The sequence below is a fragment of the Telopea speciosissima genome, chromosome 1 (genome assembly GCF_018873765.1).
Source record: "Telopea speciosissima isolate NSW1024214 ecotype Mountain lineage chromosome 1, Tspe_v1, whole genome shotgun sequence".
NCBI lineage: Eukaryota > Viridiplantae > Streptophyta > Magnoliopsida > Proteales > Proteaceae > Telopea > Telopea speciosissima.
In genome coordinates, this window is record NC_057916.1 from 85,348,643 (window position 1) to 85,401,988 (window position 53,346).

The 53,346-nt window shown below is 39.9% G+C and overlaps 3 protein-coding genes across 5 annotated transcripts in view; 1 reads left to right on the forward strand and 2 right to left on the reverse strand.

The window, feature by feature from the left end:
* Window positions 1-582: 582 nt before the first annotated feature.
* Window positions 583-31,076, reverse strand: LOC122638973 (serine/arginine-rich splicing factor SR34A-like). Of its 2 annotated transcripts, none has more exons than XM_043831820.1 (14): window positions 30,886-31,076; window positions 29,726-30,094; window positions 29,452-29,573; window positions 25,885-25,950; window positions 25,716-25,790; window positions 25,518-25,635; window positions 25,353-25,399; window positions 25,203-25,260; window positions 5,962-6,011; window positions 5,812-5,868; window positions 2,352-2,437; window positions 2,192-2,263; window positions 2,034-2,076; window positions 583-650 (listed from the first exon to the last, which is right to left on the reverse strand). In XM_043831820.1, exons 2-14 carry the CDS (start codon window positions 29,892-29,894, stop codon window positions 630-632), a joined length of 984 nt encoding a protein of 327 aa, XP_043687755.1. In that variant the 5' UTR covers window positions 29,895-30,094; window positions 30,886-31,076; the 3' UTR covers window positions 583-629. The 2 variants fall into 2 exon arrangements, with proteins under 2 accessions (XP_043687755.1, XP_043687759.1); XM_043831824.1 differs by having other exon boundaries at window positions 609-650; window positions 2,034-2,078; window positions 2,188-2,263.
* Window positions 31,077-36,257: 5,181 nt separating this feature from the next.
* LOC122638966 (glucan endo-1,3-beta-glucosidase 11-like) lies at window positions 36,258-38,396 on the forward strand. The gene is made up of 3 exons (XM_043831816.1): window positions 36,258-36,406; window positions 36,537-37,655; window positions 38,320-38,396. The coding sequence occupies exons 1-3, from the start codon at window positions 36,355-36,357 to the stop codon at window positions 38,394-38,396; spliced, it is 1,248 nt and encodes a 415-aa protein (XP_043687751.1). The 5' UTR covers window positions 36,258-36,354.
* A 9,255-nt stretch (window positions 38,397-47,651) lies between these two features.
* Window positions 47,652-53,346, reverse strand: part of LOC122670133 (ubiquitin carboxyl-terminal hydrolase 9-like) — a 21,351-nt gene continuing 15,656 nt past the window's right edge. Inside the window, exons 8-14 of one of the 2 annotated variants that reach the window (XM_043867115.1) lie at window positions 52,426-52,596; window positions 50,442-50,699; window positions 50,199-50,347; window positions 49,428-49,648; window positions 49,085-49,391; window positions 48,703-48,979; window positions 47,652-48,186 (exon numbers count right to left, since the gene is read on the reverse strand). In XM_043867115.1, the coding sequence (XP_043723050.1) occupies window positions 47,992-48,186; window positions 48,703-48,979; window positions 49,085-49,391; window positions 49,428-49,648; window positions 50,199-50,347; window positions 50,442-50,699; window positions 52,426-52,596 (1,578 nt within the window). In that variant the 3' untranslated portion in view covers window positions 47,652-47,991. Of the gene's footprint in view, window positions 48,187-48,702; window positions 48,980-49,084; window positions 49,649-50,198; window positions 50,348-50,441; window positions 50,700-52,425; window positions 52,597-53,346 lie in introns of both variants that reach the window. The other variant, XM_043867105.1, reaches the window with a different exon arrangement.

Below are 53,346 nucleotides of genomic sequence, written 5' to 3' on the forward strand. Positions count from 1 at the left end.
GGACAATTAAGAAATTTGGTTCAGTTGTAACTTGTTACGGCGTCCTCATTATACGCTTCTGAAATCTTTAACGCATTTGGTGCAGTGGGGATTCTCAAATCTCACCTTGCATATCATTTGACCCCTAGCTTTCATCTCAACATTCAAAATATAGTCCAACAGGCAGTGGGTGCAGTGGCGATTCTCACCTAATAGTATATCAGTTCCAAGGCTATCTGGTAACTGAATCTTCATCAATGAACCAGAGGCAACTGGTCATACTGCCAATATTAGAAAAAAAAAAAAAGAATCCAATGCAATGGCTATGATATAGACCAGGCACTTTCGCCTTGCAATCATAATGTACCAGCATGATTGCAGGATAAGGAACAGAAAGTAGGCAGCTGCGCATTATGCAACCAAGTAGTATCTCCAAAAGACCTGAAAATTCGTTAAAATTCTTGGGACAGTATTACGTAGCACAGACCACTAGGGATGCAAAAAAGAAAGTCTCAACTGAGTTTTTGACCGATTAGTTAATGAAAGGCAATATTCATGATACTGTTAGCAGATCCACAGATTACAGTTTGTCTAACAGCTCCCCCCTCTCTCTCTCTCTCTCTCTCTTTCTGATTCCACTGCATAGTGGGTCATGCACTTCCTGATCGAGCCTGAAAAGAGACCAAGCTATCATAAAAAACATTCTCCTGAAAACACACAGGCAGAAAGAGAAATAGGCACAGAAGCACATCACACACACACACATACAAGGTGGAAACACTCAGAACACCATACAACATACATAACAGAAGAATTATCAAGCAAATGAGATGTCAATGGAGATTATGATTTCCCTCTTGGAAATGCAGGAGGTTAAACAGTATAAGCTACATAAATTTTCTTTAATCTCAGTATAAATCTGACACTAAACAAAGGTCGAAGCACCATAAATGCAAAATCAAAAGCAGGGATAAATGAAGAGTTACGATCATGAGGGAACATTTCGAACAAAATGTTTTCAAGATAAGCCTAACATAGAATATATGGTGTTTACCTTTACGCAAAGTAAGAATGAATGGAATGGACTGGACCGGATTGATGATAGGGAGATACCTAAGTGAGTCCAGACAGCATGTCTGCACTTATAGTGTTGTGACTTTTTTTTTTTTTTGGGGGAAGCAGGGGGAGAGGGGGTTCTACCTATCTGACATGCCCCATGGGACTTTAACTACTGTTACTACAAAACTTTTTCTTTTTCTTTTTTTTGAGAGGGAGTCAAACCCGTGACTTCCTGGGAGCTTCCACTCTACCTGCAAGGCACCAACCAACTGCACTAGCAGTTGTCTTCCACTTATAGAGTTTGACTGTTGTGAAAAGACATTTTCCAAACAAATGAGATACCTCAGTGTAAAGCACGATGTATGGAATTGGTGTTGGGCAATAAAGAAACAACAGGACTAAAATAAGATTAAAAAGATGAGGATATTGAGATGGATTAGTGTCAAAACCAGAAGAAGAAAAAAATTAAAAAAGGAGAGGGTTCTCTGCCTGGCAGCGTGGGGGCCAATCACAGCATGCACAGGAGCATTAATAGAGATGGGTTTTTTAGCATTCACATGGGGGTGGGGTGGTCATTTCGCATCCTTTAGTGTCTAGGTGCAGACGCCACAATGCCAGGCAGGGAACTTTTTCCCCATTAAAAAACTAAACACATTTGCCCTATTTGAGGTAATTTAGGAGAGGCTCCTACAGGTGAAAATGGAAAGCATATGAGGTGGTTTGGGCATTGAAAAGAAGGCCACTAATACACTGTTAAGGAGGAGCGATATGGCACAAATTAGAAGAGCTAGAAGACCAGGGGTATAGAGCAAAAAGTGTCTTCGGGAGAGATGAGAAAGGACATGGAAGGTTTTGGGTACAAAACAAACATGACTTCAGCTAGAGATGGATGGCAAAACAGAACGCATATAGCTGAACCAATGGCTTAGTTGAGTTGAATTTCCCCCCCCCTCTCTCTCTCTCTCTCTTCATACACTTCGAATTGAGTGCTTTACCTGGCGTGGTGAATCCGACCTAGATCTCGACCTTGACCTGGGCCTGCATATTTGCACAGGAGAAACGTATCAAGTTGTAAATTTTAAACTGTGACAACTAGTACCACAACAGAAAAAGCATTAGACACTGAAAAAACAGAAACTGAGCCACTGATTACCTGGGCAATCTGGCATGAGAGGGGGACCTAGATTTTGATGGTGATCTTGAGACAGATCGATCCAAAGATTTGCTGCAAAACAGACAACATATGAAGCAAGACATTCAATTTGGAGAGGATGAAAAGAATCAGAACTAAGTATACAGTTACAGCATTATACCCCCGATCCCTTTTCACACTTCTGCTCCTACTGCGACTCCTACTTCGACTATGGCTCCTTGATGGACTGCCTTCATAACTTTTCACCTAGCCACATTAAATGCACAAAAGGAGAAAAATGAAAGATAAGCCTATGGATTATTAAACAGGAAAAGGCCATGCTTTCTTTGCAAGGCCCACATAGCAAAATCTTCCTGTGTGGTCCACTTAATTTTGTCACGTGGGAGGATGTCATATCTCATTGAGTTACAAGGCATGGTCTGGACTGGTCACACGTCAAATTTCAGTCAAATCCAGTCATACACCCCCCCCCAAAAAAAAAAAAAGACTTGGCATTCTACAGTGATGCAGGTGCACTGACTTGGACCGACACAAACCCATTTGGGTATCCATGTGAAGATGGACCAGGTCCAATTGATTTTTTTAGGTTTAATAGGATATTTAATAATTTATTTATTGGGTTTATCTTGTAATTTTAGTTTTCGTTTTTGTTTCAGTCTTAGTCGGCTAAGTATTAAAAAAGAGTTTGAGTCCAAGTTAGAGTCCAGTTTGAGTTTTAATTAAGGATTAGGATTATTTGGGTTAGGAGTCTCTTATTTTATCTTTAAATATTCTTGTAATCAGGTTTATTTTTCAGATTTGATGAATAGAATTTTGAGTTTTGTTTATTGCTACCGGCAAGGTACAATGGCTTAGCAATGGTTGTGTGACCATCTTCTTCTTCTCCCCCATTCTTCTTATGCCATTTCTTCTCTCTCCCCCCGCAACTCTGATTTTTCCCAGCTTCCCCTCTTCTCCTAACCGGCCCTCCACCATACAGTGTATTTTCAGCTGTCCATTTTTTTTCAACCTATTTTCAAGTGGTCACACCGTCACGGGTTTGAGTCTGGAAACAGCCTCTCTGCGAAAGCAGGTGTAAGGCTGTGTACATTATGACCCTCTCCAGAAACCGCAGTAGCGAGAGCCTAGTGTACTGGGAATGCCCTTTAAAAAATATATATATATATATATCTTAGTGGATGTTGAAAGCTTTATTTTCACCACTGATTTGTTTTCAACCATTTTTCCAAAAAAATTATTTGCTTGGTAGTTTTGCCATGTGATGAACTCCTTTGGACTGAAACTTAACATATGAACAGTACACCATCAGCCCTATCCATCCACAATTTGGACCCCATCACACAGGCCACATGGTAGATATCAAGGCAGTACAGGAATGCCTTCCTAAGTGTACATACAGGAAACTGCTCCTCATTTGTAATAGTGGACTATCCCATGCTTCTTTAACAGAACCTTCACTACCAAAGCATCTTCTCAGGAAAAAATCACAATAAAAAGAAGGGAAATTTACACATACCACCCCTGAGGTTTGACAAAAGGATATTTCCACCCCCCAGTTTTGGAAAATTCTGCATACCCCCCTGAGGTTTGCAAACGGTAACAAATAAGCCCATTCCGTCAGTTCATGACTAACACTGTTAAAAATTAGACTTGAACTGACGGAATTGCCCTTAGAAGGGAAAAAAAAAAAAAAAAAAAACACCTGCAACTCATCTTCCCCAAATCGATTGGGAAGATGAGTTGCAAGTACATACAACTGTACAAGGGGAGAAACTAGAAAGGGAGGAAGCCACTGCAGTTTCACTACTGCTTATTGCTTGGATTATTGAAGAAGAAGAAGAAGAATGAGGGTTGGAGCGAGGGGTGAGCAAAGTAATTGAACCTCTGCAAATTAAAGTTGGGAGTGAATGGAATCAGAAATGGCAGTATGGATTAGATACATAATGATATAATGAAACAGATCCATGCGATTTTCCCTCCTCAAATTAGGGTTTTGATTTTCGAAAGCAGAGGTTTGATTTTTTTCGGAAAGCTAACATTCCTTTTGCTTTCTGTTGTACACTGAATTTGTTTTTGTGGGGGTTTGTTAGATGGGCTAACGCCTGCGTTCTGGGTGCGCTGCGACTGTTTCTTCATTTCTGGATTTCCCCGTCAAAGATTGATTTTGTGAGGAGCATTTCAATCAATGCATCTTTCACTATGGAAACCTATATCCCACTGTGCGTCCCTATTCCTGGAGAAGAGTAGGAGGAGAGATGGGTCGGATTCGACAGAGGAAGGCAATGGCAACCCTTCCACCCTCCGGCAGTTGCAGGAGAATAAGCTCACAGAGGCTCTCGAGGAAGCATCGGAAGATGGGTTACTCGTCAAATCGCGCCTTTGTTTGCGGTCATAGATTTCATCAATCTTAGCAAACTTCTCGCCCCACTTTCGAGAGATCAGCCCTTCTCTGATATGCCATCTATTCTAAAAGAAAACCAGTTAAGAACTTTCAAACTAATTAGTCTTGAACGTACACCACAAAGGCTGGTTCAGGTTCAAGGCCTTTTAATTATAACCAAGGACTTCCATTATTCCTTGAGCAATAATCCCATTTAACAACTATTCTAGAGTTATTCCTTCAAAGATCGTCAACAATTAACTGAGTTCGATTTCGAACAATCAAGATGGGAGCCTCGGCAGGTCGAGATCCATTTCTTTCTCATTTTCCATTCTTTCTCTTTAACCCCTGTTGGAAGCCATCGCCCCTGGTTCTCTTTTCCTCCGAAGACCCAGATGAAGGAATGCCCTAATGCTTCAAGACCCAACTCAATCTCACCCAATTGAGCTGTAGGAAAGCAAGGGGCCGCCGCTTAGGGTTTGGGAAATTGAAGTTTGATTAGCAAAAGTCCTTGTAGAAACCCTAGGACTTTAGATACTGAAATCGATCCCACTAAGAACACAAGCTTCAATTCCTAACTGGACCTGCAACTACCGCTAATTCCAAATTTCATAAATTTGTAATTGAAATACCACTTGATTTTTCTAAAACTCTAGTGGTTTGGATCGATCCAGCAGTCCTAGGCGACAGTGGACGGCGAGGGTATTGGTAGTTTGTTCCATAGCTGCAACTCATCTTCCCTTCCCCAAAATCGATTGGGGAAGATGAGTTGCAGGTGTTTTTTTTTTTTTTCCCCCTTGTAAGGGCAATTCCGTCAGTTCAAGTCTAATTTTTAACAGTGTTAGTCATGAACTGACGGAATGGGCTTATTCGTTACAGTGTGCAAACCTCAGGGGGGTACACAGAATTTTCCAAAACTGGGGGGTGAAAATATCCTTTTGTCAAACCTCAGGGGTGGTATGTGTAAATTTCCCTAATAAAAAAGATGAAATGCAATTAAATGAAGGACAGAGAGACAGCGCAAATAAATGAGGCTGACCCATCTTTGTCAAATGGCGATTAGTTTGACAATGGCAAGGAAATGGAAAATCAAATACTTTTCTAAAGTAACTACACTACAAGGAAAATATATGAAAGGAAAATTTTCCAAGTAATTTTCTACACACCGATGAACATAAGATTTTCAATAGAAGGGGGAAATATATAAAATAAACATAACCACTATGGAAAAAATAGTTACCCGAATATAAGCCCTTGAAAATGGATTTCTAAATTCAGTGTCGTCAAGTTTACGGATCTGTGTACACAGCACAGCAACACATAAATCACCAAACTGCAGTAAAAAAATCAATGAAAAATTAAAACAAGTGAATGACCTCCAAAAACTTACAGCATATTTCATGTCATCGTAATTAGTATAGTCTACCACACCCATGGTTCCTGAAACAAAAACCAAGCAGTTCAGAACGCTGAAAAGTTGACCTAAAAGAGCACTAACCATAAGCAATAGTAAATAAAAAAGAAACCCTAAACCCAACAACTGTATTTTTTGACCTCTTGGTGCTCTGGTAACATTGAATATTATAAATTGAACACACCGATTATTCTGAACATCTAGAGTTTACAGTGCCACATGGAAGGAGAAAGAGAAATTAGTTCGCTGAATTCCTTTGTTTGTGTTTTTTTTTATATAAATTCCTTTGATTGTGTTGTCAGAAGAAAAAAGTGGAAAATATTTAATACCCAAACCCACACCTTGCGTGAAAAGAAGAGAGAATCAATGGAGAGGCTGTGAGTGGGTGAGCAATAATGGATATAAGTCCAAAAATGGAGCCAAAAAAGCATCTCTCTTTCAGTAATCAGAACTGGCCATATTTCGGCTACTAAGCCAACCAACCATGTTAACAAGGTAAATGGCGGTCTCTAGGTTCAGCCGGGTTCCAGTTCCCAAAAACTGACAGCAACCGGTTAGGAGAAGGGAATATTTTTTAGAAGAAACTTCGCAAGGGAAGAGGAAACACAACCACACTCACGTAGGCAAACCCAATATTTTTTATTCAATTCACTATCTCCATCGTTGGTTTACAAAGCTTAAATAAACAAAAATCAAAAGAATCCTAATAGCAATATAAAACAATCTCCTAGTCCCACTCTCAATAGAGTTCAAAATAACTAGTCTATTCTTACATTTCCTACTTTGCAAATAAAAGACATAAAAATAGGACCGAGTTTCCCTTTACCCATGGTGAATGGGATCATGGGATCCCATTCACCAAGGGGAGGGAGAGGGTGGGAATGGCTATCAGGCGGGTATTTTTGAACATACTAAAACCCTAGGAGGGGTTTGTGAACCCTAGGATGGTGGGTGAACCATCCTCTATGGGTAGAGGAAAACTTTGTCCTCAAAATAAATAAACTACTAAATAACTACTTCCAACCCTTAGTGATGCAGATTCGTCACCGAAATGGGCTTATTTCTTTAGAAATAAGTCTAGGGTTGGGTTATATGTTGGGCCTTTGATCCCATGGGTTTTCTATGTAATAGGCCACTTTTATGGGCCTAAAAGAGGGGTACATAGGTTGCATACGGGATTAGCCCAATATTTAGTCTATTTTTATGTTTTTAATTGAACCGGTTTAAATTGGTTGCATCCAATTAGTTTAATTGGTCTAATTTAAGTGAAGTGATCCTATTGGCTAAGAGGTTCTTATATCCTATTAGCTAGTAGGGAATCTTCTTATTTTAAGTAGTTTAAGTTGTTTTTAAGTCATTAGGACTCTATTTTGAGTCTATTTTAGTTTCCTAGTCAGTTTAAGTTACCTAATAGGTTAGGAATTGGGTTAGGGCTTTCCTTTTTAGAGTAAAAGTCTATTTTTGAGTCTTTTATATAACGTTGTAAGGGGGCAAAGCCTTGAACACGAATTTGATTAATGAAAAGCTTTTTGTTTGCTGCCATAGCTGCTGCCTTGCTCTGTTGAGTATTGCTCTGTTGAGTGTGCATCCTTGTGGTTCTATCAAGGTGGAAAGGGACTGGTGGAATCCAGTTGACTCCTTACGCCGTGACGGCTGGGAGGATCTTCTTCAATTCGAAGGTGGTTCACATCTGTTCAAGCTGCTGCCAGTGGAATCTCCAGTAAGTTTGACACCCAATTTCTTCTTCTAACCCTCTAATCCTTTCCCCCAATTGATCCCCTTTATTTTTTGTTTGAATCCCATAAACCCTAACTCCATTAAACCCTAGATCTTGCTGCCCAGTTTTACAGAATTTTCACCAACACTTAAAACTCTATAATACCTACATTATTAGAGTCCTATAAACCTGCCTAGCCATACCCCCTAAGCCCCCCTTCCATTATCCTAACCTAAGCCCTAGATTTGACCTAAAACTGCAATTCTGTCCTACTGAAACTGCAGAACCAGCAGCCCCTTTGTTCCTTGTTATTGGTCCTGGTTTAATTGGCTTTTAGTAGGGCTTTACCCTATCTAGAACTACATTACTTAGTGGACCAAAAACCTGGGTTGGATAGGTTCCATTTGGGTTTGTGTTCCAAACTCTGTCAAGTTGGTCCAACCAGTCAAGTGCTACTACATCAATTCTCCTCCTCGGAAAAGAACTTGATAGAGTTGAGTTTGGAAAAGGATCCAGGAGGCCGACTGAGTCAACACCCTAGAGGAGAAATGATCTCACTACTTTCTTGAGTTTAATGTCAGTGAGATCTTTAATGGAAAGAACCTTTATGGTTTTGTTGTTGTGCATGAAAGAGTAGCTATTTGCATAGCCACAATGTGGTGCCTTCTTATCAAACAGCCATGGTCGACCAAGAAGAATATGACACACCTTCAGAGGGAGAACATCTCATTGTACTGTATCCATGAACCCACCAATAGAGTAGGTGAGCAAACACCTATCTGTAACCTTGAGATCAGTATTGTTCACCTATCCAACCTTGTAAGGATTTGGATGTGGCTCTGTCTGCAATCCCAACATACAAACAGAGTCTTCGGAGCCAACATTAGTGCAACTACCTCTATCGATCACCAGACTATATATCGGTCATTGAACTTCATGTGGGTCTAGAAGACATTGTTTTGGCACCAATCTTCATCCTTGATGACCTTGTGAGTGGTCGAACCAATACTATGAACATAACAAGGGTGTCGCTCCACATCACTATCATTGTCGTTGACTACACTTGGCTCATGCTCTACCTCCATAGTTGTCACGCGTCACGGCGATCAAGTCGGTGGAAGGGTGTCACGTCGATATATCGACATGTCGCCCGCCATGGCGTTGCCATGGCGAGCATGTCGACCATGTTTAATTTTTTATTTTCGTATTTTTAATGTCATTTAGTATGCTATAATGTTATAGGACGCCATGGCGAGCATGTGACCATGTTTAATTTTTATTTTAGTATTTTTAATGTCATTTAGTATGCTATAATATATGTCCTATAACATCAAAAATCAACATGAAAGTGTACTACACTACTACTAATATACTATGCCACTATGGTTTAATTCATGAAAGTGTAACTAATATCCATTAGTGTATATGAAAGTATGAAAAATTGAAAATATAGATTAACCTATCAAATAATTGAAAGCAATAGTAAAAATCAAATGATAGGCTAACTTTTTTAAGCTTGATAGCAATAGTCTTTCTTTAGTGTATGTGATTTGGAGCAAAGCATCTAAGCTATTAAATGGTTTAAAAAAAAATTTTAATCTAACTTTTATATGTACAAATATCGCCGATATGCCAACATATCGTGGTATGGCGTCCATGGCGACGCCATGGCGTCGCCATGGAAGCCATATCGAGCGATATATTGACATCCACCATGGCGTAGCTCGATATGCCCCCTCTCCCAACGCCGGACGCCATGGCGCGCCATGGCGACGCCATGACAACTATGTCTACCTCTAAATCAACTGTCTCAAAACCGAGGTACTCTTCTGGAACATAAGGTATAAGAGAGCCCTTATCAATATAAGCTACCAAACAGTTGGGACATTGAGCACTGACATGTACATATCATTTGCATGTAAAACATTGAATGGCAGCCTTTGGTATCACCAGAGGTCTGACGGAAGTCGGAACCACACGAGACAGAGAATATGGTCAGTTAGGTCGTAAAGATGCCATGTCAGAATCACACCAAAGTGTCGAATATGGTCAGTTAGGTTGTGACGATGTCATGTCGGAATCACATCAAGGTGGAGAATATGGTGAGTTAGGCCGTGAAAATGCGATAGATGAATCAGTAGTCTGTGGTTTGTTGAATGACTTTTCCTGAGGTGAAGACTATTGCTGGCTAGAATTGTTACCCCTAGGAAAAGTATCTTAAAAAATTCCTTTAAGTGTATGGCCGCTCCAGATTGTATTCTACCTGATATGCCACTTGTACAACATCCTCCATTGTAGGCAGTCGAATGGATGCAAGTGCAACATTGATCAAAGGGTGCAAACCATTGCGAAACTGTGCCACCAATACCTCTTCATCCCACTGAAAATCAGATCGAGTGGCGAAATAGAAGAATCTAGCGACATACTCCTCAACTGTCAAGCTTTCCTGTCTCAACTGTGCAAACCCGAGGTGCATCGCTGCCTGTAGTCGGTAGGCACTAGGCAAGAATCTTCGTGATATAGATTCATCACCAAACTGGGCTTGTTTGCCTAGGAATAAGTTTATGGTTGGGTTGTATACATGTTGGGCCTTTGGTCCATGGGGTTTTCAATGTAATAGGCCACTTTATGGGCCTAAAGTATGGATAATAAGGTTGCGTACGGGATTTGCTAGTTTGTTTCTTTACTTAGTTTATTTTTAAGTTGTTTTGGGTTAATTCACTTGAACCGGTTCTACATGGTTCAGAAGGAAAGGCCTAACCCAATCCTTAACTAATAAGGTAACCTAGATTGACTAGGAAAGTGAACTAGTAAAGGAAACAACAACAACAAACTCAGCCTTATCCCAACAAAACACAGTAGGGAAAACTAAGGTCTAAGCAAAAATAGGGGGATGAAGAGACGGGAAAAGAGGGAGGGGAATGAAAAATGGAAAATGACAGATGAAAGATGGAAAATAACAGCAAAATGAAAGATGAAAGTAGATGAAAGTAAGAGGAATGAGGCACATCCCAGAAACTTAGGAGAATCTCATCTAAATGGGGTCCACAACATGGATCCTAGCCCTCCAACAGGTTCTATCCGAGGTCATACTTGGTACAAGACCCAAACAATGCATGTCATTCCTCACAACTTCTCCTATGGTCATTTTAGGTCTGCCCCTAGTTCTTTTAGCTCCTTCAATCTGAATCATATCACTCCTCCTTATTGGGGCGTCCCTAAGCCTCCGTTGGACATGACCGTACCATCTCAAACGACTCTCTCGGAGCTTGTCATTGATCGGGTCAACTCCCAAGTCAGCTCTAATGCAATCATTCCATACTTTATCTTCCTAGTTTTTCCACACATCCATCTTAACATCCTCATCTCTGTTATACATAGCTTCTCAATATGGCACTTTTTAACTGCCCAACATTCAGCCCCCCATACACCATTGCCGGTCATACAACAGTCCTATAGAACTTTCCTTTAAGCTTTAAGGGAAAACGTCGGTCACACTGTACTCCAGACGCACCTATCCACTTCAACCATCCCACTTTAATTCGCTACAAAACATCATCCTCTATGTCACCTTCTTTATTTATGATTGACCCTAGATATCTAATAGTCACTTTGCAGTATCTCTCTTTCCTCAATTCGCACCTTGTCAATATCCATCGTAGTGTAACTAAAATTACACATCATATACTCCGTTTTCGTTCTACTAATCTTAAAGCCTCTAGTTTCCAAGTTGATCTCCATAGCTCTAAATAGGAAACAGACTCAAAATAAGACTGGACTTATATAATCTTCATCCAGTAATGCAAACCGGGGTTTAAATAACCCTTATTGGGTTGCTTGCAAGCCTACCCAAGTGTTAGATATCTCAAATATAAGCTCCAATGGCTATCTGGTAATTTTGGGGAATTTAAATCACAAGAAAAGGAACAAAAGGGAAGAAGTCCGGTATGAAGAGGGGTAATTTTGGAAGGGTTTGTAAAATAGGGATATAAGGGGATAAAAGAAGTGTTGAGGGGCATTAAAGGCAACTAAAAGCATAAAATAAGGAAACAATAGAATCGTGGGGGGGATGAGGTTATAGTCTTATAGATATGTAACAAATTAAAATAAAAAAAAAAAATGGTTAAATATGACTAAAAGACAAACCGAAAGAGACCTAAAATATCGAGAAAAGGGAAAGAGGCGTCGTCTTCAACCTTGGTCATAGAACATGGCAGAAAACCAGACTTCTTCAAAGTTCAAATTGAGAGAACTTTCTAAATACAACTCCAATCCAAGCGAGACTTCAGGCGAAGGTTTCTGACCCTCAACCTATTGCAGGTCCAAGCATGCGAAAGAAGAAGAGCCTTGACTAGGCTGATTTCGTTGGAGCCTTTAGTTTTTAGTGTTTTAATTATTAAGGTTAAAACAGTCTTTTTACTTTTATTTTCTTAGTTATTCCCCTCCACGATTTTAGAGGGATGAGTGTTTTATTTGTTTAAACTTATACTCCTATTTAGAGTATAAGTCTGCTATGTTTTTTTATGTTTTGTTATTAAGATTCAGGTTAGGAACCATTAGTCCTAATCTGACTAGGATTGGATTTAGGATTTGGAACTAGGATGCCTAGTTCAAATCTGGTTATTTGTGTAAGGCCTTTGGCCCTCTTTTTATTATAAATAGATGGATCGTGGGCAGGCTCCCCCACTAATTTTTGCATAAAAAAACTCTTGTTTCAATCTGAAACTGCTGCCTGCGTGCTGCTGTCTCTGCTCCTCTGCGAGCTTGCATCCTTGTGGACTCAAGGTGGTGAAGGGTGGGTGGACTCCTGCAACTTGGTGCAAAGAGTCGCAGGAGTTTGCAACTTAATTCTGCCCCCTACAGCAGAATTTGAAAACCTATACAAACCCTAACTTCTTTACATCATTAGGATCCCCTAAACCTGCATATTAAAATCCTATAAGCCCCTTTCCTAAAATCTGCCCCTAAACCCTAGTTCTCACAAACAGTCCATTTTCATAAGGCATCCTACCCGAAACCCTAGGTTTCCAACCTCAACCAAATTCGATCCAACTTATACCATTAGACTCATAAAAACCTGCACATCTTTACCAAATAAACCCTAGCTCGAAACCCTAACCCTAGTTTTTGCCCTAATTACCTAAACCTGTCCATTCGGCCAGCCCTATTACATAACCTTGTTTCCCCTAGTTCCTAGTGGGCTTTGTCCTACCTAGGCTACATTAAATTGGTATCAGAGCCATGGAAGAACATGGCGACCCTGTTGTTGATCCACCACTACCACCCCCACCTGATCCAATGGCTGCAATCATGACTATGCTGCAGAAGATTTCAACAGACCAGCAAGCTCTTGGTAATCGAATGACAGCAATAGAACAAAGGCAAACTGTGCCTCTTGTAAACAATCCTCTATATGTAGAGGAGGACAGATTCCAAGTTCATTCTGAAGTACATGGAACTCTGGGAAGGGATGAAGATCATTGAGGTCATTCCAGACGTCACAGGGACCACAGAGATCATTCTAGACATGACAGAGATCACAGGGATCGACATAGGTCTGACAGAGATGACTACAGAGAAGACAGGGACAGAACTACTGAAGCACCTCGAAGACCTAACTTTGAGGAATACTTGAAGTCCTACTTCATTGGAGATGAAGCTACTAACAGGAGGTTTGATACACAGAAGGTCAAACTAATTGACTCTACTCGAGAATGGTGGCGAAAGACAGAGAGAGATTTGGAGCGCGTAGGTGATGCACCTACCAACTGGGAAGATATGAAGTACGATCTGAAAGATAAATACTTGGCTAGACACTACAAAGCTCAGATGCAAGACCAATTCAACTTCCTTCGGCAAGGGAATATGACTATATCTGAGCACATGCAGAAGTTCAACTCTCTTTCATCCCATACTGATACCATAGAGAGTGCTACTCAGATGTTATCTCGATTTCGGTTGGGATTAAGATCTGATATTACTAGAGCTATTGGCGTTGCAGATGTTCTAGACATCAAGGACTGCTTTGAGAAAGCATTGAAGGCTGAAGACCTATTGAACACCACTAGAAGGTTTGGCTCCACTGCTGTCAACACCAAGAAATCTTTTCCAGTCTCCAAACCAACTAATGGTTACAATAGAAGTAATAATGTCACTGCTGGTTCTACACGGACAGCCCCCTACACTGGCAGCTCTTCTCGTGTGGACAAGGGTAAAGCCCCAATGACCACAAGTGATTCCAACACCTGCTATCGCTGCAATGAAAAGGGACATTATGCTAAGGATTGCCCAATAAAACAGAGACAGATTCATGTAGCTGAAAAGGAAGAAGAAGACCCTGATGATTTTGATGAACAGGGTGTTTATGCATTACCCCCTAATGATGATGATGATGGGGCTGCTTATTTTGATGACCTGGGTGAAGACTTTGAAGATACCCCAGGTGTACACGTAGTAGCACGTATATTGAGTGCGGAATCTAAGAGTGAAGATTGGCGACGTAGTTGCATCTTCTACACTTGCTTGAGGACAGGTGAACGCACTGCCAAGATAATTGTTGATAGTGGCAGCTGTGTTAATGTTGTTTCCGAAGACCTTGTGAAGAAGGCAAGTCTGAAGTTTGAAAAGCATCCAATGCCATACAAAGTCTCCTTATTGAACGGGAATAAGCTTGATGTGAACAAGAGATGTTACATTCCCTTACAGGCCCCCAAGTATTCAGAGGAAATTTGGTGTGATATCATTCCGATGAGAATGACTGATGTGTTACTAGGAAGACCATGGCTGTATGACAATGATGTTGCCCTCCTAGGAAGAAAAAACTTGTGTGCGTTTCAACATAAGGGAGAGGAGATCAAGTGGTACCCCCTTAATGTTCCTAAAGAATCACGTCAATGCCATGTCATGCGTACCAACCAGAAGGGGACAGAATCTGGAAGTAAGTTGTTGGCTATTCCACCGAGAGAGTTTGAACAAACCAGCCATGATACAAGCTTGGTTCTTGCCGTGGTGACTCATGAGGTTGCTGCCCAACCTGAAGTGAAATTTACGCAACCTATCAAAGACTTATTGCAGGATTTTTCAGATGTAGTGCCAGAAGAACTTCCCAACGAGTTACCCCCACTGAGAGACATTCAACATGCCATCGACTTGGTACCCGATGCTATGTTACCAAATCTGCCCGCCTACAGAATGAGTCCCTCTGAGCATGAAGAGCTTACTAAACAAGTTGGAGAGCTTCTCAAGAAGGGGTTTATTGATGAGAGCATAAGCCCTTGTGCTGTTCCAGCCTTGTTGACACCAAAGAAGGATGGTTCGTGGCGCATGTGTGTGGACAGCAGAGCTATCAACAAGATTACCATCAAGTATAGGTTCCCAATCCCTAGGCTTGATGACATGCTAAACATGCTGTCCGGTTCAAAGATCTTTTCCAAAATCGATCTTCGAAGTGGATACCATCAGATTCGCATCCGGCCTGGAGATGAATGGAAGACAGCCTTCAAGACCAAAGATGGATTGTTCGAGTGGAAGGTCATGCCCTTTGGCCTAACAAATGCACCTAGCACATTCATGAGAGTCATGACACAGGTACTTCGTCCTTTCATCGGTAAGTTTCTCGTTGTTTATTTTGATGATATTTTGGTGTACAGTAAGCACCCAGATGAACATATAGACCACCTGAAACAAGTTCTAAGGATGCTCCGGCAAGAGAAGCTGTTTATAAATTTAAAGAAGTGCTCCTTCATGCTGCCCAAGGTTGTTTTCCTTGGTTTTATAATTTCTTCAAAGGGTGTTGAAGCTGATCCGGAAAAGGTATGAAGCGTTGTTGAATGGCCTACTCCGAAGACATTCACTGAAGTGCGAAGCTTCCACGGTTTGGCTTCTTTTTGCAGGCGATTCATTCACAATTTCAGTGCCATCATGGCACCCATAACCAAATGCACCAAACAGAACAAGGGTCCATTCTCATGGACAGCAGCAGCTCAAAAAGCCTTCCAAGTGATTAAGAAGAAGATGACTGAAGCTCCAGTGCTACGCCTGCCCAACTTTGACCATATTTTCGAAGTTGCTACTAATGCTTCCCATGTTGGTTTAGGCGGAGTTCTTATGCAGAATGGGCATCCTATTGCATTCTACAATGAGAAACTCAATGATGCCAAGACTCGGTACTCTACTAATGATATAGAGCTTTATCCCGTTGTTCAGGTCTTGCGACATTGGAGACACTACCTTATTGGCAAAGAATTCGTCCTGTACACTGATCATGAGGCACTCAAGCACCTCCATTCACAGAAGTCCATTAGCACCAGGCATGCTAAATGGGTCGCATATTTACAGGATTTCAACTTTGCCCTCAAATACAAGTTAGGAAAGGAAAATACAGTGGCTGATGCACTGAGTAGAAAAGTCCTGACCTTGAGCACTTTTTCAGCCCATGCACTTAGCATCGAGCAGATCAGAGATGAGTATGCTAGTGACAAGGACTTTCAAGTCCTATATGCTGATTTGAAGCAGGGTGGACAGCACCTTAAGTATTCCTTACATGATGGTTACCTATTGTTAGGAACTCGGCTTTGTATTCCCGACTCGTCCTTACGGCACCATATTATCAGGGAGTTACATGGAAGAGGTTTAGGAGGACACTTCGGGAAAGATAAAACCATCTTGCAGGTAACTGATCGGTACTATTGGCCTCACTTGGCCAAGGATGTAGAGCATGTAATCTGGAGGTGTCGAGTTTGCCTACTAGCTCAAGGTACCAAGCAAAACATAGGCCTCTATTCACCATTGCCGATCCCTCACCAGCCCTGGGTTGATCTCAGTATGGATTTCGTACTTGGACTACCCCCTACCAAAGAAAGATTTGACTCCATCATGGTGGTAGTTGACAGATTCACCAAGATGGCTCACTTCATTCCTTGTCGAAGATTACTTTATGCTTCCCACATTGCCAAACTGTTCTTCAAGGAGATCGTTCGCATCCATGGGTTACCCAGTACCATCGTATCCGACCGTGACGTGAAGTTTATGAATTACTTCTGGAAGACTCTATGGCTGAAGATAAACACCAAGCTGTTGTTCTCTACCGCATTCCATCCCCAGACTGACGGGCAAACAGAAGTAGTTAACAAGAGCCTTGGTAATTTGCTGCGGTGTTTGATCCGAGATTATGAGAAGACGTGGCCCTCTATCCTTGACATTGCTGAGTTTGCATACAACAGCTTCGTGAACAGGACCACCAGTCGTACTCCTTTCGAGATTCTCCTTGGGGTACAACCCCGCCGTCCGATTGATCTCATTCCCTTACCCCCTCAAGCTCGGGTAAGTGTTGAAGCCTATGAATTCCTCCACCATATCACCGAAGTGCATGCAGATGTTCGACGCAAGATTGCCCTCAGCACTGATCACTACAAGTCCACTGCCGACAAGCATCGCCGGTTCGTAGAGTTCAAGTCGGGAGACATCGTAATGGTACGGGTGAATCCAGAGAGACACCAACCGGGTGTCAACAATAAGCTACATCCAAAGAAGATGGGTCCATACAAGGTGCTGAAACGTATTGGACCTAATGCTTATGTTCTAGAGTTGCCTGATGATATGGGCATAAGCAATGTTTTCAACGTGGCTGATCTATACTTGTATACGGAGCATCATTCAGATGATGGCGCTTTAGAGCACATGTTGCGACTGCCCCAACTGAAGCCACCTACGGAAGATGTGATTGAAGAGGTTCTGGATGATATGCACAAGACGACTCGTCAAGGCGCCGGTTACCACTCCTTCCTTGTCAAGTGGAAAGATTGCCCACGCCAGGACAGCACTTGGATACATGTTGATGACTTCAAGAGGCTTGATCCAGAGTTATATGATTGCTACATGGCCTTCACCCATTCATCGGAGATGAATGTTTCTAAACCGGGGAAAGCTGATGCAAGTCCAAGCATGCAAAAGAAGAAGAGCCTTGACTAGGCTGATTTCGTTGGAGCCTTTAGTTTTTAGTGTTTTAATTAGTAAGGTTAAAACAGTCTTTTTACTTTTATTTTCTTAGTTATTCCCCTCCACGATTTTAGAGGGATAGTGTTTTATTTGTTTAAACTTATACTCCTATTTAGAGTATAAGTCTGCTATGTTTTTTTATGTTTTGTTATTAGGATTCAGGTTAGGAACCATTAGTCCTAATCTGACTAGGATTGGATTTAGGATTTGGAACTAGGATTTCTAGTTCAAATCTGGTTATTTGGGTAAGGCCTTTGGCCCTCTTTTTATTATAAATAGATGGACCGTGGGCAGGCTCCCACACTAATTTTTGCATAAAAAAACTCTTGTTTCAATCTGAAACTGCTGCCTGCGTGCTGCTGTCTCTGCTCCTCCGCGAGCTTGCATCCTTGTGGACTCAAGGTGGCGAAGGGTGGGTGGACTCCTGCGACTCCTTGCACTGTGAAAGTCAGGAGGCTCTATCAATCTTCAAGCTGCTGCCTTATTTCTGCATTACAGTAAGTGAACCTGCTGCCCTTTGTTTTCCTTTATACAAACCTGATCTATTTCCCTTCCCCCATCACATTTGACCTCCATTAAACCTGCAACTCAATTCTGCCCCCTACAGCAGAATTTGAAAACCTACACAAACCCTAACTTCTTTACATCATTAGGATCCCCTAAACCTGCATATTAAAACCCTATAAGCCCCTTTCCTAAAATCTACCCCTAAACCCTAGTTCTCACAAACAGTCCATTTTCATAAGGCATCCTACCCGAAACCCTAGGTTTCCAACCTCAACCAAATTCGATCCAACTTATACCATTAGACTCATAAAAACCTGCACATCTTTACCAAATAAACCCTAGCTTGAAACCCTAACCCTAACCCTAGTTTTTGCCCTAATTACCTAAACCTGTCCATTCGGCCAGCCCTATTACATAACCTTGTTTCCCCTGGTTCCTAGTGGGCTTTGTCCTACCTAGGCTACATTACAACCCTATTGAATCCAACTAGAGTTTGAAGTTTAAAGAAATAAACCTGCAACTTGGATAAAAAGATCTGGCGATGGAAGAAGGACCAGACTTAAAGTCTTGCTTAAATCTCACAAACCAGATTGAGTTGCAGTCTCAGATTTGGCAGCCTGAGTCGCCTAAGGAGTTGTGAACATCCCACAAAATACCAGGGTGAAAGGGTAGGTACGAAGGAAATCAATTTCAGACTTTGGGGGGCTGCCAGTAACGCCCAGATCAGAATATCAATCTGACAAGAAGAAACGAAGTAAACTGAAGAAGATAGCAGATAGAGAAGAGGAAAGAGAGAGAGAAGGTCGCACAACCTTCGCCATGTCATTGTAACTCACTGGTAGCAATAAACAAAACTCAATTCTTAATTCATCCAATCTCAGCTTTCGTTGATTACAAGCTAGTATTTAAAGAAAATAAAACTCCTAATTGTAATAAAAAACTGAAATAAATTCCTAATGCAATTCTATCACTAATTAATCTATTAAAATTAAAATAGAAGATTACAAGATAAATCCCAACTAATAAAAACCCTAATAAATAAATAAACTAAAAATCTTACTGAACCCAAAGACCCAATTGAACCCGGTTTGTCTTGGTTTGGGTTCTCAAACGGGTTTGGCCTGGCCCATGAACAGCTCATGCATCATCCAGTCTAGTAAAACACTCAATGACAATTAAAATAAAGAAATAGAGCTAGTCACTTAACTAATCCCGTGTGCCTAGCCTATACCCATACTATAGGCCCATTAAAGTGGCCCATTGGACTGAAGGTCCAACAGATATATGACCCAACTCAAGGCTTATTTCCATTAAAATAAACCTATTGAGGTGATCCAATTGCATCAGGATTACTATGCAGACTAGAAAAAAACGGATATGATGGGTAATACAATTAAAGACTAGGAATCTACTTGGAACAAAATACAATTAAAAGAGATGAGGAGCTAAGAGTGGAAGGCGGGGGGTATTATTGGAAACTAAAAAAAATTAAGAAACAGAAAGGCGTCGTGCGAAGGAGGGTAAATATGGAAAAGAAAATTAAGGCTTAAAGCAAATAGGATTAAAGTGGGTAATATTGGAAACTGAGGTTCAAAAATAGGAATACTTGTCGTTTGGGGGGGGGGGAGAGTTTGGGTTGTCTTCGACTAGGGGTGTCAATTCCAGGCCCGGCCCGACAGAACTGACCGAGCCCACCCAACTAAAGCCCAGAACGGACCGGACCGGACCGTTTACTAAATGTTTCGGGCTTAAGCCCGACATGTTTAGTAAGTGGGCGGTCCCGGTGTGCGGTTTTAGCCCGTCGGGCGCCCGACCCGACCGACCGATTACAGCCTGACCTAGCCCGACCCTTTAACTTTAAAATTTCCCTCCCCTTCCCTCTCCTGGTCTCCCCTGTGTGGTTGTGTGACTTGTGTCTGATCTTGTTATATGTTGTTTTCTTCTCATCATATCCTGTCAAATGAAAATTGCTTGAGTAATAAGCCCATAGTCCACCCATGAAAATTGCTTGAGTAATAAGCCCATAGTCCACAAATGAAAATTGCTTGAGTATAAAATGATCTTGTTATATGTTGTTTTCTACTCCATAATCCACACATTGGATCTTATTTCAATAAGCCCATTATATTCAAAATTGACTTGATCAAGATGAAATGGGTCGAAATGGACAGCTTGAATGGTGTTTCTCATTTTTTGATTTTTTCTTTAGCCCTCTGTGGCTGCACCACTTAGAGCCCGATTAAGGCCCATTTAGAGTTAAACATGTCCACAACCCGGTTATGACCCAATTATAGCTGCCCGTTCATAGCCCGAAGCCCGACCAGGCCCGGCCCGAAAACTTAAACGGGCGATCACGGTGCAGGCTTTTAGCACCGTGAGGCCCGGCTAGGCCCAACCGAACCCGACCGGTGGACACCCCTATCTTCGACCTCTAGAAAGAGAGATTTGTGGTGGCAGTGTTTGAAGTCAACAAGGAGAGTTGCGATGCAAGGAAGGATCCTTTGCATGGAATCATAATTTAAGGTTCTGTTTACTTCCTATTTCATAATAGAATTCAGTATAGGCCGACTACCCTATTTTCTGTTCTTGTTTGTTGGTTTATTACCTAAGTACACTTCTCCTAGATCTGCTAGGATTGACCCTATATCCTGAATCATTCTTTGAGAAAAGATCTTGTTATTTTGGTACTGACAATTATAGTACTTCATCACCGGATCACCCTATTCTGGCGATACCTGCAACCCCTCCAAGTGATGCAGATCCAAAGACCTACATCTGCATGAAGAAAAAGCAGCAGCCCTAGGAGTAGGGCTGAGTGTGTTTGGAGCCTTAGTTTATTTCTATACTTAGTTTATTTTAGTCTTAGTTTATTTCTGCATTCCATACTTAGTTATTTTCCAGTCTATTTGTAAACTTAAATTGAATCGGTTCAGACCATGGTTCAATTTAAGTCATTTAATCCTATTGGTTGCTTAGGAATCTTTTTATTTAAGTTATTTAGCTTTTAATTTAAGTTGGCCCACTCCTCCACGATTTATGTAGAGAGGGTGATTTACATTTGTAATAGGAATTCAGCCAAGGATCCAAATTCCTAGGGGAATCGAATTTGGGCCATTGGCCATATTATAAATAAACAAATCGTGGGAGGCTCCCCAACAATTCAGACTTTAAAAAAAAAAGAGTAAATCACTCCCCCCTCCCCTCGATTATGCCTGAATGACAAACCCCACCCCTAGGTATTGAGTAATAACTCTCCGCTCCTCTGAATTCAAAAGATTCTATCAATCGTACCCATTCCGTTAAAAACCGTTGTTAAGTGATGACATCACCCTAAATATATTCAATTAAACCCCAAAATGCCTTTGTGTTTGTGATATTCCAATAATACCCCCTAACCATATCAAAACCCTAAAAACATCTCTAGAAACCCTAGGTTCTCCAACATGAGTAACGGTCACCACCACCACGGCCACCGCCACTTCCGTAGCCATGGTCACCACCACGGCATAGGAAGTTTGTGACTTCCTGACATCTCTATACATACTCAGAAGCGGTAAAGAAGTAATTAAAACCTGTTTATCATATCTATTAATAAAATATGTTAGTAAACAAAATGGGTAGGGAATATAAATATCGACATGGAGAAAATGGAATAAGAAACATTTGGCTTTGTTCTTGCCTTACAGGGAGATCTTCCATTGGTGTTCTTGTTTTGGAATCGGTTCAGTATAGTGATCCAAAGGTGAAGCAATAGGAACAGAGCATGTCAAGAACAAGAGGGTGACAAAACCCATCCGTATCCGATTCTGTTCTTTTTAATCTTTACTTCTTTTTTTTTTTCCTGGTTTCTTCTCATTCATTGAGGATTAGAGAACTGAAACCGCATTCCTTCATCGCAGTTTTATTGGCCGAAAACAGTGCTGAGGAAATGGCCAAATATAAAGAGCAGAGCCGATGAGTTTCATTCCGATTATGCCATCAGAGGTAAGTTTTGGTTTTGATTTCCAATCACGTTACGTGTTTCTGAAGATGAATGAATTCGTCAGGTTTCAAGAAATCGTCCCTTTAAAAGCAGGGGATGTATTAGGGTCGGAGGACGAGGCTCCAGCTGCGAGATGGCTTTCCCTGATTCGCCAAGCTTTGAACAACACTAGTGAGAAGGAGACCGAAGTGGGCCAAAATTACACAAGTGCCACTACTGACGCCGAGCCCAGAACATGTTCCCCTCTCGGTACCGGTACTACATTAGATTCCGGCCACCTGCAATTGCAGCAGAATCACAGGGTCAGCTTCTCAAATCTGCTTTTGAGTCTGTTGAACGAGGACAGGAGGAAGAGGAAGAGGAAGAGGAGGATTGCTTGAGAAGAAATTCAAGTTCGCAAGAGAGTTGTAGTAGTAATTGTGACTTTAAATCATGCGACGAAGGCTTTCTTCCAAGCATAACCCATCCAAATCCAATTCCGTTCTTATACTTCTTATGCAGTATATTGGTTTGCAATACGAGGAGGAAGAAGAAGAAGAGAACGGTCAAATGAGATGGGCTGCGGTGAGAGCATGAGTGGGGGCGGTGAGATGGGTTGCGTTGGCAGCAAGGTGGGGCAAGAGTTGCAGGAGGAGGAAGAAGAAGAAGATCAAGGAGGAGGGGGGTAATATAGTCTTTTTCCAACACTTAACAGAGATTTTTAACGGAGTGGGTACGGTTGATAGAATCTTTTGAATTCAGGGGAGGGGAGAGTTATTACTCAATACCCAGGGGTGGGGTTTGTCATTCGGGCATAATCGAGGGGAGGGGTGAGTAATTTACTCAAAAAAAAATAGCTTTCAGCTTGCTGCCATGGCTTTTACTGCCTTACTCGATTGAGTGTGCCTTGTGAGTAATATAAAGGTGAAGGGACTGGTAGATCTCCAGTTGACTCCTTGCATCTGATAGACCGAGAGGATCTGCTACTCATCTCCTTGCATCTTGTAGATCAGGAGGACCTATCTTCTATCTTCAAATCTGCGGCCATTGAAGATCTGTTATACCAAGTAAGTAGTTTACATTTTAGCAATCATCCTTCTTCTCCTAATCCTCTAACCTAAGCTCCATCGATCCCCATTATCATCTCCCCCATTAAACCTAATCGATCCACTAAAACCTAGGTCAACTACATACTCCAGCCCTATTCCACCACCCAAATCCATCAATATTTTAACCCCAGCCCTATTAGATCATCCCACCCGACCTTAGTTTCAGAACCATTCTTCCATTAAAACCCTAATTCCCCTCTACTTCCATTAAAACCCTAAGACCCTAAGACCCTAAATCTTACCTGAACCAATCCAGCCATCAAAAACCTTCCACATTACACTCGAACCACCCCCCACTGTCCCTAGCACTCGATCCAAGACCCATCTTAAAATTCCCATTCTAAACCCTAAATTCCATCAGTCTCCTCTTTCCCAAAACCCAAAACCCGAAACCCTAATTTTCTGATTTTTAAATTCTCACTCAAACCTCATTAAACCTAGCTCATTAGACTCCTATAAACCTGCCTAGTATCACCATTTAAGATTTACCCCCATTACCCTAATCCTCAAACCTGCCCAACCGGCCAGCAGTTTGCAAGGTCCTGGTTACTTGGCTCCTAGTATATCCTTTGTCTATCTAGGACTACATTACCAAGCCTGCGTACGAGTCTGTCCAAACTCTGTTTTTTGGTCTGAGATTTTGTGTGATGGTCCCTTAAACAGTTGGCGAGTTAGTCTGCAAAGTTTGAGGACTAAAGATTGAAGAATCTACAAGAATCAAACCAAATTTCAGTCCGACTATGGTAAGTGCCGCCTGAGCTGGATTCAGGGATTTTTATTATGTTTCTGGCAGCTGGTTTTAGTGATTATTGGGTGGTTCTAAGAGGCCTTTGAGATAGAACCTGAATCCAAAGCATCAGATTGATTGGAGTCAAAAGGGTGAGTGATCGCATTTCTACTCAGTCCCTCTTCTACCGTTCAAAGGTTAGGAACAACTTCTCTTTTGGTTGCCGAATTCTATTATTTGCTAAAACCCTATCCATATCAACAAGAAAAAAGTCCAAGACACTCATGTTAAAAGTAACAGTATCTCAAGAAACTACCCATGCCTAATGTGGAGAATGTGGATGATTTTGTTTCTGCTGCCATGGACTCCCCGAAAAAGGTGAAAGTGAAACCCCTAACATGAGAAATCAAAACCGCATGAGACAAGGCTGTAGTCATAACAGAGAGGGTAAAGCTGCCAAGAGGACGAAGGAAGGAGCTTAAGAGACCTCGGATGAGAGACTGACGAAGAAAGCATTGCCACCAAAGAAGGCTGAAATGAGTGTGAAACAGACCTCGACGAATGTTCCGTGGATACGGTTTGTAATCAATGTTGGACTTTCGGTCTCCTGTTTAAAAAATGAAGTACACGAAGAGAAGGTCATTGGATCTGTCTACAGGTAGTGTTTGTAAATGACCATCCAAGGAAAAAAAAAAGAAATATATTTTGTTGAATTTAGCAGAAGATATTGCCTTCTGTAGATGGTGGAAGAACCAATGCTTGTAGCCAAACACAAGAAGTTGGGTAAGAATTAGTTGAGTTCTGTTGGGTCCGGTCCTGCATTTTCTAGTTTAGCAAGTATCTGGTCCAGGCATATAGGGAGAAAGAAGGGTACATGCAAACATACAAAGAAGATGAGCATGCCACAAATATTCATTTGGTCATACTCACAGAATCAGGAGCCGCCTGGCTATATGCACGTCTGGATGATCTTGCTAAAACATTAGACAATGTTTTAATTAATGAATGAAGATAAGAAATAAGCAGCTTTGGCTGAGGATATTACAGCATTACTATTAGTAAACGATGAAAGAAGCATGGATCAAACTGAAAATACTGCTCTAGAACCATCTGTGGATATCTGCGTTGAAAACACACACACACACACACAGCATATATTCCCCAGTAGCTAAAAACCGTAACATAGGCTACAAAACGCACCATCACCATCACGGAAAACTTGGACAAAGCACACGTCACCAGCCTTCCGCATGTGATCCTGAAATCAGATTTACCATCCATGAGATTATTATGGCTAAAGACTCGATGTTTGACATAAATGAATAGAAAATAAAACTATAAATCTCCCACCTTCAAATCTTGCCATGAAGCAGAAGAGGGCAGTCCACGAACAAAAACTGTATAGCAAAAGCAACAAACCTTTAGCCCCATCAAAGGAAAAATCTAGAAGTAACCAGAACCACAGTCCTACAAGTGGTAGACAAAGATATCCCAGGTAAAGCTAAAAAATGTAACCTCGGTATTCAGAATGGCGTGATACACCCCCAAATCGTCCACCCCCACCCCCACCCCCATAACCACGACGATGATCAATTGACGAAGATTGCCCCCTACCACCATGGGCAAGCTCAACCTGGAACAAGAATCAATTAAGAGACCAACAAGAGTATGATGCAACGTATATGGAATTAGAAAGGAGGGAACCCCATTTACCCTCAAACGATGACCATCAAAGTTATATCCATCCCGACCCCTAATTGCATCTTCAGCATCGCGAGCATTTTCAAACTGCAGAATGAAGAGTTAAAACAAGTACGAAATACAATGGTATTAAATGTGTAACACATGAAATCGGTTAACACTTAAGGATGAGAAAATAAACCTCCACAAAAGAATAACCAGGAGGGCGAGGGGGGATCTTCAATTCAATATCCACTATACGACCATACTGCAGCAAAGAAAAATTTTGGAGACAAGAAACATTATAATACAGTCACTAACAGTACACAAATTAATAAGTACAAAGGCATTCATCAAATTTTCCATGCTCAACAAAGATTACATGGCCAACAAGATTATTCAGTTCATTAGAAAAAATTTTGACATAAAAGATCTCATCTCAATTAAATCAACAGTTTAAGGCAGGGCGCATCATTGAATGCTCAACAAAGCCAAAAGTAAAGTAAATCAGTTGTAAAAACTACACAATCACAGAAGACCATAAGTAAGGTTTGAAACATGTTCAATTGACTGTTAGGGATGAATAAGCAATTGTGGAAGCCAAAGCCAAACAAGAAATGAAGATGTATAGGATTATTGGCTAGTTAGACTCAAAAGTGGTTCTGTCTTCTCAATCTAGTAGTTTGGACTTTGCTAGATAGGTCATATCAAAGGTGATAATTCAGAAATGCCTCAGTTCTTAGTTCTCCATGATGGTTTTAGAGTTATTCAATTCTCCTTTGAGTTGTATTGGGTGGGGTTTTCTGAAAATTATCAAATTCAATTCAGAGTTGATAAGTGAAGTTGTCAGGTATTTATCAAGTCCAATTCCATACGGTCGATAAGTTCAGTTCTGGTAATTATCTGGTTCAATTCTGTAGGCTGACAGTGTGGAATGTGTCAACTTTGTCTTTTTGTTTTAATTTAGCTGGATGTCCAATCTACTGGGTGTCCATCTGTCCAAATTCCAATACAATATTGGAGCATGGATTGTTCCTCCGAGATACCAAAGGCCAAAAAAGAGCCAAGGATTGGGCATCAAACATGTTATATGATCAGGAAGCTTCTTTATTATCATGATTTTACGTTCTCTACTATTTTTTGTAATTACAAACAAATTACTATTTGGGGAAAGTTTTCATACACGACTGTATAAGCCGTGTATGTGAGAGGGTGGGAGTTTCAAGGCATTAATTAATGGGTGGGGGTTTATGCCTTTTCCAACTCTTTGTGAGAGGGGACACGATCGTGCATGCGTACACGGCCGTATATGAAAACTTTCCCCTTACTATTTTATCATAAAAAAATATTATAGTTTTTACTAAACTGAGATTGAATATTTATAGTAATTAGTAAGCCTGTGAAAAACTATCATAATAGTAAGTAAAAAAATCTACTAATTTTAGAAAGTGTAAGTACAAATTCTACTAGTTTTAGAAAGTTTCTGTTTTGAGCCATATTCATCATCAAGTTCCTTTCTTCATTATTTGCACAAAAATAGGTGAATTGAACAAAAAATTTAACCCAATTATTCCATGATAAGATATTACACTGAGCGGCAAGTTTTTCTCAAATGATTGAGGGCATTATGCTTAGGTTAATCAAGATAATCTTAAGAAGTTTCACTTTCTAGGCCAGTGATTTCAGAAGAGCACATCACTGAAGGTGTTGCTAAGGTCTAACTAACTGATTAAACCATGGAAATTAAGATAAGAAGCACCAGTCCCCCTATCGTGTTACATATCTTAACAACACAAGGATCTGAAATCTACAGGAGACTTCACAAGAAAATTGTAGAGTACGTTAAGATTGATCCCTGTAGCAGGATATTGTCCTTTCTCATTGTTAGGATCATATGTTCCCCCTGTCAACCATTACTATAATTTTTTATTTGTCTCTTTAATCCATTTCCAATGTTCATAAAAAGTTAACTCACATAAATCTGACTGTTCTTCTAGATGAAAGGGTCATTGGCTTATTAACGTAGCTCTAGATAGGCAAAGGACCTACTAGAGGCCAAATATCCAGGATATAATGATAAAGGAACCAAGGGGCTGCTGGTTCTGTAGTTGCAATAGGGTAGAATGGTATTTTTAGGTCAAAACTAGGGTTATGTGTAGGGCATTGAGGTTGGATCTTATTTAGTAATGATAGGCAGGTCTAGGGGAAGCTAAGGGAATAGGTTAAGTTAGGTTTAAATGAGTTTCTAATTCCAGAAAATTAGGGTTAGGGTTTTGGGTTTTGGGAAACAGGGAAAGTAGCTAAAACTAGGGTTTAAGATGGGAATCTGGACCAAGGCTTCTGGCCGAGTGCTAGGGGCAATGGGAAGGAGGTTCAGCTGTAGTATGGTGTAATTCTGATGGCTGGTTAGGTCTAGACAGAAATTTAGGGCTTTCGGGGTTTTACAGAGACAATGTGGATTAGGGTTTGAGTAGGGTAATGGGGCAGAGCTTAAAGTCGAGTGTAAGGGGTGTGGAGAGGGAACTGTAGTCTGAATTTGGGTTGAATCTGATGAAGGATGAAGGCTGGCTGGAGTTAAGAAGATCTAGGGTTTTGAGGGGATTCAAATAAAATAAAAGGGGATCGATTGGGAGAGGGATTGGAGGGTTAGAAACAGAAATTGAACTCAATCTTACAGCAGATTCAACTGGCAGCAAGCTTGAACAATGGAGAAGGATAGAACCACCTTCAATGGAGATCCTCCCGATCGTATCAAACCAAGGAGTCGTAGGAGATCCACCTACCCTTTCCACCTTGATAGAACCACAAGGATGCAAACTCTCAAGGAGCAGCAGCAACAACAATGGCGGCAGCACAACTCTGTCTTTTTTTTTAATTCATCGACTTTGGGGTAGCCTCCCACGATATTCAATATGTATAATAAAAGGCCAATGGCCAAATCCTAATCTAAGAAAAACACTCTCTCACTAAATCGTAGAGGGGTGGGGAGCTAATAAAACAACTTAAAAACTTAAAATAAAAAGACCTAATAGTCCCTAACAACTTAAATTAAAAGACATAATACAAATCACATAAAATTGAACCTTGGTTTGAACCGGTTCGATTTAAGTTTACAAATAAGCTGAAATAAAAACTAAGTATGGAAAATATTAAAATGCAAACCAAAACTACGGCTCCTAAACTAAGCCCTAATTTCAGGGCTGCTTCTTCTTCTTCTTCTTCCTTCGAGTGTGGACACTTGGTGTTGCATCACTTATCGTGGATAAATGATTGCTTTCTTCACTCAAAATCTTTGTGTTACTCAATCAAGGAGTTATCATCTGTGAGCACCATCAACGTGGTTGTCCCTGATTGCCCGTGAATTGTGCTTCCAGAAATCCAGATGCATATAACTTTCTACTAAGTTGATTTAATATAAGTGAACAATGATCAGGTATGAGGCTTGCTTCTCCTTAGAATTATGCTTCCTTGTATTCTCTGCCATGTAAATCATATTCAGATGAGGTTTATATTTCTGTTATCCATATAGACACATACATGAGACACAATAAATGCAACACAAAGGGGGAAAAAGTAGTGAGATGCAACAAAGGAAATTTTGAGCAATATAAATGCCATGAAAAAATAGAACTTCATACAACCATACAAGTATACGTTAGTTCATCAGAAACTAAATATTACATAACTTATCCTCTGCAAAATATCACTCAATAATTATGAAGTTAATGTCACATTCCAAGAAGAATGCAAGAAAATATCAAACTAAAACCTTGTAAAATAGGTCTTCAATTTCCCATTCTCGTATATCAGAAGGAAGGTTCCCAACATAAATCGTACGAGTAGAACGACCACTCATCTCTGATATGGAAGATGCAGCAATGCGCACGTTTTCTGCATAGGGCAAAATAGAAGCATCAAAATCAAGAATGTAATCGGAGGTCTAAAAGTAAAGTGACATGGGCTACAGTGTATCTATTTCTCAGCACCATGGACACTGTTTGATGATAATACAATGAAAACAACGCCAAAACTATGAAGCGAACCAAGAGAGCAATCCTCGATGTGAGTGGTGCTCCTCATGCTCCATTCCTCATATGCTCCAAGATGCTCCACAGCTTTTATAAATTTGAATAATATTTGATCTCCTCGTCCTCTCTCTGATTTTTTTTCAGAGGTGTAGAAGATCTCTTGAGGATGAGCAAAAACCTCCATTTATCAAATAACCACAAATCCACACTGACTCCTACTCCCTCTCTACAGACCTTATAAATGGTTGCAAAGCTCCTATTGCCCCAGTGCCTCTCTTCTACCATAAAGCAACTTTCTGCGTCATGACACGCAATAATGTTTGCAAAAGATCCATGCATTTACCTTAATCAGCTTTCTTCACAACGGCATTGAAGAAAACAAACCTGGGAGAATATGCAATATATAACCTCAGTATTCAAGCTGTTCCTTTACTATATAAATATTACGTCTCAGTTACGCATGAATAGACATCCTAGAAGATGATCACTTTAGGAAAAAGGAGAACAATACAGAGATGTCTCTACATTGCCTTCTTAACAAACTATGAGCATACTTGAAATTAAAATGCACAAATGGGCAGCAATTGCTCCAAATGACTCGTTTCCCCACTGAAAATGGGGACGGCAAAATTATAACACAAGTCCCACTTATGATACAAGAACAACGAAACCCCTAATCTAAAACTTCATAGAACCTGCTCCAGAGTACCAACTGTTGGTTTTCACTGGAACTGCAGACGACACAATGCTCTCACTCTGCCAGGGTCTTTTGTTTCTGACAATTATGATCCATGCCAATAAAGTGATGCTCGCCGGGTAACGAGTAACACTTATGCCGATCCAAAACAATGTTACATTTACCCTTTTAACAAAAGTTGTAGAGGATAACTAGCTGTAATGCATAAGAACGATCAAATTCGCAAGTGGGAAAACTAAAAAACTTAAAATCTCATCAAATGCAGAACAACTCCTCAAAACCTTAGGAAGATCCCCACCCAACAACAAAAAGAGAAAAAAAAAAACGTCCCAGTGCACGAGCCTCCCGCTAATGCAGGATCTGCGAGGGGCAAATGGACGCAGCCTTACCCCGCTTCTTCGTGGACAGGCTGTTCCCAACCCGCAACCTGATATTTTCAATACACGACAACGAAAAGAGTACGAAACGACAATCATACCAAAGCTGGAGGCAGCGATGAGCTGGTTATTTCTTCCGTTCGCAAGATAAAGATCTGCAGAGACAAGGATCATCGACTAGAGATGACGGAAGGTTAGGGTTTACGTTACTTTTCTCTTATCCAGATATATTATCAATTAAGAATGTTCTTGTGGAGAAGAGACGAGGAAGACAAAAAAGATTCTCTGTGAAAGCAAGATAATCTCGAGTCTGGAAGCGGACTTATGCTTGTCGAAGTTTCGAAGACGAGGTGAAAACATCCCACCCACGTTTTCACCGTTTCATAAGAGAAACATGATAGGCGGAAAGGTTTCAATGGTCGGTTCCGTCCATACCCCCACAGAAGTACAGAGTACCCATCATCTAAATGTGCCGTGCAATCACGGTTTTAAGAGATGTGAATCGGATTGAAATCTGTCATAATCGGTCCAGAGTCCAGACGATTCTAGCGGATTGCCACTAATTCGAACTGGAATCGGGTGTTGACCCATTATCGATTCCGTCATTTAAACCTTAAATGCAATCGGTGATTTGATAATTTTAGGATGCGTTTGGTAACGCTTCTGTTTCAAAAACGTTGTTTTTTATCCTTGTCATCTTTTTCCATTTTAATTATAAAAATTCGTTTTGACCTCTAAAATGGTGTTTGATAGACTTGTGATAAAATTATTTTTTTTATTTGTTTAGTAAAACCTGTTCTGAAATATTTTTTATTAAAATAATCAATTATTACAGAAATATCATTAATTTACTAAGTTATACAAATTAAACATGTGATTGCCATCATTATCATGTATGGCACACCAAAATTAATGACAACTAAAATGTCAATACCATCTCAAACTAATTTAAACCAAATGCAAAAAATTTCATACTTTGTTAAGAACAACAATAGTTCAAAATCTTAATAAACACATTTATCCATCTCATATTGTTTAATATATGAAATGCCATGATAGAAGGAAATAAATAGTAACTAGAGTAATAGTAATACGATGATGAAAAATTTATAGAAATTGAATTTTAGAAGTGTATTAAAAGAAGATGGATTAAGAAAAAGAATAATGAAGAAACCTGATCTGGTATAGAACAATATGATATAAACAACGAGCAGTAGAATGAAGAAAATCACACGCAGCAGTGTACGGAACCAAAAGAAATAAAAAAAAAAAATTTATTCATCTCTAAACTTTGAAATCTTAAATCTTAAATCCAACTCAGATTTCAGTGCCTGCTACTCCTTATTTTAGTTCTTAAACTAAAAACTTAATTTCGTGAACCTACATTGTTCGATTCTATGTTTAGTTCCAAAACACTGCAAATAGGCACCCTTTGAGCAAACCTATTTCAGTTCATAAACCCTAAATATAGATGCAATTAGATTCTATATAGGGAGAGGGCGAGGGCGAGTGAGAGGCTGCTGGGTGGGGCGCCTCAAGTTTGCAAAATCGGGAGTAACAGGCACCAAGGGTTTCAGTCATAAGGGTCACGCACACACACACACACACACGTAGAGGAGGGGGGGAAGGAATTTGTACCTCGCATTGAAGAACCTTGAAAAGGAGCTCTGAAGAAGACAATCGTGAGAGTTGAGTTGAGGTGAGAAGAACCTCATAGGTACGTTGGAGAAAACGATATCGCTGGAGCTAGGGTGTAGAATCCTCATAGGTATGTTTTGAAGAGAGACGAACTTAATTTCAATGGTGCTCGCAGACAACCTTGAAAGGGAGCTCTGGAGAAGACAATCATGAGAGTTGAGTTGAGGTTTAGATCCTCACAGGTACATTGGAGAAGACGATGTCGCGAAGCTAGGGTGTAGAAATTATCGGTAATTGCTTCCTATATTTTCCCCATTTTGTTTCACTCAAAACGTTTTTACATTTGAGAAACATGTTTTTTGGTGTTTCTCCAAATATGTTTTTACTTGTTTTTTTAGTTCGGTTCGTTTTTATAAAAATGGAAAAACAAACCGGCCTTACCACACATTAAATTCTGTTTTTTTTGTGCCACTAGCATAGAAAAACACTAAAAACGTTTTTTCGGGGTATTACCAAAAGCAGCCTTAATTGTTGGATATGTGGTTGGTTTGTTGATTTTCATACTTAAATTCAATTATTTATTCTATGCACTCTTTTGGTGGCTTAAGATTTTTTTTTTTTTTTTTTTTAAATGATGTCATTTGACTAATTTCAATTGAACTAGAAAGGTAAGTAATTATTCAAGGAGGACCTCAATTAAACATGAAGAGTTTACCTGTTTTTTACTCCTATATCATCCCTATTGAGACTACCATCATCTTCTCCAAAATGTACTGCATGAGCAAGAGAATATAGTGACTTTTTTCCTCCACTACCTACTTTATAAATGGGTGAGGGGAGGTGAGGACCCGGAGCCTGAACCTGAGACCTCTTGGTGAAAAGTTGACATGTAAGCAAGGGTCCTTGGGGGAGATCCTTACTCGTCATAGATACTCAACAAGTTCTACAATAACTCGTTCCCTAATATTATTTTGTATTGATTAATTTACCCCTACGAAGAAGGAGAGGAGAGAGAATATAAGGAAGCAATTGGGGTCATGGGCGGCGATCTTAACATATTTTCCTTTGCATTGTGGATTTGCTATTCTATAAGACAAAGCGAAAAAAAGAGAAGAATCCTAGGAAGGTTCATTGGATCAATAGCCTAGGCAAGTCGCAAACTCAAGGATTCATCTCAATCTGGTTTCTATTGAAAGGAAGTTTTTTTTTTTTGGTTAAGTATTGAAAGGAAGGTTCAGTTCTAAGTATGATGACCTATGTTAATTTATTTGTTATTCTGGTTATAATAATGAATATGAAGTTTATCTCTTTCATATTGTGCACTTGATATCAGAAAATTGACATGTTTATGATGATGTAGTAAAGGTGGAAAGAGAAGAATCAATTTAGGGGAAAAAATGAGAGTAAGTGAATTCCATTGATGCTCAAATTCCAAGGATGATGATGATCATCATCTTTTGGCTTGATTATGGCATTAGTAACTCCATAGTTGTAGTTATTCCAGAATTGTTCTCAAAATAAATTCTGAAATGGATTGCCAATCGGTCAATTATAGGCAAAGAACATTGTTCCAAGCCAGAACAACAAAAAGATGTTTTCGTAAAAAATACCCGTGTTACCAAACGCAGCCTAACTGTTGTGGGCTGAAGATAGACTCGCTACCGATTCACATCCTCTACGTCCATTACCTGTACTTCCATCCTACTTGCAGGGCTTGTTAGCGCGCCACTTGTCTTTATGAGCATCCAACGGCTATGAATGAATGAGTTCAAAATTTTTTGAATTTCACTTGAGTCCTGTCTGAACCACCATAAACTCCACTCAAACCAACCTAACCGGTTCTTAACGATCAAACCGAACCCATACTAACCTTTTTCACAACCCTACCACTTAACATCCTCTACGTCATTTTGTTTAAACCCTTCTTCCCAAACGAACACCGCCGTTGCTGCTCTCTTCTCCCATGAACATCATCTTTGCCGTTGCTGCTCAAAACAATTCTGTTGAGATTGCAGAGTTCGGCCGACGTTTCAAAGCCCTTCTTCTCCTCTTCTATGGCACCATCTCAGACTATTCAAAGCCATTCTTCTCCTCTTCAAGCTCTGTAGAGCCTCTTCCATGAACCAAGCTGCTCGATCTGGGCCTTTCTTCTACCTGTTCTTGGTTGAATATTACCCTATGATTCCATCATTCTAGCGTTGGACTGTAATCATGCCCTAGGCACCCACCACTAACCATTGCAGCTTCACAACCTTCACCATGAGTATATCGTCTCATGTCATTGGACTAACATCTGCTATTATTTAAGAAGAAGAAAGAAAACATTAACATTCACACTTAATGGTCTTTGTCAATGAACTTGACTCAGCTCAATCAAGCCTTTTCACGATTAAATGGGATTTTGATCATGTTTCTCCATTCAACTATGTTTTTTACCAATAACTGAATATGGAAAGGTTTTGCTCACAAATAATTGCTTATAGGTGATAGAGGGTTGTCCTTGCATAAAAATCTCACGATGAAGAACTTTGTAATGATACAGCTATATTGGAAAATTCCCAAAACTGAATCTAATCAAACCATTGAAATTTGAGTAGAGGCCAATTTGTTTATTTAGGTTGGGTCCAGTCCGGCAGCTTGATGGAAGAAGAGGAAAAGGGAGCGAAGAGGAGAAGGGAGCGATGGATTTACACTAAACTTGCAAGTGATCAAAATCAAAGTACCCATGTCGTTCCTTCTTCTTCTTAAGATTTTTTTAATTATTTTCTTCCATGAAATCTAAAAGTAAACATATACTAAGGAACATGAACTAATCTGTTATAGGAAGTTAGTTTTTTACTCTGTAATTTGTGTAATATATTCTTTCATCTTCAGATTCAAGGGGGTTGCTTTCTTTTCTTTTTGTTTTTCTGAGATCAATGTATCAGGTCTCTGATACAGCTTGGTATGGTTCAGATTTGTTATAAATCAGATGAATAAGGAGGCTCGTTAGCTACTACTAGAACTAACTCATCTCTGTATTTACACTGAAACGATATGAAAGAAGACGAAGAGACCCAAAGAAGAGAACTAGAATTGACATATAAAGAAGAAGAGGAAGAAAATATGAGTTGGGTTCTAGTTTTCTTGGTGGGAAGTCTTTGTGATGGTACTAGGAAAGAAAGAAAAATTGCAGAGTGTGTTAGATCCCCATGGGCCATGGCCATGAATGATGGAGTTGGAGTTGGAGTTGGAGTTGCTCTGAGTATTTCCGAAGAAGAGGAGAAGTTCAGATTTAGGGATTTTTCTAAAAGAGAGATTTGAGGGTTGAAGGGTTTGGGGTTTGGTTTGAGTGAGTTTGATCCGGTTGGGTTGGGTGGCTTAAAGGTTTAAGACTTGGTTCAAAGGTCTCATCAGATTTTAAAAACTATTTTGAATTTTTTGAATTCTTTCAATCCCAGACGTTGGATTCCTGTTAGGCCAGATGGCGCGATATACATGCACGGAAGTAGGATGGAAGTACAGGTAATAGATGTAGAGGATGTGAATCCCTACCGAGAGTCCGAGACTCCACCTTTAAAAGTCACGAGACTCACATTCACTACTCATCACTCTCACGCCCTCTCAGATGCTCACTACTACTTCACTGGTCACTGCTGCGCGTAATGGCCGTTGTCTTATAGCATACGGCGAATCCATTAATCGTGTGCTCTCTCCCCTGAGCCGGTGAGTCTGCGCCCTGCAACAACTACAATGGCATACACAAGCAGCGTCAAGATTTAGTACCAAAAAAAAAATACATTGACGCTAGATCCTGCCTGACATCCGTTTATTGCGGATTCTCTATATTGTGTCCCCGGCCAACTGCTCTTCCTGCTCCACTGAGATAGATAAACATTGGTTTCTTCTCCTCTCTATTTCCCTTATTTTCACCTTATTTTCTTGCAAGGTCCATGGAGATTATTAATAGGTTTCGCTCCTCATCTCTCTTTGTTCTCATCTCAGGTATTGTTTCTGTTCTTTCACCTCCGACCCTGAACAATGTCCTTGTCGGAATTGCTTACTATTTCCCCCCTTTAACATCTCACTCTTTCTATTTCCTTAAACATTCGGCCACGGGTGAAATCTCTTGCAGGTTTTGTACTTCCTTTACTGGTTGCTTCCGTCGGCATCAACTACGGTCAGATCGCTAACAATCTCCCCTCGCCGCAAAATGTCGTTCCCCTGCTCCGCTCCATCGGGGTCAGTAAAGTAAAGCTTTACGACGCAGATCCCCGAGTACTTTGTGCCTTCGCCAACACCGGTGTCGAATTCATTGTGTCCCTGGGAAATGAATACTTGGAGAAGATGAGGGATTCGGAAAAAGCTCGAGTCTGGGTGAAAACGAACGTTCAATCATACTTGCCTGCAACCAAAATAACTTGCATCACCGTGGGGAACGAGGTTCTAACGTTTAACGACACATCTTTAACGGAGCACCTCCTCCCTGCAATGCAGAGCATCCACGACGCCCTCGTAAGCCTAGGCTTAGACAAGCAGGTCAGTGTCACAACTGCGCACTCATTAGCGGTGCTGGAGACCTCCTATCCGCCGTCCGCCGGAGCTTTCCGCCGAGATCTGACGGAATACATCTCGCCCATCTTGAACTTCCACATGAAAACGTGTTCCCCCTTCCTCATCAACGCATATCCATACTTCGCGTACAGGGCGAACCCGAAACAGGTCTCCCTGGACTATGTTCTATTCCAGCCAAACCCAGGAGTTGTGGATCCCGGCTCTAACCTCCGGTACGATAATATGCTGTTCGCTCAGATAGACGCCGTGTATGCTGCGTTGGCGTCGCTAGGATGCAAGAAATTGCCGGTTCAGATTTCTGAGACTGGTTGGCCGTCCAAGGGTGACGAGGACGAAGCCGGCGCGACCCCCGAGAACGCGAAGAAATACAACGGGAATCTGATGAAGCTGGTCGCTCAGAAGAAGGGAACGCCATCGAAGCCAAATTCTGATTTGAATATATACTTCTTTGCGCTGTTTAACGAAAACATGAAGCCGGGACCGACATCGGAGAGGAATTTCGGACTGTTTAAGCCCGATGGGACGCCGTCGTATGAGTTTGCACTCGCCAGTACTAATGGAAGTGGTAACAGCAATGGCACAGCCGGTAACGGTGATGGCAGCGGCGGATATTCCGCAAGTATGCCTTCGCCGGCAGATTCATCAAATGGTTACTTGTCTATCTCTTCTGCCACGGTGAGTTATACAATAGAGTTTTGGATATTTACTATAGTAAATTTGCTTTATTTTTACCTTTTACAAGGGGTGGGGAGTTGTTGGTTGGGGGAATCACGAGTCACGAGTCACGAGTCACGAGTGAGAATCGCAGTGAACAGATTCGAGACGTTAGCATCTTTCTCTTGCTCTCTCTCTCTCTCTCTCTCTCTTAATGTGTGTGTTTTTAGGATTTCACATTACGTAAGCATTTTTCCTCGGTTGTCGCCGCTCAGTCCCCGTCCCCTGTTTTCACACTCAGGCACGGCCACCGCGAAGGAAACGAGGAATGCTGGTATTTCTCTAGAAAAACCGGAAAGCCAAACTGGAATCCACTAATAAAGCATTTTAAATGAATCCAAAAGCTGGTAGGAAAAGACGAGAGCTGTTGGTCTTAGTACTTGACGGTGGCTTTCGTACTTTTCAACTTTCCACGAATGCATCCTATTCCTGGGGTGGGTTATCAGGGTAGGGTACCAATCCTATGTCGTAACTCGTAGTGGGTTGGGGCGAGTGATTCATTATTGTGGACCTTGTGGTCACCCAATCCAAGCTAACAAAATTTAACTGCTTGGATATAGATATATATATATATATATATACATATATATATTTAATAGTATTTACGCCGTGTGTTTGGTTTTCAGGAGAGATCTTCTTATCTCATCGGTGCTGCTGCGATTTGTGGGTGGTTGAGCTCGTCAATACTTTTCCTTTGAAGTATTGAATTCTCAGTCGAAGGAAGACTCAGCTAGCTGTCGCAACTTTAAGTCCTAACCAGCTTTTCCGTTGTGGCAAGGAGCGATGGAAGAAGAATCGGAAGTGGGGAAAGGTCGAAGGTTAGTGAAAATCCTTTTCTTCTTCTTCACAAAAAGCTCTCAGGAGCGATGGAAGAAGAATCGGAAGTGGGGAAAGGTCGAAGGTTAGTGAAAATCATTTTCTTCTTCTTCACAAAAAGCTGTCTACATGAAATCCACTAAAGCCAATTATGCTCCTGTGTTTTTTACACGTCGAACTTCGTAGATCGGTTCGATCGGTGGGTCCGGCCATGTTTGTTGTCCGACCTCAATTCTAGACTTTCGTGTTCCATTCCTTCTCTTTAGTGGCTTTATTTATTTTGTCTTCTGATTCCCTTTTTAAATTTCAACTTAAAGCCTTCTCTACCTATATTTTAAGAAGGATAATATAAACTCAAAAGGAAATAGCCGTTGGAATCTTGATGGGGGTGGGACTTGGGAGGGATCATCAGTATTGGGGTAATTGGTAATTAAACTATGGTGGGGCATATAAAAGAGAAAGGCGAAGAAGATAGATACACAGAGAGACCAGCTTCGTTGGCTTCGGCTTTCCAGATTGTCGTCTATCGCCCTATGAGTGAAGGAATGGGTGGTGGTGGTCCATTTATTATTCTCTGTTTAAAGGGCGCACATGTAGGAGGTGGCCAGAAGTGGGGGACCATCTTAAAACGAACACCCCATTTTACCTCTTGTTTTACAAAGTTGAAGGCAAAGGAAATCCTCTATGAAAAATGACGATGTGGTAATTTTTCACATTTGGTTGTTTAAAAGGAATGACCTCGTTGGTCTTGTGTAAAATTTTAAATTCAAATTCAATCATTCATTTTAATTTCTAATTTCTAATAAATTAGGTGAAATATCATATCAAGCACCTTAATTTTAATTTATAACCCCATGAAATTGAAATTGAAATCATACTAGTGATACTTCCTGATTAAGCTGATCATAAAACCTTCCTTCTCTCTCTCTCTTTTCTTTTTAAGTAAAATGTATTTCTTTCTTCCTCTTGTGGGAGGAGGATCTCCTTTTTCGTTATTTCTCCTTTGCAGGGTGTCTTTTCTATTTTTTGGTCTTGTGAAAATTTTTAAATTCAAATTCTATCATTCATTTCAAATGGGAGGAATTTTTTTTTCTCACTTAGACAATTCTTCGAAAGGAACTGTTGCTACTCAGAATTTTGTATTAGTTGGTCGGCTGGTAGAGTAAAAGACAATTTTTTTGCCATTTTTTTTAGAGAAGATTGTGAAAGGAGTAATCCGAAACTCAACCATTACTGTTGTGTAGTTAGTGCTTATTGTGTACCATGCTTTGTGATAGGAAAAAAAATAGAAAAGAAATAATCAAGAGATAACAATGAGATAAAATAGGATAATTAATAGGATAACTTGATTTTATTGACGAAGTCTGACCTCTTGACTTTACTGAGGAAGCCTAATTCTCCAAAGAGAATATATAAGGAATCAAGTGACACAATAGGAAGTAAGGAGGTTAGATCTCGTTCTAACGTTCACGACCCTCAAATCCTCAAGGTAAAGAAAACCCTAATTTTAATGGAAAAGAAGAACAAACAAAGCAAATTCGTTCATAAACTTCAAGGTGCTTTATTTCGTCCAACCAACACTTGCATAAGGAGGTTGGATTACAAAGGAAAATGATATGTAAATAGAACAAGAAACGAACTAATATAGTAAAAATAAAACTAGAAACTAAGATTCTTAAATCTTACACAAACTTCAGAGGCCCAGTAGAACCCTTAAACGTGCAAATTTGACACCAAAATTTCTGGTCCAATAGATGAATTGATTGGACAACTTGTAGAACACAGGTTGACATTTACGAAAATATATTATGGCTTTGGTAATTCTTACCGAGTCAAAAGTTACGGTTCTCAAAAATCACATTGGCAAATTAGTACTTTCAACTTGATAGGGTAGACTTCTGCCAGTCCAATCAATCCAGAAAGTCTTCAGAGATCGTCTCTACATCACAAAGTTTATCAAAGTCTCTTTTCCCTTTCAAATTATGCCTATTTTATAGGCTTACAAGTTGTTACCCTCTCATGTAAATCACTTTTCATTTACAATATAATTCTCCATTTACCATAACTATACATAACTTCAAAATATCCAGAAAAGAAATGACTACTTAATCACTCCTCTAATTCTATAAATAACCACCCACATCAATAATTATTTCATGCCACATCATATATGTGTGCTACATTGGTTTTCTTTTGTGGTAAACATGCACCAACACATGTGATGTATGGACTGATCTTAGTGAGCGTTTTTTCACAACAAAATGCACAGATGGTTTGGTCAATTAATAGTGATGAAAAGGGTGAGGTAAGGAGTTTTGGCCATTAAAATACATAAATTGAATCATTCTTTCTTGGGGTCAACACCAACGCCCAGGTGGTTTGGTCAATAGTGGGCCAAGAAATATTATCTATGTAATGCCAATCCAATACATAAATTATCTATTAATAACTTACAGTACCAAGAAAAACAGAGTTCAACTTATTAAATGAGAGATAGATTAACCCACATACGTTAAATAATCAAAATGTAAAATTTCTGTAAGAAGGGCCAATTACATTTTTGAGGATTGGGAAGAGAACAAGGATGACTAGGAATAATCAATAGACCCCTACACAATCACGACAATGCAAATAACAAACTTGATAGTACATAATGGTGTAATGAAATGAAAATAAGTTTCAAGATTTCTTACCGCTAATAGTAAAGTAAAAGAAATGTTGTTGTTATCCATATCTTGTGATTCACCATTAGGATTCCAGTTACCTACATGGGATGGTGCGCTTGGTTGAATTAGATCAGAAGATTGGGAAGTGTCAATTTCCACCGCTTTCTTCTTGGATCCAAACTTTTCCATGAAACTCTTCCATCGCTTGCTTCCTTTGCGAGGCTCTTTCTTCTTCAACCCTTTTATGTTCACATCATAATTCTCATTTGGGATAATATTTTGAAGTTGTGCGCACAAATAATTAGCAACTCTGTCAACCAATAAATATCCCTCAGAAGAATTTGATGCTTCTGAGGCTATCCTCACTAGTTTAGGGCAAAGAAGCCTATAACGTTATGTATAATTCAAGTTAACATCTTCTTCAACTTGGACTCCGTCACTACGTTCCACTATCATGTTCCTTGCTCCTCGTGTCCATCTCCTCAACACTTAAGGAGCAAGAATGAACTTGATATCCAACACATCTAAGATTTTCAAAGCATGGCAGCATAGAATGCCGAATGTTTCAAACTTCCTGCAACTACAAGCAATAGTAGGGCCAACTGGGTGAAATATAACATTAAAATCCCCTTCTCTTTTAACATCAACAACTATGTACTCACAAATGGCTGGACTCTCATTTCGATATTTTATGTTGCAAGCAGTAATCCAAGCAAACTCCTCTTGAAATTCTTCAAATATTCTAGGAGTGTAAACTTCTAATGCTTGGGTCATAACGAGTGACATGGGAAAGATATTTCTTGCATCAAACTCGGCCTTCAACTCCTAAAACCCTTATCGTTCACCACCCTCTCAAAGTACTTAAAAAACTGCACAAGATCCAAACTGGATTTCAAGTAATCCTTCAGATCCTCGTTCAAACTCTCACTGAGTTGTGTACTTCGCATACCTATGGTGAAAGTCTTCTTCATAAAACACTTAGCCCATTTCTCTTTCAACCCATTGATACGATCTAACCATGAAGAGTCTTTAACTGGATAATCACTATGCAATTTCTCCCATGCATTTTCAAACTCTAATACTCCCTCATAATGAAACATACAAGTTTTAAAACCTTTAAAAAAGTGTGATCCATCTTTTATCAAATTTCCTAGATGTTTGATGCCATTTTGCATTATATGCCAAGTACACAAACCATGCCATGTATTGGTAAACACCTCAGATATCGCCTTTCCCATTGCAGCATCTTGATCAGTAAAAATGGTTAATGGTTTCTTCTTCCCATGGGCTTCTAGGAAAGTCTCAAATAACCATTTGAAAGATTCTGAAGTTTCGTCATATAACAAGGCAGCCCCAAAAATGCATATACCTCTATGGTGATTAAATCCAGCAAATACACCGAATGGCCTATATTCTTTATTGGTGCAAAATGTCGTATCAAAGGTAATAACATCACCAAATTGGGCATAGTCTATTAACATCTTCGGATCAGCCCAGAATATATTTGTTATCTACTCCTCACTATCCAACTGCAACGCATATGTAAAAGAAGGATTTCTCCTTGTTTGTCTTTCAAAGTACATCAACAAACTACCGGGTTCACCATAAGATAAGTCACGCTGACGTTTTGTTCGAAAATAATTCTTATGGTCTTGCCTGGTGTATCCAAGGTTTTCTCTTCCACCTGCTTGCTTGCTCATGTAATCAAATATGGCCTTAGGTCTTATTCCCGAATCATTGGCCAAATTAATCTCTACCTCATGTGCATTTGAAACTTTTCGTTGTGACCGCATTATATGGAAGGTAGACGGTAAATGAAGAAGATGATTATGCTCTTCAACAAAATCATTACACTGATATTGTCCATTATCAACACACACAATTCCCATCCTTGCATGACAACCAGTTCTTGTCTCTGCTCTAGGTTTGATTGTATCACTATCTCGATTGTCTGTTTTCCTCAAACCTTGTTTACTACATACGAATTTCCTCGAAGTTAGGATTGACTTATCGGCTCTACTCCAATGTGCATATTCTCTTCTCACACTGAAACGCATCCTTCCCCCATAGGAATTGTAGAATTCATAAGCCTCCTTCTCTAAATTAAAATTCATGCCAATCCGAGGCTCATTCTCAACATCTAGACCTATGTCTTGATCTCCCATGGTATTATCTCCTTCCATGGTAAACTACAATTGCAAATATAGAAATCACATGGACAATCAAAAGGAAATTGTTACAATAGAAACAATGAAATGATTAAATAAAAAACAGTAAAGAAAAAAAATACAAACTAATTTTTTATTCAAAAACGTCAATAGCAAGCAAATTCTTCAGAAAGTCTACTTAAAACCATCAATGGTGAAACCTCAATCATATTTCGATTTTAAAAGACTAGATGGAAGGGAAAAATCTATTAACACTATTAAAAGATCAAGTAGCACAATAGAGTTCATTATAATTAATAATTAATTGACATCTGATTTTTAAACTTTACAATAAGTTACTAGTAAACAAAATAGAGTTCATTATTTCAGGCTCCCTTGTAACCAAGCCTCCTCAAATACCATAATAAAGTTCCTACCTCTTCAAGTGTTGCTATCAACCAGCAATGTTCCTCAATATCCCTTGGCCATTGATAGTAGTTTTCAGCAAAGACTTTACTATAACAATACTTCAATATTTTCCTCTGGAACTTCGAAATGTCCTAGAAATAGAATCTTTGAGTTTGAACCATCATACAGCTCAATGGGTCCACTCAAAAAGCTCAGTCTCAGCTTATGGGCAGAATTTCTTCAAATACTAGAAAAGGTGTCAACCTAAAAATTAAGACCCGTTAGCTAAGAACACCACTAGCCATGAAATTTGATCCATGAGAAACCAAAGAAGAGATGCTGTCTATTAAGGGAAATTTTTGATTTAATAGGGGAAACCTCAAAGTTATAATCTTGTGCTCCAGCATGTGGTTCCTCACAAAGCAAAACTAAATTGAAGCAAAGGCTCAAGAAAGCACTCTCAGGCAACAAGCAAATTCTTCAGAAAGTCTACTTAAAACCAGCAGCAGTGAAACCTCAATCATATTTCGATTTTGAAAGACTAGATGGAAGGGAAAAATCTATTAAAATATTACAAGAGAGAAATCTCAACCAGAGACACCAGAAGAAATCGATGCATGGACTCCTGGTATTGAGAAATCAGAATTTCAATAAACTTCGATAATACATCAACTGAGATACTTTTTTTTTCTAGTTAAATCACACTGAAATACACAACCTTCTTCAAAGAATCCACTCAAAAACTGTGGAAAGAGGGAAGCACCAAAACAGATACAGTTACGACATCAATACTGAAAAATTCAACAAGAAACTTAAAAATGGAATTGTCACGATAAGAGTTTAATTCTAAATCAAACTTTTACCTATCTACACAAAAAAGAAAAACTTCTCTGCAGATTTGATTGAAAACGAAGTGCTCCTAATAAATCAACACCACAAAACTAATGTCTCCTAACAAAGAGCATTAACAGGCTTGATTATGAAGCAGCTTCCAGTCTCCTCTGTTTTTTAATTTCTCTTTCATGTCTGAGATGGGCATGGCTTTTCTTATCCTGGGCTCAGGAGGCACAAAGAGCATTGACATGAATGTTTCCATAAGAAAACAGTGAAAGTTGGATTGAAGGGGTGGAGTTTAGAAAAAGGGTAATGGTAATTTGAGTGTCAAGAGAATAGAGAAACTCGATTAGCAAGCACAAGAAATATTTGACCTGAGATTAAAGAAAAAAAATTCGAGACCATTAATTTGTTCACCATGAACAATCACGGTTGTTCTTTACCAAAAAAAAAAACCATCCCAATCCTGCAAGCACTCAAGAAAACCCATTCTTCAATGAATCGAAATCATAAACCTTTCCATTAACTAATAAATCCAATTACAAAATACAAATTTACAGTATTATTCTAACTAGAAGTTGGGATTTGAAGTTTCCTGTGAGTAGGCGTATCTGAAGATCTCAGAAGACGATGAGCGAGGGCAGTAGATCGTCTATCGCAAGTAGAGAGGATTAGAAGAAGGCAAGAATGCAGATAGAGAACTCCGCCGCAGGTGGAGAGGATTTGAAGAGGCGAGTACTAAAATGGAGAACTCCGTCGCAGGTGGTTGAACTAGCGCTTTGATGCCACCGGTGGTGGAGATGAGCCGATTCAAAGAGGGAACCCGCGTGAATGTCTCTACAGTTTCGTTTGGCGCTCGATTGTGAGAAGGAATTCAATTTTCTGCAGAATAATCCTCTCCATCGCAGGCAAATACGAGTTCCTGTGTTTAATTAATTCGAACCGTTTGATATAGCCAAGTACACGTGTCATTCATCTGTGCCATGCTGGACAATTTCCAACGCACCCCTGCGTCCGGTCCCAGAGTTGAACTCTTTACAAAATTGCCATCGACGCCCATTACAACCTCCACCACCCACCTTCATAGTAACAGACCGATGGCCATCCACCATTCCGAAGCTTGCTGCCAACCCTATTAAGCAGGTACGATTATGATCCCGTTTAATTGTCTAGAGTTCTGGAATGAAAAGTTTGGGGTGGATCTCACATGTTTGTGGGGGTGGACAACAGGAATAATTATGGGAAGGAAAACTTGGAAGTTTCCCCACTCCATCTTGTTTGATTGGCTTGTGGAAGAAGAAGAAGAATTTAAAGTGATATCAAATCCCAATCCCACGAGGCCAGCTCAGGTTTGAACATTCTCCTATGTGAATCTGAGCCATGCTCCAATCGCGTTGCACATTTACCCATCCCTTTCTCAGCATCTGGAGCCCTCAACAATTTGCAGTTGTTGAGATGGTGGCTTCGCATGGGCACGACCAACCCCTGGAGAAGGCTTTTAGGCAATACGACGAGATTAGTTAATCTAAGGTCCATTTTTACGCATTATCTTCGTAGATGTAAAGATCAGATCGGAACATTTTGATTTGGATTTGTTTCTTTGTTTAGTGTTATCAAATTGGATGGCGTTGTTGCTCTGTTTTCTATACTACCTCTCTTTGTTCTTGAAGGCAGTGTTTGGTAACGGTCAGAACACCCGTTCTTGATCAGAAACATTCTTTTCCATTTCTGGTATGGAACGACATTATGTGTATGTATATGACATAGGAATGGGGGATGAAAGGAGGCGAGAGAAGTCTGGAGCCATGGAATAGGTTGGATGGAAAGCATAGCATGCCAAGGTATTGATCTTCTCAATTGTCTGAATCTGCTCCCTCGAGTCTTCCTCCTCGCCTCGAGCCCTCGACAACTCTGAAAATCGAAAACCTAGCTTACATCTCGCGAGAAACAAAGAGAGAGAGAGAGTTGCAGAGAGAGCAAAATCAAGAGAACTCCCCTGCACCACTGCTTCCTTTTTCAAGTCTTCTCCACTCCTAACGACAGAGAAGAAGCTTCAGCCGTCGGGCTCTTCTATCGGGGTTTTTTTCAAATTTTATCATAAATTTGTGTTATTGTTTTGTTCTTGAGAACGAAAAAACAGGTTTGAAGTGTTCTATATTTCTCGTTTTGCAGACCAAAATCTTGGTCATTCCGTTCTTAAAAAAAAGATAGAATGAACCGTTTTATCAAACAAAAAATTACTTATTTTTCCGTTCTCAAAGAACGAAAGAACATCCAAGAACGTTCTGCAGACCGTGACCAAACGCTGCCTAATTGATCACCGAATACAGTATGCGTTTTTCTTCGTGATTGATCAAGTTAAATGGAATCAATAAATTGAGTTTACGTCATGAATTAATTTCTTAAACTCTCCACTAGGTCTCTTTCTGATATTTCCTCCGTTTGGGTAGTTTAGATCATCAACGATCATGAGACAGATCCAGGGCCTTTTGCTTTGTCACTTTCAATGATCAGTCGCTAGCCATCAAAGGCACCAACGACTGATACATATTCAGTCATAAGATGGTTTTTTTTTTTATTATTATCAGAAATCTCTCTTTTTTTGTTAAGATATTTTTTTTCTTTCAGAAATCGTGTTTCGATATTTGTGGGTTATGCGAGCAAGAAGCATAGGCTATGCCAGGGCGTTCTATCTCTATCCTCCAAACACTCCCTTCCCTCCCCGCACCCTATTGACAAAACCTGACCCACGCTCCCCATTGGCTGGCTCCCCGCCATGTAGGCTCAGAGAACCCTCTCCCAAAGATATAATCAAGTCAGAACACAACTAAGACACAATTATTCAAACTTCTACAAGAGTATGGACACAAAATTTGAGAATTTTCTTCCATAAGGCATGCTTATCTTTTGGGGAAAACATACTGCTATAAACAAACTGAAACAATGAGAATTACATATCAAGTAATTTTTCAAACCTTCTAGGGAATACAAGTGAACCATAGACGGATGCATTCGAGTAAGATCAAAACTTCTGGGACACTCGGGTCGAAGAGATTGTAAGCCACTTGCAATGATTCCAGGGAAAATCTTGGGCAGGCCGAACCTGTGCATCATTCAGGGAACAAATACTTTCCCTATAATTTATGTACTGCCAGACTAGCTCTTCAAAATTTCATTGCAAAAATGAATAGTAAACCAGCAAAATTTAATTTGCTTGCCTTTTAATCAGCAATTTGTCCTCTAAACTGAATGATACTCTATATCCTCCTGCACCAGTTTCACTTCCTACCCTACCTTATTAATCAAAAGCTGGACCCGCTTGGCTGTCCTTCAGCCCACAAAAATCATCCATTTCGACTAGTATTTGTTGTAGGGCCAACGCAATCTGTGCCTAACCCAGGAAAGCACCAAAGCTATCAAAGAACCATAGCTAAGTGCTATTATGCATACTCTTGGCATCAACTTCAGTTGCTTGGAGATGAAACTTAGATGACCCTTCTGCACCCAGCTTTGGTTCAAGTCTTCGATAAAACAATACATAAGCTGCTGATGTCCTGATCTCATCCTCAGTAACTGGAGAAACATGACTATCATCAAAGTGATACCATCTATCCTCGTCAATTAACTGCAAAATCCAGTAAACAAACCATTAGATACACTATTATGCTCCATATCCAGAAGGTCAAAAAATTCAGTGAGACTAGGCTAGCCTTAGACAGGTTAGACAACATTTACAGATCATCTCACAAAGGGCATCAATATTAGCAGGAAATCTGGCCCACTAAATTTCATAGGGATCTTAGATGTATTATACATAGGTCTAACCCCATGTTTTCCAAGGCCTTTAATTTTCCTCCAATCATCCTCCCGACAAGAAAAGGAAGATAAAGATACACGCAAGTTCATTTGCAAAGGAAATTAATGCCCGAGTTCCACCCACAAATCTGAGATTATATTTACTGACAAATGGTTCCGTAACCAAGTTGCAAACTAATAAATAAGTCTTTAAATCACTTAAAAATTATAAAAGATAGACAAAAGTTCATGGATATAGTAGGAAGAATGCAGCTTCTCATTGCAACTCTAGTTATAAAATGCAAGGGTCTAAGCTAAGAATAAAGCACAAGATTAAACGATCTACCTTTGCATATGCAGAGTAGTGGCCACCTCCTAGGCCACCATAATGGTTGCTGATGGCATAGAGCTCATATGCATGTGATTGAGGACCAGCGCCCTTACTCTTCACATACTTGCTTAAGTCAAGATTATGGATAGGAAAATTCACCAAGGTGTCAAGCTTGTTCTTCAGATATCGGCTATAGGAAAATCGTTTCAAGTGAACAACTAAAACCTCTGGCAACCGCCACAAGTCCAATTTCTTGGATGCTTGTCTATGTTCCTTACAGGTAGGACAATACCTGCATCAAGAGAATAATGCACAATAATATGAAACAAAACATTGCAACAGACATGTTAGGCAATATAACAACTATGAACTATGTGAGATTAGTAAGATTACTTACCACATGTCATCAGGCCCCAAGGGTTCCTCCTTCAGAAAGGCTTCCAAGCAGGAAAACAGAGAGATTGCTTCCTGCCGTGTCTTTTTTACAGTAAAGCCACTCTTGTAGACCTCAGGAAGATCCTCAAGGAAGCTTGTGTCATACATGTCATGTTCTCTGTCGGACCAATCCAACACAACCCTAATGGATTCAACAGTCCCAATAAGAGAATCATTTCCAAGGGGATTGTAGCTCAATCCCTTCTCATCAGTTAAAGAGAGCTGGTATGACAACCCTCCATTAGATGTCTTCTCTAGTTCCATGTTGTCTATGGCTTGGCTCCTAAGTGCAGATTGAGGGTCGCAGCTGTTAGATTGATCAACATCAATACCTGGAGCAGTACCATTATCTTTGTTGGCATGGGTGTGAGTTAACGAAAAATATGATTTTCTCTGCAATGGTGCAAGCACTTTATGTATGGTAATTTGAACATCAGTTCCAGTTTGTGGACCCTCTCCCAGAAAAGTAACCAGGGGTGTACCAAAAAGTCTCCAATCCCCGCTGTTAATCATGTCCGACGTGGCTCTGGAGAAAATGAGATCTTTTTCGTTATGATAATAAGGTAGTATAAAAAGGGAGATGATCATGAAAAAGGGGGTCCATGTGTGGTTGTGAGAGAGAGAGAGAGGAAGAAGAAGAATCAGTTTTTAAGTAACGCAAACACGGTTTAAAAACACTAAATCGGAATACAGATCGGTCTGGCCGATTCCAATCCAGATCGGAACCGAATCAGCCTGGATTGGCCTCCGAATCTGCATATTCCAGGCATATAGAGTATTTCCTTACAGGATTGACCCTAGCCGGATTGGGGAGAATCAGGATTTTACTCAGCCAATTCCGATCCAGATCGGCCAGAATCAGCCAATCCGATCTGATTCTTAAAACCCTGAATGCCTAGCATGCAAATCCTGTTGACGTCTCCAAGATTATGAAATAGAACAAGAATACCATCATAGCAGAAGTTTGTGCCAAACAAAAATCACACAGTGATACCAGTGAAATGGAAAAGAAAAAATTACTGCAAAACTAAATAAGGATTGTCTAGATATGGATTGCCTGGGAGGAGGACGCTTACTTTCCCTTACTTCGATGAACTATCTCTAATCTTGTTAATTCATTGTGGTTTTTAGGAAGTCGATAGGCTACAATATACTCATCATCCTTTATCATAGATAATGGATCACTAGGCTTCTCCAAGTATCGATATATTCGATGATCATACACCTGGAGAGTGGCAATCAACTACCTTAAGAGACTGCAGAAAATAATATATAAATGAAGATGTTATCAATCAATAATATTGGTAATGTAACAATACCTCTGCAAGTAAGATGCTTTCATCACTCTTTAAGCAGCATGCATTACTCAAGGCCTGAGTAAGATCTTTATAGCAACCATGTTTGAGCAGTGTCACGGTAAATGGCATGGGAAGAGCACTTCCATCACCATAAAAAACAGTAATTGTCATTGACCGTGTAACAGATGAAGGTAACAGCAATGATAAGTACATGAAGGGGTCAAAAGTCACTGAAACTTTGCTGCAAACTGGGCATACCAGTGTTGACTTATACTGACCCTGAGATTTTAACACAATCTTCATGCCATCAGGAAAAAAAAATATAGGCATTAAACTTGAACATCAAAATTTTATCAGGAACTCTTAAGTAACAAACAAGAGCTTCTATATACATATAAATCAAGTATAAGATTATTTAGAAGGACAGTAAATCATTTCAGCTTGGATGACTGTATAATGAGCCAATGAGGGTTATTTTGAAGTGTGACATTTATTGCATACCATGACAGTCCTAGGACATCAACATTGTTGAACAACAAATGGTTACATAATCAAATGTCAGCAGGTAATACAGACATAAATGTATGGAACAAAGCTTATGTCAACCAGATCCACTAAAAATAACTTCACACGAGGCCCACTAGAGCTCCATTAAGCCATAGGGGCTACATTGCTTAGAAGAGGGTCAAGAATAGGAAGGAATAACTAAAATGTTGGTAGATTAGTCGCTGACTTCATATTCAAGTTCGTTACTTTTGGGCGACAATGAGTATTTCTAAAACTAGGGTCTTAAATTCTGTTCAGTTTATAAATCTTGTTTGGATCAATTTTCAAGGGATTTTGGACAAGTTTCACACAGTAGAGTATGTCAAACTAAGTGGTCCCAATGTCATTTAGGTATTTGAGTTCTAGGGTTGATTAAGTTTTGAATAGGGTTATGCTTGGAAGACATAATATGAAGCATGTAATTGCACTAAAAGGTTATAAAAAACTAAAATCAGGCTGTCACTGCTGTTTCACCACCTGGAATAGTATGACACCTCTATCCTAGGGGAGAAACAGTGAATCATTGAATGAAATTAAGGTGCTATTTGTTGAAGTTCCCAACATTCCCACTTTTCAATGGTGGGATCTTAACTAACCTTGAACATTGGGACGTCGAGACTGCACCTGGGATATTCCAAAATTGACTAAATAGCATCTCCCTTAATCAACTTCTTTATCTTTCCTTACTATTTCACTTTTTCTTTTATATATGCATACCTTTTTGATGAGTTATTGAATTCATTGACAGAAAAATAAATAAATAAATAAATAAAAGAAGATAAAAGGTACAAGCTGCTAAAAGAGAACGGGGCAGAAACTAAAGAATCACAAATACAAAACAGGCTCATAACACATTCTTCGTAGCATAACCCCTGTTTGCCAAGCATCCTGCAAAGTCATTTGCTGATCTCAGCCTCCACTGTAATGAGTTCAGTCCATAGGCATTGGGCCCAATGATACGAAGAATATGCACAAACCTCCATGGCACCAACTCATCAACCATTCTAAATATGAGAAAAGAATTATGTGATAACAATTCCATCCCATAACAAAGTGAAGATAGTTCTGCTCTAAATGTGCCGCCCTCCTCTATGGGACCTAAAAAATCCAACCACATCCTCTGCAGCTGTCCTCCCTACCCCAACTCTAGAAGGACTGTATGACCCCGGCCATGCTACTGCTTGGTGGCTATCTACCTCCATCGTCAATGGGCATGAGCATTGATATCTTCTATTCCCAGAGTACACATCAAAATGTACAAGTGAAAGCTCATATACTTTTATCAACCACAACAATATTCCAGTAAGCCATAAGTCTAAGGTAGTACCCATCCCAGATAAGAATTAAAATTTGACAGTAAACAGAGGACGATATTAATCAAAATATAAAATTCCATCCAACTGTTAGCAGCATCAGACTTTCAGGATGCACCTATTTATATACGTATAAATGAGATCACCTGACAAATATCCACAATTATGGAATCATTTCGAGCCTTGTGATATTCCCAACACTCGTTTGCTACTTCCTCGTCAGGGTGACCATTTGCATCCTTTGTTTCAAGGTAAGGCTTGTGCTTGACACGATTCAAATCCTCATGTAGTCCATCCAGTAAGAAGGCAAGAAGTTCCTGAAGGAAGACAAATTATTCATTTAACGATAGTAAAGAAAGAAATTGAATTTAGAAGGGGGAAGGAGAGAGAGCGAGAGAAGAACTGCATGGATTGGAGGCAAGTCATTCAATCATTCATATCAAGGCATGCTTTTCATCCTTCTAAAAATGGCACAAATGTCATATCTTATCACTATGTCTATTCTTTTCAAAGACCTCACATGTAAAATAAACTTGAGGTACCAGCCTTTGGCCTCAGCATGGTGGAAAAAGTCACCAGATGCTGATGATGGAGACCTGGAATCGAGTTGATCCTGCCTCACAATTGGGGGAGGGGTTGCGTTGGTGGGGTATTGGGTTGGGATTTCTTTGTACTATAAAATGTAAAATAACAGTGAAAAGATCACAAAACATAGTATGGCAATGAGATAGCAAGGAGTAAAAATTTATCACTATCACCAGCAAGATTCCTTGAATTATTTTGTTGGGATTTCTTTGTTGTGTTTTGGGGGGGGGGAGGGGGGGACGAGGTGGATGGCTTAGCTATTTGAAGAATCTGCTCGAGTATGGTAAGGGACATGAAGAAAAAAAAAACCAATATTTCCTTCATATTTTATCAACAGTAATAGGCCTGGATTAGACCAACAGTAAGGACACAGTAACAGTAATTTACTCCCCAAAGATGGCACCAATCCAATGGTGGGATTACTGATTACAAGCAACTTGCTGTTACAGAATTAGTAACTTAATAATACCTCACAAATCCTA

Bases quoted from the DNA above. Each gene is read 5' to 3' on its own strand.
- LOC122638973 (XM_043831820.1), bottom strand. From the start codon at position 29,894: ATGGAGGTTTTTGCTCATCCTCAAGAGATCTTCTACACCTCTGAAAAA. The intron at 25,636-25,715 runs GTAAATGGGGTT...TTCTTGTTCCAG, and splicing joins TTGATGGTCATCGTTTGAGG to GTTGAGCTTGCCCATGGTGG. The intron at 5,869-5,961 runs GTAAGTTTTTGG...CTGTGTACACAG, and splicing joins ACGATGACATGAAATATGCT to ATCCGTAAACTTGACGACAC.
- LOC122638966 (XM_043831816.1), top strand. From the start codon at position 36,355: ATGGAGATTATTAATAGGTTTCGCTCCTCATCTCTCTTTGTTCTCATC. The intron at 36,407-36,536 runs GTATTGTTTCTG...AATCTCTTGCAG, and splicing joins TCTCTTTGTTCTCATCTCAG to GTTTTGTACTTCCTTTACTG. The intron at 37,656-38,319 runs GTTATACAATAG...GGTTTTCAGGAG, and splicing joins TATCTCTTCTGCCACGGTGA to AGATCTTCTTATCTCATCGG.